General features: G+C 46.6%; 1 protein-coding gene, 9 non-coding genes and 1 pseudogene across 10 annotated transcripts; 3 read left to right on the top strand and 8 right to left on the bottom strand.

Moving 5' to 3' along the window:
- Positions 1-1,187: 1,187 nt before the first annotated feature.
- On the bottom strand, positions 1,188-1,259 carry trnap-agg (transfer RNA proline (anticodon AGG)). Its single transcript has one exon. It is a non-coding gene; the product is annotated as a tRNA-Pro (tRNA).
- A 13,748-nt stretch (positions 1,260-15,007) lies between these two features.
- On the bottom strand, positions 15,008-15,089 carry trnal-uag (transfer RNA leucine (anticodon UAG)). Its single transcript has one exon. It is a non-coding gene; the product is annotated as a tRNA-Leu (tRNA).
- A 3,654-nt stretch (positions 15,090-18,743) lies between these two features.
- Positions 18,744-18,831, bottom strand: trnay-gua (transfer RNA tyrosine (anticodon GUA)). Its single transcript is given in 2 exon segments — positions 18,744-18,779; positions 18,795-18,831. It is a non-coding gene; the product is annotated as a tRNA-Tyr (tRNA).
- Positions 18,832-19,584: 753 nt separating this feature from the next.
- Positions 19,585-19,896, top strand: LOC138242698 (histone H4 type VIII-like). Its single transcript, XM_069198257.1, has one exon. The coding sequence runs from the start codon at positions 19,585-19,587 to the stop codon at positions 19,894-19,896; it is 312 nt and encodes a 103-aa protein (XP_069054358.1).
- A 306-nt stretch (positions 19,897-20,202) lies between these two features.
- On the bottom strand, positions 20,203-20,258 carry LOC138243798 (U7 small nuclear RNA). The gene has a single exon (XR_011192416.1). It is a non-coding gene; the product is annotated as a U7 small nuclear RNA (small nuclear RNA).
- An 8,565-nt stretch (positions 20,259-28,823) lies between these two features.
- Positions 28,824-28,994, top strand: LOC138243688 (U1 spliceosomal RNA). The gene has a single exon (XR_011192327.1). It is a non-coding gene; the product is annotated as a U1 spliceosomal RNA (small nuclear RNA).
- A 7,808-nt stretch (positions 28,995-36,802) lies between these two features.
- Positions 36,803-36,911, top strand: LOC138219187 (5S ribosomal RNA; annotated as a pseudogene).
- Positions 36,912-43,352: 6,441 nt separating this feature from the next.
- Positions 43,353-43,424, bottom strand: trnap-agg (transfer RNA proline (anticodon AGG)). The gene has a single exon. It is a non-coding gene; the product is annotated as a tRNA-Pro (tRNA).
- Positions 43,425-45,541: 2,117 nt separating this feature from the next.
- On the bottom strand, positions 45,542-45,613 carry trnap-agg (transfer RNA proline (anticodon AGG)). Its single transcript has one exon. It is a non-coding gene; the product is annotated as a tRNA-Pro (tRNA).
- A 6,485-nt stretch (positions 45,614-52,098) lies between these two features.
- trnap-agg (transfer RNA proline (anticodon AGG)) lies at positions 52,099-52,170 on the bottom strand. Its single transcript has one exon. It is a non-coding gene; the product is annotated as a tRNA-Pro (tRNA).
- Positions 52,171-58,866: 6,696 nt separating this feature from the next.
- trnan-auu (transfer RNA asparagine (anticodon AUU)) lies at positions 58,867-58,940 on the bottom strand. Its single transcript has one exon. It is a non-coding gene; the product is annotated as a tRNA-Asn (tRNA).
- Between the last annotated feature and the right edge of the window lie 5,055 nt (positions 58,941-63,995).

Here is a 63,995-nt window from a genome sequence, read left to right as displayed (position 1 = left end):
ACTGCTGTCAGCCTGCCCATGTTGCCAAAGAAAGATTCACTCGGCGTCAACATGACAGAACAGCGATCACTTGAAAGCAATGTTCCACACTCCGTAAGCAAGAACTTCAGTGTTTGCAGTCACCCGATATGCCGATAGTCAAAGGAGCGCAAAACACGAAGCGTCAAAAGACAAGATGAGTGGATGGAAAGAGCGTTGAATTGATGAGCACAAAAGTTCAGCTCGTACAATAGGCAACGAAGGTCTCAGCGTCGTCATCGCACTTGAAAGGACTGCCTTGCAGACCAAGGGCAGTGGGCGGTGCCCGGTAAGAGGGGCAGAGGCGGTAAGACATGATGCCGAGACACATGAAGCGAGGGGGATTAGCTCAAATAGTAGAGCGCTCGCTTAGCATGCAAGAGGTAGCGGGATCGATGCCCGCATCCTCCAGGTCTGAGTTTGGATCTCCGGAAGCCCGGTGCTCTTGTTTAGCTTTTGCGACTTCTGACAGGTGCTCCTCCGTTGCGGAGAGAATGTCCTTCAGTTGTCAAGCGTTGAAGGGCCACACCTCCTTCCCAACCTCAGTCTGCACTGAGTGCGTCCCCGGCATTTTCTCGTCCAATTTGTCAGCTTAGCAAGTGAAAAGTATATCCGAGTGAAAACAGTGCTGATAATACTCTCACGAATTGTTAGAAGACGTGCTTTTGATCATCGATTGCTTAACAATCACATTCGTTCGACTTGAGCCATCAAGCTCGTAGTTTTCCTTCAAATCTTGAAAGCTCTCAGTGAGAACATCATAGGCTGCAGGACGCCCCGTAACTTGATTACTTCAACAGAAAGAAGAGCAGACAGCTCGACAAATATGTGAGGCGCAGAGAGCGCAAGGCGAGCCGCACACGTTTCGGTGGCTGAGAGAGGGCAGTTTTTGCTTCTGCATTTCCCAAGTAAGGACGCATGACAACAAGCAATCGCGGTGCTCATCTACGACACAGTGGTGATGAGTTTTCAGTACGTGTTCTTTTGAACGAGCAATGAGGTTGCCGCCTTGGACAGCTGACTGCACGCTCTCATTGTGCCACGTGATGAGAATTCACCAGGCTCGTTCAGTCATTAGTCACATTCCATCGTTTGCCATAAGCAGACGCTGCGAAGTGATGTGGATATCAGTTCCCAGTCTTGTGGAAGAGGAGGAGAAGAGCACACGAGGGCTCGTCCGGGAGTTGAACCCGGGACCTCTCGCACCCTAAGCGAGAATCATACCACTAGACCAACGAGCCACAGCAGCACTTTCCATTTCAATCTGTCAGCGAGCTTGAGGATGGGGAGAGGCGCCATTCGCTCGTCCAGTCAGACCTTCATCAATAAGTCAAGAAAGCTGCAATTACACGACTGCCTTGCAGACGAAGGGCAGTGAACTGTGCCCGGTAAGAGGGGAACAAGCGGCACTAGGTGACGCCGAGGCATAAGTCCCAGCGAGGGGGGTTGGCTTGTATGGTACAGCGCTTGCTTTGCATGTGGGAGATAGCAGGATCAATTCCCGCATCCTCCAGGTGTGTGCTTAGAGCTTGATGTGCCAAAAGGTGTCCTTTAGCCTGTGGTCCCGCCTTTCATGGAGAGCATCGTGCAGCTGTCAAGCGTTTCGCAGCCACGCCCCCTTTTCATCTTCTCTCTTGCTTAAGCGTCACTCCGCCCCTCTCTCTTGACTTTTCATGTCAGCATGTCAGAAATCCGAGTTACATTTTTAATGGCTGAGTGAGGGCACGATGCTGAAGCAGAGAGGCCACTTCAGCCACAGAGACTTGTGCTAGGTGAGATCTGAAAGACGGACTCGCAACAGAAACAGACCAAAAATGTATCGGTGAGATCAAAAGGCAAATGCAACATTCAGCAGAGGGCCTCTAAAGATTAGGGAACGGGCGACTGAAATCCATGTGAGGCAAACTTTCCGGTGTGTGTACTGCAGCTGGGCTTGTTGGCGTAATTGGTAGTGCGTCAGTCTTGTCATCTAAAGGGCCTGAGTTTGATCCTCACACGGGGCAGGGCTGCTTCCTCTCTTGCTCTTTTCAAACACTTGCGGCAACTGTTCGCTCATAACCACGTCTGGAATGCGTGACCTTTACACGGGCGAGAAGCAACGCCGCATCCCTTTTCTAAAGAACATTCACATTCAGAAATAAGTCAAGAAATTTGCCATTACTTTCGCTCGCACTGCTGTCAGCCTGCCCATGTTGCCAAAGAAAGATTCACTCGGCGTCAACATGACAGAACAGCGATCACTTGAAAACAACGTTCCACACTCCGTAAGCAAGAACTTCAGTGTTTGCAGTCACCCGATATGCCGATAGTCAAAGGAGCGCAAAACACGAAGCGTCAAAAGACAAGATGAGTTGATGGAAAGAGCGTTGAATTGATGAGCACAAAAGTTCAGCTCGTACAATAGGCAACGAAGGTCCCGGCGTTGTCATCGCATTTGAAAGGACTGCCTTGCAGACTAAGGGCAGTTGGAGGTTGCTGTTTTGAGACGGAGGCATTGGGATGGTGGGCCGAGATCTATTCTTCTTAAGGAATTCTTCATCGTGAAAGATCGGTCCACAGGTCATCCAAAGAACTCAGGGAATCATGTGCTACTGAATGGAGTGAAGTGCTGAAACACATGACATGCCCCCTTGATCTCACATGCTGCAACATGCACAGCTACCGTCCACACCAGGCAGTGGGGCTTCAGCAGAATTTGCTACGCCACCTGCAATTACATATCCAGCTGCACACATATACATGGCCCTTCTTTCGTTTTCAGGATCTCAAAAAAAAGCTTAGCTTGGTTTTCCTGCCACCTGATTGACCTCATCTCCCTCAGAATGTGCCCCGCCACATTCATTGCTGAAGCAGGACGGAGGCTAACGGACATGTCAGAACAGTGAGGTTCAACGATCTCTCCAAAATATTGTGGTTGTAGTGGAAGAGATATGTTTTAAATTGTACCTTGGTATTTCAAACTCTCTCTAGAATGTTATCCATTTCTATTTTATTTTGACAGGAACTGTTAAAAGGCTAATGACACTAGATGAAAAGAGAAGAAAGAAAACACAACGTTTCAGCCGTGGAGCCTTCTTCAGGTGTGAGGGCTCCACGGCTGAAATGTTGTGTTTTTTTTCTTTTCTTTTAAGCATGGAATAGACCTATTACTTGTTCCTTTGCAGCCTACACATGGTGACGCAGCTCCCCACCTGAACTGCTAATGATACTAGATGCCTGGTAGTTTGTGGTACTTGGTTATTGTCTTATATTTGCTCAAACTGCATATGTGTGATTGCATATTTTTGTGTATTTTCATATGTCAATATTTAATTCACTGACATTCCTGTATGCTTGGAAGGAATGCAGATTGGATTTGACACAGGACGCCTGCTCATATATGTTGATCTTTGTTGGGCTGGAAAAACAATGATAAAAAGTGAATGAAAAAAGATCTCTCCAACATTTCCCTTCTCTTGGCCATGGTTACACTGCCCTTTCTTTCCATCTTTTGTCCTTCTACAAAGATTCCAGGGCTCTTTATCCATCATAATATCAGAAGCCAAAAATAACCATCTAATGTGTAAACAGCATTTGTAATGTTGGTAGCTGGAAGAGGTTAAGTATATTTGCAAGACCTAGTTGATTACACCACAGACTTACTTTGTTGCTGTCCGTTTTTTTTTTCTATTTTAAAGACTGTGCTGGACTGTACCACTATCATAGAAGATTTTTTTCAGGACACATCACAGTTCCATAGTAGAATTTATCAATAGTAGAATTCCATAGGACATTATTTATCAACATCTAACATTACCCAGTGTGAGACTCTGCCAGTAAACCTCAGAGCATTGAGTTCTCCACTGGTGAAGATGGCTTTCTGAAGTCATGAAATCCACTGCTGGGATGCCTGAGAGACAGTGATTGAATCCTGGCTGGAATTAGGCTCTCTGTTAGTGTTGATCTGTGGGAATTATGTGGTAAAAAGGGAAAACTCCTTTACTTTAGTCACTTTGAAAGTTCAAATGTACAAATCTTCAGAAACCCCAGTCTGAAGGATGAAGCAGGTTCTGCTCAAGGAGTTGCCTACGTTTTGCTCCATTCACTCCATTCACTCCAAGCAGATAGTCCAACATTTGCCTTCTCTTGGCCATGATTACACTGCTCTTTCTTTCCGTCTTTTGTCCTTCTACAAAGATTCCAGGACTCTTAATCCACCATAATATCAGAAGCCAAAATTAACCTTCTAACATGTACAAATCATTTGCAATGAAAGGAGGTGGAAGGGTTTAAGAATGTTTGTAAGACCTGGTTGATTACCACACATAGACATACTTTGTTGTCAGTTTTTTTTCTCTTTGAAAGGCTATAGGAGGGGTGTGATGGACTGTACCACTATCATAGAAGATTTTTTTCTTCTAAGGGCAGTTCTGTAGTGGCAAGGCGTATTTAAAATACAGGAATTAAGTTTGCTGCTCCCTTGCTAGTCCCTCTCTCCCTCATCTCAGTGCAGCTGGATACAGAGAGGCCATTCCATCTGGTTCACATTTAAGGTGTTTTTCTAGCTGATAGAGTTTCCTGATAAGGAACACCTCCCAAGGCTGAGATTCACCAGCCACCCTAATAAGTGGTCATCTCTGGCGCCTTACTGTCTGGGAGATTCCATGGGAGAGTCTCATCCCAAGGTTTACAAGGTCAGAGGTCATTGATACTCATCCTCCACCTCAATCAGCCAATCAGGAACTGGAAGGGCAGGGTAACCCCACGTGTGTCTAGAATGCCCGCGGAACTTTAAGCCACTGTACTACCGTAGTTCCTCCAGATAAAACAGGCAGCACAATGCCCAGAAGGTGTCCCTCCAGGATGTTCTCAGACTCAGCTCGGACAATCACGTGACGGCCAGTGCGTCCGAGTGCCAGGACTTAACTTTGTTCTAAGAGTCGAGAACTGAGGTTGCCCGTGCATAACAAAAAGATCTGCCCAACGTTAGCCCAGCTGACAGCCTCGTGAACCACCGGTACTCCACCGCCAAAGCTCGCCTGATCAACGAGTGAACTACGGTTGGAACTGTCGACAGCTGAATCTCAGGATTCAGGACTAGCGCTACATCGGGAACGAACTGGTCTTCTTCCCATCTAAAGAGTGTGACTTGCTTGGACCTGCAGTCACTTTCCATGTGCACAAGCTCTGCTAGTTTCAGCCAACACTAACTAGCCAGTCTTCAAAGAGCATTAGCAGCGCATCGCAGCAGGAATCTCTCCCTCCTCTCCTTCTCGCCAGCCGCACCGGCCACTGCCTGGCACCAAGCCAGAGAGCGCCGATTGCACACAGCAACAGCCTGCCACTGCTTCTTTGTGTCCGCGGGAGATCTGAATCCACACAGATCGGATGAGTATTCAACATTCTGCATTACAGCTCGAGAATTCCATTGTTACCTCAACCACAATTGATATCAATCTAATACCTATGAGTGATGTACTTGCTTTTGAGTATCTAGTGTAGAAGTTGTAATCCCAGCTCATTTACGAAACAGTCTAAATGAATGGTATACTGAATGTATGTCCCTCTTGGTTTGGAACTCTTAGTGATTTAATATATACCTTTTGTATTCTGCTAACCCACACTCTTAAGATCTGTTATGTTTATATGCACATTTTATGTATTAATAAGTGTATTAGTATCTGTGTGTGTGCGTTAATGAGTTAACCCGCAAGGTCGGTTTTCTAATAGCCATCAAAGAATCATTTTGTGACTTACTGCTACAATTAATAATTGTCCCAGTAAATACACAAAACCCCTACACATGCATGGAAACCAATATTTACCTGCTAATCCAGAATGCAGCAGAGAACAGTTGGACAGAAGGTTAGTATCTGTCGATACTGCATCACAGAAGTCAGTCTCTTCCCCCTCATTATACAGGCTGACTTGTTCACGATGAACTGTCCTCCAGTGACAGTCAGCTGCAATCACTGAGTCAGACATGGTGTTGATACACTGATGGCACTTTGGCTGATTTGGTTAATATGCTTTCCTCAGGAGATGCTGAGTTCAAATCCCAACAGTGCTTTTCTTCCTGTCTTGTCTTACAAAATGTATCACTATGGATGATTATGTATAGCTTGATTTTGTTTAATGCAAGTTTTCATTTTCTTTCTAGAACAACTTGCTTTTCATGAAATTCATACAGCTTGCGAAAGATGAAATACAAATCTTGCCTTGTATATCGCAGGCTGGTAAGAAAGAAGCATTATTTTCTTTTTTTTAATCAGAAGCTTGCAAATGGAGAAAAGGGACACACGTGAGTCTCTGTTAATTGAAAGGTTAGTGGTTTGAGCCTACCCAGAAATGCACTTCTCATTATTGCAATGTAAATCTCATCTCTACTTATTCGGATTTCTTAGCAAAACCTTAACCCACTTGATATTTGCAGGAAATGTGAATGTTTTTGTTAAACAATTAAGTACATAAGTCAATATCACTGGGAATTGCCAATAATGACCAACATTCAAGGACATCATATTCAGCCAAGGACTTTGATCTTCGAACGGCTGGCAGAAGAATTCATTTATGCTCTCGATGCATCCTTAGTTAGAATATTTAAAATTACGACACAGATTTGTTGGAGAACTTGACAAGCAAAAAAGACAGTTGGACAGCATGATGATGTTAGGACTGTACGTTTGTATTTTAATACTTTTGTATATTTATCTTAATTTTAATATACATGTAACCACAAATGCTGTTCTATGTAAATACATTTTGTTGTATTTTATCATATTTTAGCTGATGGCACAAGGGGGTCTATTATACCTTCCGAAACTTCCAAGACAACTATAACTGAGGCTCATATTTAAATATAATTTGCTTTAAAAGAAAACCAAAATGTGTAAGATATCATCCCTCAATATTGACGTTCAAATGAAGGATTTAAAGAAGCAACAGCGATAGGAGAGTACATTGATTTTGGACCAATGTTTGCATCTGAACAATCCTTCCTCCTGGAAAGAAAAAAAAACAGGTATGTTTTGAGTCTCATGATGATGCTCTTCTGGATAAAAAAAAACAGTGCAAATTTGTTTCGGATGTATTTTGGATAACATTATAACTGTCATCGAAGAGAAATTTGATCAGTTGAATGCAGTCGAAACTTTTGACATTTTATATGATGACAGGACATACATTTAGGACTCAGTACCGATACACTGCTGCTATTGATGGAGTAGAAATAAGTGTATTGGTAGTTTTATCTGAGGCAAGAAGTACTAGAACACCTCCTATAAAAATGTTAGGATTCAGAGCAAGAAATATTTTTCCACCTCACCCAATAGTATTGCATTAACGAGGCTGAATCTGGCTTCTTATTCGCCAGCTTCTTCTTCTGCCTTAAATGCTGCTGCTGTGATGTTATGCCGCCTTTCACCTGTAGATGGCTCTTTACAGTAATTTTTAAAAGTACTAATCGGGATGGATTACTGTATTTATCCTCAGTAAAGGGGAATATGTAAGTAGTGACTATCCAAATAGAATTTTTGTGTGAAACACATTTCAGAAAATTGTAAACCAATTTTCAAAACTCACAATAACACAAACACAATAAGTAAATAAGACAAAGGTAAAACATAAGTTCACAGGCACTTTCTGCATATTTACCACAACCTTACCTTCTGATCATAAAAAGTCTTAAAATCTTGCATTTTACAAGAACTTTTTAAAATAAATGGGACATTTAGAACATGGCATATGAGAATATATGGTTAACTGAGGATGAGCAACTGGTGATGGCACTTTCTGCTTCTTGCTATAAACCTATCCCCTGGTTATAAAAACATCTAAAAATTCTGACACTGAGGTGTGAGAGACAATGGAACAGACTATCAAAATCCTGAACTTTAGGAAATTTTACTGTGCCATTTTTTTAAATATGACCCTGTGAACATGGCATGTCCCTCCTTCCTCATTACCAAAACATCTCAATGTTCCAACACTATGTACATTGGTAATTACAACACTTCACTGTTGCATTTCTGAGTTGTGACATTGTGAACATGGCATGTTAAAGTATATAGAAAATCTAGATCAGAACAGGCTAAATGCAATTCATAGTGATGTATCATTTTCTTACTTTCTAAATGAAAAAATAAATTCAGTGATTATGACACTTCGGTATGACATAAAATATGCTTCAATGACAGAATAAATACTCATGGAATAAATACCCACAGTGGACATTCATAGTTGTGATTATAAGAATGTTAAATATCAGGTGAGTAGCTGCGTCAGCATGCGTAGGCTGCAAAGGAACAAGTAAAGGGTTATTCCATGCTGAAAAGAGAAGAAAGGAAACACGACGTGTTGGCCGTGGAGCCTTCTTCAGGTGTTAGAAAGACAGGGCAGTATGCAAAGATAATTTTCTTTTTATCTTTGCTTACTGCAGTTTATCTTTGATGACAACATCAAAGACATTAAGGGATTCTTACGGCAGCTCCACATCAACTTCCTTTTATAACTAACCTCATCAGATCTCTCAACTACACTCTTCCAGTTTCTCACTTCAGAGAAGGATAAAAAACTCAATCATCCTCTACAGAGAAAAACCATCAACACCCCTACCACCTCCACCAGTCCTAACCTTGTTGTTACTGTACCCTCTGACCTTTCCCTTTCACCCCTTTGCATCCTCAGCTAACATATTTTAATATTACAACACAATTACAATAGATTGTACAGTATTTACAGTTTAAAATTAAGATAAATGTCAAAATATCAAAATCCAACTGCACAGTGCTAACAAAACAATGCTTGTCAAGTTCTCAAACAAATCCGCATTGTATTTTTAAAATATTTCAGCAGAGGATGTGACGGGAGTATAAATGACGATTCGACGATCATTTTTCTTGGGTAAATATGGTTTTCTGGGGAGTTGCGATGTTGGGCATTATTGGACATTTTTGACACGTGTTGAACAGTCGCATTTCCTACAAATATTAAAATGGCTATGGTTTAGCTGAGAAATCCAATCGACCTACAGTATGTAAAACAATGTTTACATCGCAGAAGAAAGCCGTCCCTGGGGGGACTTGAACCACCAACCTTTCAGTTAATAGCCAAACGCGATAACCGATTGTTCCACAGAGTCTTTCCTCAGCTCAAAAAAAAAAATCTCTTACCGTTTATTTTGCCAGCCGGTAATATTTCTTCTGCACTGATAACCAAGAACTGAATTTCATGTTTCGCAAGCTGTGTGAATTTCATCAAAAACAAGTTTTCCAGAAGGGAAAAGAACACATGCATTAAACGAAATCAAGCCCTTTGGGAGTGCCCAAAATGGTACGTTCTGTACTACAAGATAAGAAGAAATACACGGCTGGGATTTGAACCGCGGTTCTTTTGTTTAATAAAGAGGCACTTTAACCAAGTGAGCTACGGTGACAGGACCACCATCACCTTTTACAGCCACTTGGACACACCGCTCTGAGACATCTGTGTTCAGAAAGCGCTGAACCTGCTCTCAGAGCAAATTGCCTCTTTTACATACAGTAGCAGCCCCGACACTGAGAAACGAAGAGAACTGGCTTTTATCTGGCATTTTTCATGTCCAATGCGTCTGACATCTCCCAAGGGCGACAGAGTTCTTTTGCAACACTATTTCTTCTTCTTTTTTATTTCTGTACGCTTTGATAAAAAAAACGAGAAATCGTGCAAGGGAAAAAATGTATTTGTTTCATAGAGAAAACGTACACCAGGAAATGTTGTGTTGAGAAGAGGTGATTTAACATGATACGTAACCTAATTTATCGGAGTAAATGCTCACCCAGCAAGGTCTGGAGAAGTTGGAGAGTCTGGTGGATGTGTTAATTATACGGTGTTGTGGAAGAAAACAGTCTTTCTTTGAATTCTCAATCAATCGGAATTCCAGTGCGAAACAAACCCTTTGTCTGATTTAAAGAAATAATATTTTAAAAATCATAAAAAATCGGAAAACACATGTTTCTCACTTTGAAATTTTAGACGGGGCGGTATATTACTAGTAGCGACGCTGAGCACACTATGGGGGAATTCCGGTTATGTGAAATACCAGCAGTTTAATAAATAACGCATCTGATTTTGAATCATAAGATTGTAGGTTCGACTTCTACCTGGCTCGTGTAAATTTTATTCAAGCTCCTCAGTAATAGATGTCTATTATGTAATGAACCGCACCTAAAAGCAAACATTGGGTCTGTTTCCTTTGTTTTCCAGCATGAAATAGCAAATCGTTACAAAAAGTACCTGCTAATGTCCAATAGCGGGTTTTTTTTTTTCAAATTACATTTTCAGGCTTCAGACACTTTTTAATAAAACAAAAGTGTCCGGAAACTCCCTAACTTTCAGGTTTGCTTGAACCTGTATTAAAAGAAGTTATTTGAAACTTCCGGGATTCCATTCTCTGATGTAGCTGTCTCTAAAGACGGATGTGATGTTTCGCAGATGTGAACTGTGCCTTCTCTCTTGTGTTCAAGGGTATTCGCTGTGTGAGATCCTAACTGTATGTCCAGTAGGGCTCTATTTTGTTTAGATTATCTATGTGGTGTACAGATAGAACTCAACTACATGGTGTGAATTCCGTGTTTAGGACGAGCAGAACCTGAAAAACGAACAGCAGACCTCAATGTGATTTGAACATGCAGCCTTCTGATCTGGAGTCAGATATGCTACCTTTGCGCCACGGCTATCAGCACCTTTGAATTTCCCAAAGGAGACAAATCGACTTCACACAAAAAAATCTCCTGTGAAGAGCGCCGCTCTTCCGAAGAGAGTCTCTTCATCCCAGACCACATTTTATTCTTCCTGCGCAGCTCTTGTGCAGGTGTTGTTCTCAATTACAGATCCAGGAACACTGATTTTTTTCCCCTATTTTTTTAACTTAAGTACCCCATGGTTCAACGGTAGCACGTCTGACTCTAAATCCCCAAGTTCATTTTCAAAGTATATCGGAGTCAACTGATACTGATCAGGTTCTGCTGCTACTGAACCCGCAGTCTTCACCTTAAAGTTCAATTCCCCAAGCCTTTTGACCTTATATGTCCATCCCTTCTCGTCAAAACTCGTATTTTCACAGAGTACCCTTCAGAAATCGCAGTTTAGAATGAAAAAACTCCAGTAGATCTCGGCCGCTGTTGGTGATTTTCCTTTAAAAATAAATGAATCTCTGGAAATTTTACGGAGTGTATCACTTTCACTGAGACCGAGAAGTGTTAAGCTGTACATGAGTCTTTGTGGTTCGGTTGTTAACCAAAAAGGTGGTGGTTTGAGCCCTCCCAGGGACACTATGAGCCTTTTAATGTACACACCCGTCTCACTTTATCTCCACGGCCGGTCTTGTACCGCAATCAAATACAGAGCCCGTAGGAGGCAGTAAGCTCGCATATATAGCTCACTGTGTATATAATGAAGAAGTAGAGGTTAGTTTCTCATCTGCGCGTTACAGAGCCTTACGCAACTCGTACTGTACCAATAGCTAGGGTTTGATCCCTGCACGGGCTATTAGTTGAAAAGTCATTGTAAATGACGTGTAAGAGATTTATAGATACTGTAGATCAGTGTCGAATACGCAGCCTACGTACTACGATACAGTGCATGCTAATACTTCAGTGGACACAAGAGATACTCTGTAATTCTATACCACTCTATAGGAATGCGTGCTATGGATGCAAGTGACCAATTGTATTTAAAAAAAGCTATTGTATCTCCAGCAAATAGGGAGAAAGGAGAATGTGCGTGATTTTGGAACAATGCCAACATTGTAAACACAGGAATGCATAGAAATACGTGCTACGAACGCAGGCAATCTTGTGAGCACACGAAAGCGTGATAACAGAAAAATATTTAAGAACTGTTCGAATTTGAGAAAAATACACCAAGCGTCTCTGTGTTTCGCTCCCATGCGCATGAAATAAAAACTTTAAATAAATACGGAAATAAAAACAGAAACGCGGAAAAATGCAAGCTTGCGGATTGCTAAAGCAGGTAAGCTACACTATTTTTGAAGAACCTTATTTACCGTTGGCAAAAGAGCTGACACGTATTATGTGTGGAGAAAAAGCTGCTAAACAGCTCGACCTGCTGCCCCCCTCCCCCTGAAAGACACAGTCATTCAAAGAATTATTGAAATGAAGGATTATATCAAAAGTACACTGATAGAGCGCGTTAAGATGAGCAGATGTTTTTCACTGCAATTAGATGAGTCTGTAGTCGATTTGGCCAATTTGCTCGTTTACGTTAGATACGAGTTTGAGGGTATGTCCCATGAAGACTTTCTGTTCTGTAAACCGCTACCAACAGGAACTACAGGAGAGCACATATTTCAGCTTCTGAATGAATTTTTCGAAGAGAATGGCCTCGACTTGATAAAATGCGTCTGAGTTTGTACAGACAGTGCTAGAGCAATGACAAGCCGACATAACGGTGCAGTTGCACGAATTAGAGAGGTTGCTCCAGAAATTAATGTACGCATTACAACATCCACCGCGAGACCTTTGCCGTCAAGAAAATGCCTGATGATTTAATATCTGTTAGACTCTGTTGTGAATTGTATCAAGGCTCTAAAAATTAATTCACATCTCCTTTGCTCAACTAAATAGGCTCACCCCTCTCACTGAAATGGTGCTTTTTTATTAGTTGTTGTTAATGTTTTTTTTCTGTAAAATACTTTGAGAAGCCACCTTTAAAGGCGCTATATCAAATAAAGTTCATTATTATAATATTTATTTCTGGGGTTCCTATGAGATGATGACTTGTAGGTGGTACTTGGATGCTTTGGTTGGATTAGGGGTGGTACTTGGTCCAAAAAGTTTGAGAACCACTGCTGTAGATACTTTATTGATCCCATGAGGGAAATTAATAAAGCTTATCCAGCTAGCTTTTATGTTTCACACTAAATTGCGATCTTGAAACCAAAATAATTCGAAATATGGAACACAACCGTTGTTCTCCAAGAAGGAAAGCTGTTTATCACTGACGTCACTCCTTTTTATTTAACCCAGATTGTGAAGACAACTCCACCCTATCAAAGGTAATTGTTGCACAAAAGTTGGAAAGCACACTCTGAATCCATCTGTACTGTATATTTGATTTCCGCGATCCGTTCAAGGCTGCTTGGTGCTTCGCAAGCAAGTCATTTCAGGGAAGAAACTCAGTTTAGAGAACTACTGGTGCATTTTCACTCATTGAATTTGATCTTTGTACTCTCTTTTCATTCTCAGCTATAATATTTCAAAATTACAGTTCGGATTTGTTGGAAAACTTCACAGGCATTATTAAGTTAGGACTGTACAATTGTATTTTAATATCTTGGTATATTTACCTTCATTTTAATATGGATGTAACCATAAATGTTGTACTTTTGTCGTACATTTTAACTGAGGACGCACGACGACTATTATACCTTGTGATACATGCAAGACATCTGTAAACGAAGATGTAATTACAGTCAAATTGGCAATTAACAGAAAACCACAATTGTATAATATTATTTCTCTATGTCGATGATCAGTTGAAGGATTTGAAGAAACTATATATTATTCCTCGATATCGATGATCAGTTGAAGGATTTGAAGAAACAGCAGCGATAGCAGGTGATTTTGGTTTTGAACCCATCTTTACACCTCAATAATCCATTTGTCCTCGAAAAAAGAAAAGACAGGCATGTTTTGAGTCTCATAATGATCATCTTCTCGATCCAAAGAAACATATAAATTTGATTCCTTCCGTAGTATTTGGGATTTTCTTACGAAGATCTCACGAAGTATTGCCAGGATCTATATTTAGCGTTCGGTAGTGATAACACTGCTGATATTGATTGAGTAGAAATCTATGATGTATTGACAACTTTATCTGAAGCGAGAAGTCCTAGAACGCTGCCTATGAAGTGTTAGGATTCATACAAAGATATACGTTTTGTTTTCAACCCAAAATGCTGCTATTGCATTACACACTATATGAACATTACCAGTTTTGGTAGCTTCTCTGCATGATTTTTCAAAACTGAAACTAATTACAAAATTATTTAAGATCAACCATGACAAAAAATTATAAATCAGGACTAATATTAATATCAACTGATGTTACTACAGAAAAAAAGATTTAACTGAAATATTAATAAGACTATTTGTGATTATGTCACTTCTCTGCTTCAGCAAGGTCAATATAAGACTCTGAAAGTAGTAAAGCAAAACTGAACTCAAAATCATATTAGGAATTCTGAGCGATATCTCCATACAGGTAATCCAACAGAACGTTGAAATATTTGAATATCATCTCTCTGTATATTGCGGTGCTTTTAACCTAGAGTAAAACTATTGGATTGAAGGAATGCTAACCGCTGGGTTAAAATGTATAGTTGTTATTTGGAGAAATCTGTAAACTCGTGATCTTATATGTTTTAAAAGACAGCACAGGAAAAAACAGTGCTGAGACGGAGCACTGATGACCTATCTGAGCTAATCGATAAAACCCACCCAGTGGATACTCTAGCAGAACGTCAAAGAATATTCACCTTTGTATCCAAAGAAACCACAGGAACAACATCAGGTAGCACAATCAATTCCCCTTTTAAATCTTTCCTGTAAGGTATGCTATGTGAATTCATGAAGTTAATCCTCTGATCTCTTTTGAGCACGAACAAAGTATTTTTGATGGAGCGCTCTGTTCAAAGATAAGCTATTACCCCTGCCAACGATTCGGCGTGAAGAATTAAAAGTTTCACAGACAAAAGCAGCTCACCACCACAGCCAATATTGAATGTACTGTACTTGCCGGTACACTATCATGTGCACTGCCTCAAAAGTGATCTTGGCAGATGTTGTTCCCTACATAAAGCTGAACATGCCAAAGAGAATTTTTGTTGAGAAAACAAAATATTTTTTCTGCCTTGATGTTAAGCCTGTCTTTTAGAAAGTCTAAACACCTCCTGCAGCCTAACAAAAAGCACTTTTACTGACCGTTTTGCAGGTCTTAAAACACTAACATTTGGCAGCAGTGTGATTCGAACCCACGCCCCCAGAGAGACTGGAGCCTAAATCCAGCGCCTTAGACCGCTCGGCCACACTACCTTCCTCCATGTCCGTCTTCCTCACATTCCTGGCTTGGACTGGGGGGCTTCAGCTCTTGTCGTCCGATCTAATGATATCATGACATGTGGAAGTGACTGCAACTTCATCTTCCGAGATGCTTTCAATAGCACAAACGCTACTTTCACCGGCACAAACATAGCAATAACGAAAGAGGTGGGTTTCATCCTTTGTGCTGTTTGTAGGGGCGCAACTCTACGTCGATCTACTGACTTGAAGAGCAAAAATCAAAATCCTCTGCTATTACTGTTGCTTTTTTCATAGTTTCTTTAAATCCTTCATTTGAACATAGATTTTGAAGGATATTGATGATAATACCACTTAAATTGTGGTTTTCTTGTGATCGCCAATTTTTTTCAAATACCAGCCTTTTTTACAGTTCCTTGCGTGTTTCACAAGGTATAATAGCCCCCCTCGCATCCTCAGCTAACATATTTTAAAATTACAATAGATTATACAGCATGCATGTTTACATTTATATTAAAATTAAAGTAAATACACCAGAATACATACAGTGCTAACCCAATAATTCTTGTCAGGTTCTCCAACAAATCTGCGTTGTTATTTTAACATGTTTCAGCTGAGGGTGCAACAGGAGTATAAATGAATTTTCCCGCCAGCCGTTCAAAGACCAAATTCCATGAGTGAACATTATTTTCTCAGAAGTTGCCGGTATTGGACTTTGCCGGTGGTATTGAATTATATCCACAACTGTTGTAGTAGTTCCTTCTTGAAATTCGACACGTGCAAAGCACTCGTAATATCATAGGTGTTAAAGTTCGCTGAGTCTATTCGAGTCATGGTGTGTATCCCTGCCTATCATTGGGAGACGGGTAGCTTTTTTACACTCAGATTCCAATCTTCAATGCTTTGTGTGAGAGCTTACATAACTTTCATTTTCTCACATTTTCTGACGACTGTTCCAAAGGGGCACCCTGTCAATTCCGAATACTTTTCAAAAATCTGCCTGCATGTTTGATTATTGTCATTTCATTTCGAAAAAGTTCAATATTGATCATAACTAAAGAAAATAATGATCACGAACAAAAAAGGGATAAAGATGCGAGTCGATCTTGAATCACAGCTGGATGACACGGTCTTCTGTTCTGATATGGTTGTACGAGAAACAGGAGGCGTCGCCAATCTCCTATAGAACATGAGTTGAATCAGGAGTGAGACATTTCGTATACTCGTGCATATGTCAACGCCTGACCTACATCATAAAACTAACATTACATTGTCAGAGACATTCATTTATATACAAACAAGAGACAGACCAAGTAATAATTCTACATTAGTTCAGGTGGGTAAACCTGAACTAACTAACTAATAAGCCTATTAATAATTCTACATTAACGTGTCCTACACTGATCAGACTGATTGACATGGTCTGATTCAGAGCCTGTGCAGTTCGTGCTAATTACAACAAGGACAGTTCTGAACCCTCATCACCGAACTGAGCACAAGTTCAGCTGTTCTCCAGTTTTGTTACGCATGGTTTTTCATTGCAATTGAGTTCAGAGCTGGAGCTGAACTCCAGACAGTACAGTGTTTTGGGTAAGTTGTCGAAATTCGCATGAGGCTGCAGACAACTTACCTAAAGTGTGTTCTATAGCTTTCAGGTGGAGTTCATTTATATAAAAGAATGTAAGTGGTATAAACGAAACAAGCCAGACGGCAGTCCAACCTACAGTATAATTTTCTGATGGAAGTCCTGACGTGTTATTCATTACGCCACTGACCCTGCTATTGTAGTGCTAAAATAAAACACGTTTTCTACATTTATATCTGTTTAAAAATCACTATCTAAAAAAGACAAAGGGTTTGTGTGTCAAGCTAAAATTCCGCTTCATTTCGAATGCAAATAAAAACCATTTTGTTCCAAGAAATCATAAATTTGTCACATCCTTCATACTACTAATAAGTATACGAATAAATACTCGGAAGAAGCCGCTCAGGTATTAGAGAGATTTAAAATCGGATCGGAGGATTTAGAGTCCAGACTGCAAACCAACAGCTGACACAGGTCTTTTATAGAACCGTTTTGATTTCCTCTACTTTGTCCCCGTGACGTCATTGTCCTGCTCACAGCCGAGCCCGACACACATCTGGTTTCTGTCGCTGGGCGCACACCCTGCGGTCCATGCGGGTCCTGATACCCCAGTACAATGACGGGGACACTAAACTGTAAACAGGTGCCGTCCTTCGGCTGAGACGTAAAACCGAGGTCCTGTGATCATTCAGGAGAATGGTGGTAGTGGAAGGGAGTCCCCATTACCTGTAAAGCGCATTGAGTGGAGTATCCAGAACAGCGCTATATAAGTGTAAGCAATGATGATGATGATTATTATTATTATAATGTAAAATGCAATAAAAAAATCAAACTTTGATTCAAAATAGATTAATTTAAAAACTGATAAAGCTAATGCTTTTTTCAGGGCTATATCTACTTTTTTTTTTAAAAGCGAAGTCTGTCGCGATTGTGAAAGTTAGAGAATGTATTCCGGCGGGTGCTTTCATATCATGATCGTCAGTCTCGCCCGTAGCTGCGAGAAGGTTAAAAGCGCACAAGTGATCTGTAGACGATGTTCGGGGAAGAAATAATTCTGTTTTCAGCACAGGGAGTGAGAATGAGCTCAGCCCGGCTCCCAGCAGAATCCATTCTGGTTTGGTTACTGTTAGACTGTGCGTCTGAGGCTCTTTGGATCGCAACGTAAAAAAAACAATTGCTCACATCGTGTGACTTTCACGACAGGAAGGAAAGATATCACTTTAAAAAATCAGAACTGAAGATTTGGATCCTGGGCCTCAACTTAAAAATAAACAGAGTTTAACGACAGGAAATTGATTCCAGTTGTCAGATCACGTATACGCATACCTTAGCTTTGTGCAACAACCTGAAACTTTCAGGTACCATAAATAATATTATTGCTAAACATATGCCATTCTAATCTGCAAGCGACCAGAATATAGAATACAAATTTTTGTATAAAAATGCATTAAGTCCTGTTCTACACCTGCATGCTTTGGAAGCGCTGGCCTACCTGTATCAAAATATCAGATTGTGTTTCTGCAACATTTCGCGCATAGTACGCCATTTTATCTAAAACAGTCACAACGAGGGCTTTACATGCAGTCTGGGGTATTTTCCCCTTTAATATTTTTGCCACTTTATATCGAACCTGTTATACTCCCAGAAGTGCACAGTAGCTTGTACTTAATAAAAATGTACAATTCACCGCTGGTATAAACAGATGTGTGCCGTCTTTGCCTTTGTAAGCATTTGTTTAAAAAATAAGTTCACAATACGATAAAAACACAGAAAGCACAAACTTTATAATACAAGGATACAAAATCAATACCAAATCATTATGCCAATTAAGTAACTATCCTTTGAAAACAGAGAACACCTTTATATCTACAAAAACTTGACATTTGTATGTATTTTTGAATTACAAAGCAGACAGTGTAGTCCCTTAATTCAAAGATCAGATCTTGGCCAAAACAAGACAATCAGACGTGGGCTGAATTCGGAACAGGAGCCTTTGCTTAGTCGATTATTGAGCTTTTGATCAATGTCTGAATAAAACAGATTCGCTTTTTTAACTCTTTGATTAAATTACACGAAAAGCACCTTCCTTCGAGCCGGAATCGAACCAGCGACCTAAGGATTCCCTGTTGACTCCACTACAGTCCTCCACTCTACCAACTGAGCTATCGAAGGGATGCTGTGGCATTGCTCTCTGGCGCATACTGCCCAATGAAGTAAAATGTGAAATGGGTGATTTAAATCCCACTTCGACATCAAGTTTCCAACTCGTTTCCTTAGTCTCATTAACTTGAATTTAAGCCACGAACCAGGATTCTACTGTATAAACTTCCAGGGATATTACAAAATGTTTGATGGGGCATCAATCATTCCAGGCGGAAATTGGTTCCTTTTTTTTCTCGAGGGATCATATTAAACATTTCATTAGTCTCGAGAGGAGGATCACCATGAGACACAAAACAAACAGTTTCTTTCGGTCTTTATTAGAAAGTAGCGTTTGTGCTACATTAATAATATTTTCGTGGAAATAAAGAAGTTGTAAATTTTAAAAATTTATATTTGAATCGAAATGTGGTTTTGAGTTAAATATTAGCGTGTTCATGTAATTAGTTTGTGTTTGTCATTAATATATATATATATTGCCATGTTACTAGAATTTGTAACTGAAGTTTACTAGTTGTGTTTTTTATAATGATTAGACATTTGAATACAATATTGAAAATAATGTATAATTTGAACTACATATTGTTAAGGTGTGAATAATTGTATATTTTAATAATACATTTCTAAAACAAATCATTGGCTTTATTTACTAGTTTCTACACCTATAAAAAACTTTCTTTGATGTATAAAAGACATCAAAGAAAGATGTCTATTATACATCAAAGATGAGCAGTGTGTGTCGTGTTCACAGCTGATAACTAGAAGATGTCTGGAAGAGGCAAGGGCGGAAAGGGACTCGGGAAAGAAGGCGCTAAGCGTCACCATAAGGTTCTCCGCGACAACATCCAGGGAATCACCAAGCCCGCCATCCGCCGCCTGGCTCGCCGTGGGGGAGTGAAGCGGATCTCCGGGCTGGTCTACGAGGAGACCCGCGGGGTGCTGAAGGTGTTCCTGGAGAACGTCATCCGCGACGCCGTCACCTACACCGAGCATGCCAAGAGGAAGACCGTCACCGCCATGGACGTGGTGTACGTGCTGAAGCGCCAGGTCCGCACCCTGTACGGCTTCGGAAGCTAAACAGGAGCGGAGCTTCACTACCGGACCCCGACGTATAAACCCAGGTGACCCAGTGACATTTGTCACTGCTGAGGTTGCTTTATGGGTCTATTTTCTATACTGTGCTGATCAATTGGAAATCAAATTGCAAAAAAGACCCGTTCCCACACCTAAGGTCAAATATTAGGAATCAAAACTGCTTGAGTGTATGGAAGCACACAGCTTTATCAAGATTTCCAAGTGCAAGATCTTTTTATTCATAAAAGACCCTATTTATGTTGTATGAGAAATATTAATATTAATACAGAATCCTTTTTCACCAAATAAATGGGCTTCCTGACTTCAGAAAGCCTTCTAGACAAATACTAAAAGAGCAAAAATTCAATTTGGTAAATGAAATGAAAACACATACCCTACCAAACCTTGAGTACAGGCCATTCAGGATGATAATACAAAACCATTTATAATTCAACAAATAAAACCTGTCAACTGGTAATCACCACTTATCATAAAAAAATAAGTAGCAATACACAGTAGGGGACTCTTGGGTGCAAGTTAAATCCATGCAAGAAGGGGTTTAGTGTTATATTTCCAAATCAGATATGCAAATGAGAGATCTGGCCCAGCCAATCTCAAAGCTCCCATGGTATGGAATGGAGCTGCTCCCCTCTTCTAGTTATTCACACTGGAGTTAGGTTACATATTAGCACATTTCATCTAACAGTTGCTCCAGAAACAAAAACGTAAACAAATGATCTGGAATGTGACCACACCTATGAGAATGTAGTTCAACAGATAACTTGTAAACCTTGTCATAAGATGTTTTTTGTTCTACAAAATATACTTTATTCTGCAAAAAAAACATCTCAAAAGGAACATCTCACACATATTAACACTCCATGTAATAAAAAACAACGGCGGAACGGAGATTGATTGTCCGTTATCAATCTTTGCGAGTGGGGGCGGATTTGCGCAATTAAGAGAGTCCCTCCAAATCTACCACTTGCTATTGTCCTTTAATCTCTGTATAGGTCCCAAAGTCCATTCCAGCGCTCCCTCGCCGTGGGGAGACCCCATTTGGTGACGTGGTGCTTCGTCCTCCTCCTGAGGTCTGCCAGGATCCTCTCCTCCAGCTCCCTCGCCCCCCACTTTATGTTGTGCCGGATGAGAGTGTTCCTCGCCTTCCACAGTCCTTGTTTTGTGAGGGACAGTAGCAGCCCCCACAGGTCCTGTGTCCCCTTGTCCAGTCTGGTGGGTGCCAGCCCCCAGCAGAATGTACTGGTAACTGAGCACTGCATCCTTTCCCAGGAGTTGCATAATGTTGTCCATTCTGCCCCACACCACCTTGGCGAAGAGGCAGCTCCAAAACACATGCTCCTGAGTCTCCTCGACAAAACACGTGTCCCGGGGGCAATGCGGATTCCTGGTTAGCGAGTGTCTGTAGAGGACCTCTCTGGTAGCCAGTCTCTTGTGCACAGCCATCCAGTTGAGGTCCTTCAGTTGGTTGTCAAGTTCTTTGGGCTGTGTCCTTTCCCAGACTTGTCTGGGAACCTGCAGCCTTTCGTCAGCGACCAAATGCCCCCTCACCTCTTTGTACAGGGCTCTGTGGTTGGTGCAGAGCTCTGGCTGTCTCGTGGCCTCGTACCTCCTGCTCCACTTGACAGCGTGGGTGTAGAACTTCGGTCGCCTCTCTGCCTTGGGCCCAGTGTTTGACCACTGGACCAAGTGCCTCATCGGGACGGAGAGCCACAGCCTGACAAAGTACTGGTACTTGTGGGCAATGGGTTCCTGCAGCGCCCGACAGAGGTTGCAGTAGAAGATGCAGTCGAGTTTCAGGGGGAAATGTGGGACATCTCGAACCCCTTCCTCGACCGGCTGACACATCTGGTTTTCGAGTGATGTACTCGTACTTGCCGCCCCAGACGAGGCCGAAGATAATCCCTTGCAGCGCTCGTCTGAGTCTGGCCGGCAGCGGGTACACCACCGCCAGGTAAACCAAAGCCGGCAGGATGTCTGCTTTCAACACCATCACTTTCCCTGTGTAGGACAGCGACCGCGTTTTCCACAGACCCAGCTTCGCATTCACCTTGGCGATCCTCTTGGTCCAGTTGTTGGTCTCGTTGTCCTGGCTCTGGAAGGAAACCCCCAATATTTTGAGGGGCTCCGTGCAGAGCTTGAGACCCTCCGGCGCTGTCGTCCTGTGCTTCCAGGGCCCGAAGAACTTCAGTTTTCTCTTTCGGCGGTTGAGTTTCGACCCTGAGGCTCTGGAGTATTGCTCCATGACCTGCAGGGCCCTCCTCAACCCCCTGTCCGACCTCAGGAACAGCGTTGTGTCGTCGGCGTACTGGGAGATCTTCAGGGTTGCCCCCGCGCCTCCCGGTATCTCCAGGCCGTCGATGACAGGGTCCCGTCTCACCGTCTCTGCTAAGGGCTCTTGAAGAGGAGATGATGCCCTCCCTCATGGTGTCTCCGAGTTTCCCCCGGCGGAAGATCCACTTCCACCAGATCTGCCGCCAGGGTGTCCCAGAAGCAGGTGTAGAATTCCTTGGGGAGTCCGTCCGGCCCCGGCACCTTGCCATTCTCCATGGACAAGAGCGCCGCCTTCAGCTCCTCGGCCGCGATCGGACCCTCCAAGTCCTCCCTCACCTCCTCCGGTACTCGTGCCTTCAGCTCTTCCAGAAAAGCATCGCCTGCCTCCACCTCCGTCTGCTTTTCTGAAAAGAGCTCTGTGTAGAAAGCGGTGGCCGCTTCTACCTTGTCGCTCTCGTCCAGCACTTCCTCTCCATCTTCCCGTCTCAGGCCGTGGATCACCCTCTTTTTCTGAACTCCTCGGACCTGATTGAGTTTGCGGAGCCTCTCCTTCAGGTCCCGTGCCCGGGCTGAATTGAAGGCTCCTCCCCTGTTAGCCGAGCTGTACTCCTCCTCTAGTTGTCTCTGGAGTCGTGCAGCTTCCTTCCTCTCCCTGGCCGCCTTCCATCTACAGTACGTCTGCGCCAGGGTTCGGGTCCTGTCTTTCACCGACTCCCACCATTCCACCATGGAGCTGTAGCCGTCTCTCAGATCGACCCAGCTTGCGTAGTCTTTACGGAACAGTGCCTTGAAGTCGTCTTCCTCCAGTATCTCCCAGTTCAGCTTCCAGTACCCACGACCGAATGCCGGCAGGTTGGTGTTAGCCACCACCATCAAGCGCTCGTGGCTGGAATACCACTCCGGGGACACCGTCGCCGACTCCAGGGAGCAGGTCGTGTGCAGAAAGATGTAGTCCAGGCGGCTGCACACTCCCCGGGAGTTTTTCCATGTCGTTCCGGCGTCGTTAGGGCGGCACCGTCTGAAACCGTCTACCAGGGAGAACTGCTTGAGTAGCGACTCCAGCTCTGCCGAGCTAGCGTCGCTCCCCTTCTCCCGGTCGACGTTGAAGTACCCGCCAAGCACCACCTGTCTGTTGGTGGTGCAGCAGCTGGCCAGGTCAGCAAACACTTCCTTCAGGATAGAGGGTTCTGTTGGAGCATAGACGTTAATTGCTCTCAACTTCTGCCCCCTCCAGTCGATGTCTACGACCAGGATCCGGCCCTGCACCACCGAGAAGGAGGAAACCAGCGTCATCTCTGGGTTTCCGAGGAGGATTCCCACTCCGGAAGAGTGGACCCCTCCTACGCTCCAGCATGATTCTCCCTTCGTCCATTCCCTGCTGAATGTCAGCTTGTCGCTTTCATCCTTCAGGTGGACCTCCTGTAAGAAACAAACTGAGAAAGACTTTGAGGCCAGATCATGAAAGACTCCCCGTCTTTTCACCGGGTCTCTTAGCCCTCTCACGTTAGTTGTTAGAAAGATAAGTTTCACAGTCATGATTAAACAAGTGAAAGTTGAACCTCCTCTCTTTGTGCTTACAGTGGAAAACTTGGGAGTCTACATCTGGGCACTGTTTAGCCTAGATGTAACTCCTCTCGTTCGGGTCCTGGGGGGAATATGCTGGGCTCCCTCCAGGTATCGCTGGGGACTGAAAGGTAAACATGCTGGACAGGTCCAGCCCTACCATCAGTCCAGGCTCCAGGGCGGCTTCAAAGTAATCCTAGTCTTCCTCGAGGATACTCTCCGCCACTGCTTCGGGAAGGCTTTTTTCTTCCCTTTCTCCAGGAGTTTCGGGGACCTCCAGTTGCTCCTGGGCCTTGGGGGAGGGGGGCTCCACTTCCTGGGCTGCCTCTTCCTGTTGTTCCTGGGCCTCAGGGAAGGGGGTTCCGACTTCCTGGGCTGCCTCCTCCTGTTGTCCGTGGGACTCGGGGGAGGGGGGTTCCGTTTCCTGGGCTGTCACTTCCTGTCATCTTTGGGCCTCGGGGGGGAGGGTTTCCATTTCCTGGGCTGCCTCCTCCGTTGGTTTCGGGCCTCGGGGGAAGAAAGTTCCGTTTCCTCTAGGACGAGGAAACGGTTCTCCCTTACCACTCTTTTCTTTTGTCCTTCGGAAGGTGGATCCTCTTTCCCTTCTTGCTGGGAGTTATCCAGGGCCCTTCCTCCGGTCAGCCATTTTGTCCGTCGTCCTGGCGGCCATCTTGAGGCACTGGTGCGGCTGGGGTGTGGCCTCGGCAGTTTCGGTTCTCTGCAGGGGAGGTGCGGGTTCTTTGTTCTCACCTATCTCCCTTTGTCTTGAGACCGGTTTCTGCCGGTCGGCTTCCACCACCTGCGCAAACGAAGGTTTGCTTACCTTGCATTAGTGAAGGAGGTGTCCCTCGACGCCGCATCCATCGCACTTTTTGGCTGCCCGGCAGGTTTTTGCCAGGTGCCCCTCTTTGTTACAGTTGTGACATCTGACGATGTCACACGTGTTCTCCTTGTGGCCGGACTGTCTGCACTTCTTGCAGAAATCCGGCATCCTGGGGTAGTAAAGCTACCCCCTGTCAGCTCTGATGTTGAAGTGGGCCGGGGGGTGCTGGAAACCGTCAACGCCCTCTAGGTCCTCTTTCAGGAGGACTCGGTACTGGCGTTTGCCGTACCAGACGCCGCAACTGTCCCTGATCTCCGTCGGTTTGCCCACCACAGTTACATACCTCCCTAGGTACGCTGTTACCAGTTCCATTGGTACGTAGGGGTTGTATGTGAGGACTGTGATGGTCCTCTGGTTTGTCTTCCTCATAGGCTCCGGCCTGAAATCAGAGAAACAGGGGTGCTTACCTTTTTCTCTGATAATTTTTGTTGCCTTTTCATATGAGGCGTCCGTGGCTATGTAGGCCTCCATGTATCTCTCTGCCTTGTTGTCTTGCAGGCAGTAGAGATCTCCGGCCACCAACTGCAGGATCCCTCTCAGGAAGGTAATGAAAAAGGATTTCGCAGTTGGCATCGTCTCTGTTTTCTTGGTCCAGTGGAACCGGATCAGTGTCTTCTTGTCTGCCATCTGGAAAGGAGAAAAAAGAAAAAAGGAGAGAAAGAGAGAGAGCAAGGTCCTGTGGAGAGGAGGGTTTAGCTGCTAAAGGAGCAGCGAGGGAGCCCTGGCCTTTGTCCTTGTGGGCAAAGCCCAGCTAGGTGCAGGCGCAGGAGGAGAGAGAGGGAGGGAGCGGATAGTGCTTCCGTGTCTCGAGGAAGAAAGTAAGCACCGCGGGCAGGCCACGAGTACCTACTCCCAGCCAAGAGGCCAAGGAGGCAGAGAGAGAGAAAGGGAGAGGGGAGAGGAGAGAGCAGAGAGAGAGAACGTTGCTGCCGGATCCCACCCAGCTCAGCTGCTGCTTGGCCTTAACCCCCTAGGCTCAACCTAGGGTGATACCAGCTCAAGCGCTCTTCAGGATCTTCGATCGCCTTCTAGAACTTTGGAAAGACAAGAACTGCGGGCATGCCACTTGAACTTGATCTTAGCCAAAAGGCCGATAAAATTGGATTCCAGCTCACTGGCCCTGCAAAACTTAGTTCAAGACTTTAAACTCTCAGACACATATAGATGTATATATCCCACAACAGCAGGATATACATGGTCAGGGAGGAATAGCAGCTCCAGAATTGACTATTGCTTTGTGTCAGAGAAAATGAAAGTTGTTGGGGTCACTCTTCAGCCTGTCTTCTTCTCAGATCATCAGGCTTTAGGGTGTAGAGTGGAACTCAAGGGCGGGACTGTGTTTGGCCCAGGCCTCTGGAAACTCAACACAAAGCTGCTAGAGAACGAGGGGATTAGTATCCCGCTACAAGGAGAAACTATCACAGTGGCTGTCCTTGCAGTGTCTGTATGGGTCAGTAGGAGAGTGGTGGGAGGAGGTGAAGGTGAGGACAAAGGCCTTTTTCATGGCTGAGGGAAGGAAGGCTGCTGCCAGACGGAGAGGAGTGCTAGCCAGGAAACAGAGGCAGCTGCAGCGTCTCTACACGATGCTGCACAGTGGCTTCGATGTGCTCGAGGATATCACCCTCTTAAAAAAGGACATCCGGAGCATAGCGAAAGAAAGTAGTCGAGGAGTGCTGTTAAGAAGCTGAGTGCAGTTCTTGGAAGAAAATGAGAAGTGTACTCGCTTCTTTTTCAGGAAAGTGGTAGGCTCCAAGTCTGTCATGGAAAGTGTAGTTGATGAGGAGGGAAGAGAGAGAACAGAGCCGAGTGCTATCCTCTCCTGCACCGAGGCCTTCTACTCAAGACTGTACAGCTCTACAGAGGTAAAGGATGAAGAAATTCATTTTTTTACCTCAAAGCTAGAAAACGTTTTGAGTGAAGAAGATAGGGAAGTACTTGAGAGGAATTTGACAGTAGAAATGCTGAGACAGGCTATGGAGAGCTTACAAAAGGGGAAAAATCCGGGTGCTGACGGGCTCCCTAAAGAATTTTACTGCACCTTTTGGGATCTGCTTCAGGATCCGCTACTGCTCCTATTCGAGGAAAGCTATAAGACAGAATTGCTGCCTGACTCCTTTAGAGAAGGCACTATCTCTCTCTTGTTTAAGAAAGGAGCAAAGAATGACATAAAGAACTGGAGACCCTTCAACCTGTTAGGCATGGACACTAAGATTCTGTCCAAAGCCCTTTTCCTGCTCCTACAAAATGTAGTGGCCTCACTGGTAGGGAAAGAACAGACTTGTGGGATAGCAGGACGCCTGATGAGCGACAACCTGGCCTTGTTGAGGGATGTCTGTCTGTACTCAGAGGATCGCTCCCTCCCTCTGTGCATTTTAGGTGTAGACCTAGAAAAGGCCTTTGACTGCCTAAACCGGCAGTACTTAACATCGGTACTTGAGCACATGAAGTTTGGCCCCATCATGAGAAAGTGGATTAACCTGCTGTACACAGGTAGCAACAGCAGAGTAATGGTTAATGGCAATAGATCACGCCCCTTTGAAGTCTGTTCAGGGGTGAGGCAGGGCTGCCCATTATCCCCCTTGTTATTCGTTTTGGCTATGGAGCCCTTAGCCTGTGCCTTGCGCCAGGATCAGGCCATTAATGGGATACCAGTGCCTGGAAGTGGGGGAGGAGAGGTAAAGACATCTCTATACATGGATGACGTCACCCTGCTCCTCTCTGACAATGCCTCAATTAGCAGAGCTCTGCAGTGATGTGATCGTTTCTCTTTGGCTTCCTCTGCAAAAATTAACAAATCTAAGAGTGAGATTTTTTATCAGAACTGGAGGGAGCCAAAAGAAGGACATGACCTCAGGCTGCAAGAGAAGAGAATTAAGGTCCTGGGGGTGTATTTTGGAGAAGAGATGGGAACAGTAAATTGGCAGAACAAATTGCCAATCTTAAACAAAAAACTGATGCAATGGAAGGACCGAGACCTCACCATGACAGGTAAGGTGCTGGTCATCAAAGCCGAGCTCTTGCCTGTCTTGAATTTTCTGGCTTCTACCTTCCCAATCCGACACCGTGTTGCGGCGGTGCTGAGGAGATTGATGTTTCAATTTCTATGGGGTGGGAAGCAGGAAAGACTCAGAAGGGAAATAATGTACAGGCCGCTACCCTCAGGGGGGAAGTCTGTCCCAGATATTGCTACGAAGCTGCTGTGCATTTTCCTGGCCTCTGTGCTGAGAGGCTTTGCAACAGCACCTGCAGCGCATACCTGGACTTATTGTGCCAGGCTCTGGGTAGGTAGGGAGGTGTTCAGAGTGTGGGGTGTCAGACCCAAGCTGGATGTCCCACTCTCTGACACATGCCCTGCAATTTATGGGACAGTTAAAAGTTTTCTAAGATCTCACCCAATTCGCCATATTCCCCTCCGAGATGTCAGCGTCCAAAAACTGGAAGATTTCGTTGCACCCCAGAACAATAGGCAGACCCCTGTGGGCATTTTAACATCAGCCCAAACAAGGAAGGTGTGGAAACACACATCCTCTAAGTTTCTGTGCAACATTCACAGAGATTTAGCCTGGAGTGTCGTCCACCAGTGCTTACCGGTACGAACTTTCTTAGTTCTTAGGCCTCACCCCCAGCCCTCGCTGCGTTAGGGTGGGCTGCGGCGAGGAGGAGACTGTGACCCATCTCCTGTGGTCCTGCTTTTTTGCTAAGGCCTTCTGGGCACAGTTTGAAGATTGGTTGCAAGCTCTCTTGCCCCAATTTACCCTGACCGCTGCTTTCGTCATATACGGCATCTCTCCTGTCAAACTTCCTCCTGACGTGTTTGACAGGATCTGGGCCGTGGTGAACAGTGGGAAAGACGCCCTGTGGAGAGTGAGGAACATGGGGCTGTTCAAAGGCATCGAGGTCCCAGTCAAGGCAGCAGGTAGCCTGGCCCTGTTCATCACCCGAGAGAACTATTACCTCAGAGATCTGTGGAGAGAAAGGAGGGAGGAAGCAGAAAATCTGTGGGAAATAGAGAGCATAGGTCAATATCTCAAGAAACTGTGAAAAACATTATCATGTTTAAGTAAAGAATGTGATTTGCTTCAGAAAAAAGAAATTGTTGCTATGTAACTGGTACCGTGTCAAAATGTAATAAGATGTGATCATATATACTGTTTTAAGTATGTATATTAATGTAAAGCATTTGTGATGCCCTGTATTTGATTGTGAAAAGGAAATAAAAGTTCTTAAAAATCGAAATCGGTTCACCCAGAGCGAGGCTCGGCCATTGCACTCCGGCTGTGCTGACCCCTGCGAATTCCCCAAATGTGGGAATCTCGACTGCATAATTTCTGGTAGTGGGGGACTGTGTTCACGCTCTCCCCTGATGTGCTTGGTCCAATATCAGATACGGAAGAGTTACGACACCACGAGCTGCGATAGGATCCTAGTTCGAAAGGAGTCGATGCCACTGCTGGTTCCCGGTTTCTTTTAGTTAGAGGTCCGGAGAAGCATCTCAAGCTGGTTACACTTCTCCTTCCGGACATTCATTCCTTTTTCAAAGTCAGTCGTTTTGCTGTGGTCTGCATTATTTAGGCCGATTATCGAGGTTAGCCTTTATTTGGTCATGGGGGTCTCAGTACTGTGTGCTAATTCTAAAGACAGTTTCACCTGTTTTCTGATTGCTATGTTCTGTACCAGTACAGACATGTCAAATAGTGAATGGCTGTACCTCTATTGTATCCGTGCTCAATGAATGAAACCAGTAATAAATGAATATATTGTAGCATTTATAGGTTCTTTTCAGAACAAAAGACCAGTAGAGACGCGATTAACAAACCAAGCGCTAGCTTTATTTGTTAACAACCACACAAAACCAAACACAGAATATACACGCACATGAGGAGACGGAACACGTACACATCTTTATGGTGGTAATTACTTAACAACACGCTATACTCTTATAAGACTACACAGGGCGCTAGAAATACTAGGACATTATTTACACAGGTAGGGTCAGCCGCTTTTCATCGTGCTGACCCTCAGACTCTCCCCGGCTACCACTCCCAGCATGCCCAGCGGTACTACGAGGGCCTAGGGGCGCTTCCTCCTCACCACCAGGCGAGGGTGTTACACTGCCCCCACCTGAAGCGTCTGGCGTCTCGCCGACGTCGAACACCCCCCTCAGGCTGTACTCGTACTCGGCTAACTGCTGCGGAACCCTGCGTGAGCGGCCGCTGCGCCGCGGTGATGGCTGGCGACCCATGGACGCCCCACTATCGGCCGGCTCAAGCCCCGGCTGCTCCTCTAGAGGCTCCCCACACGGCTCCTCCTCCCGGGCCCGGTAGGGGGCCAGGCGGTCTCAGTGCAGGACCACCACTCTACCCCGTGTTCGCAACCGGACACGGTAGCAGACCTCGCCCACCACCCCGAGTACCTCAGCGGGCCCCTCCCACGACGGCGCCATCTTAGGGCTGAGGCCTTTGCGGCGGCGCGGGTTGTACACTCAAACCGAGTCCCCGGGCTGGAAGGCAGGCCCCCTGCAGCGCAGGTCGTAGTACCGCTTCTACCGGACCCCCGCCTGTGTCAGGTGGGTCCGTGCAAAGCTGTGCACCCGCTGCATCCGCTGCCGCAGGTCCCACTCGTAGTCCGGTCCAGCCGGTGGTGCCGACCCGTCTCCGGGCGGCGGGCCGAAGACCAGGTCCACCGGGGTTCGCATTTCCCGGCCCAGCATGAGCGAGGCCGGGTGCACCCGGTGGATTCCTGGACCGCGGTCCTATACGCCCAGAGCGCAAGGGGGAGGTGGCGGTCCCAGTCCCGTTGGTGTAGGGACACCAGGGTGGCCAGCTGGGTGGCGAGCGTCCGATTAAACCGCTCCACCAACCCGTCGCTCTGGGGATGCAGCGGTGTGATCCCCAGGCGCTGGCACACTCTGGCGAAGACCTGGGACTCGAAGTTACGCCCCTGGTCACTGTGTAACTCCTCCGACACCCCCAGCCTGGCAAACATCCCCTCCAGCAGTGCATCGGCCACCGTGGGGGCACTCTGGTCCGGGAGGGCGTAGGCCTCCGGCCACTTCGTAAAATAATCCATGGCCACCAAGACGTAGCGGTTCCCGGCCTCGGTGCGCCGAAACGGGCCCAAAACTTCCACCCCCACCCGCTCCATAGGAGCCCCCACCTGGTGTTGTTGGAGGGGGGCCCGAGAGCGCTCGGGGGGACCCTTCTGCGCCACGCACACCGCACACGTTCGGCAGTACCGCTGCACGTCTCTGTGGCAATGGCCTCGGAGACGCTGCAGGGTTTTTTTACCGCTGAAGTGGCCCACGCCCGGCTGGCCGTGCACCGCGGCCTCGCAGGGGCGCCGCGAGAGAGCGAGACCCCGCACGGTGCACGACAGTGAAGTCGTACTCCTGCAGGATCTCTATCCATCGCGCCATCTGCCCCTTCGGCTCCTTAAAATGGAGCAGCCAGGTGAGGGAAACATGGTCGGACCTCAGCCGGAACCGGGTCCCGAACAGGTACGGCCTGAAGTGGTGGACCGCCGCCATCACCGCCAGCAGCTCGCGACGGGTCACGCAGTAGTTCCGTTCAGCCCTAGTCAAAGCCCGACTATAGTAGGCCACTATGCGCTCCCCATCCGGCCCCTCCTGCGCCAACACCGCACCCACCCCCGAGTCACTCGCGTCGGTGTCGAGAACATACGGCAACCGCGGGTCGGGTAGGCCAGCACGGGGGCCCCCACCAGAGCTTCATGCAACCGGCCGAAGGCAGTCTCACAGCCCGAGTCCCAGTCAAAACGGCGGCCCTTGTCGGTTAGGCGGTGCAGCGGGGCAGCGATGCTGGCAAAGTCCCGGACGAACCCCAGTACGAGTACGAGGCCAACCCCAGAAAGCTGCGGAGCTCCGTGACGGTGCGTGGAGTCGGCCAGTCCCTCACTGCGGCGACCTTACCTGGGTCCGTAACCACCCCTCGCGGTCCAACAACATGTCCAGGAAGCTCACCTCCCACCGCAGGAGCTCGAATTTGCGGGGGTTGAGCCTCAGGCCAGCGCGGCGGATGCAGGCCAGCACCGCCTGGAGGTTCGTCAAGGCCTGGTCTAAGCCCCGGGCATGAAGTATCGGATTGTCCAGATACAGCACACACTGTTTCCGCGGGACAGATGCCAGCACCCTCTCCATCAGCCTCTCGAACGTCGCCGGGGCATTGCACAGGCCAAAAGGCATGACAGTAAACTGCCAGAGGCCCTGGCCGATAGAAAATGCCGTCTTCGGGCGAGCATCGGGAGCAAGCGGTACCTGCCAGTAGCCGCAGCGGAGGTCCAGGGAGCTGAACCAGGTCGACCCAGTGATGTAGTCTAGGGCGTCATCTACCTCGGCAGGGGGTAGGAATCTTTCCGGGTGACCTCGTTCAGCTTGCGGTAGTTGACGCAGAACCTCCACGAGCCGTCTTTTTTTTTACCAGTACAGCTGGCGCCGACCACGGGCTCGCGGAGGGCTCAATCACCCCCCCTGCGGCCATCTCCCGGATCTTTTCCTCGGCGGCGGTCCGCTTGGCGTGAACCATGCGTCCCGGTGGGATGCGGATGGGCCGAGCGTCGCCGGTGTTGATCTTATGTTGGACCAGGGCAGTGCGGGTGCAGTCCCCATCTCTCGCCGCAAAGAGATCCTTGTTCTTGGTGAGTAGCTCCTGGAGCCGCTGCAGCTGCTCTTGATCGAGGCCCTCGCAGCTCCGCTGGTAGAGATCCTCAACGGCGCGCCTCGCTTCCACGCAACCTTCGGCCCCCGCCGCCCCCGCTTTGTCTGGCCCCCCGGCTGACTCGGGAGCAGGATCTGGCACGCTCGCTCCCCGGCTCACAGGCCTGGTCTGCCCCGGCGACTGCCGCCGCCGCCGCCACTGCCTCTTTTTCTCCCGGCTCCGGCAAGCCCGCGTCCCTCGGCCTTCGCCGGGCTTGCCCTCCACCAGGTGCAGTCGCTCCCCCTGCCACACCAACTCCTGCCGGCTCAAGTCCAAACTGGCCCCCACTCGCTGCAGTACGTCCAGCCCCAGAATGCAGTCCTCCTGGATGGGTGCGAGGTAGCAGGGGTGGCGCACCGTCGCTCCACCTAGACGGAAGGCAAGCACCTGTTTCCCCCGGACTGCAGCGAGCTGTCCCGTCACAGTCCTTAGCCGCAGGCTGGAGGCCTCCCATCCTGGGGGGTTGGTGCCCTCGGTGTCGGGGAGGACGCCCGGACGGAGTAGGGTTACCGATGAACCGGTGTCGAGTAGGGCCAGGCAGGGTTGGTGCTCGATTTTGCAGTGGAGGTACAGGCCCCGGCTACAGTCGACTCGCCCCACGGTGGCGTGAGGGGCACCGGTCTTAACATCGCTCTCCGGAGCAGGGGTTGAGGTGTTCGAGGGGCGGCCTTCCCCACGCTGAGCCGCCCCGTTCCCGTTTCCCGACGCCGATCGAGGAGTGCGAGGTTTGGGTGCCCGGCAGAACCGGGCTCGGTGTCCCCTCTTCCCGCAGCGGTTGCAAATCAGCGTGCGGGGCTGTTCCGCGGGGGTCGCTGCCCGGGCTGGCTCCTCTTCCCCCTCGCTGGATCCCTCCGTCGCCGTCTCGGTCAGCCGGCAGGGCGCACTGCGTCTGCTGGCACTTCCAGTCACCTCGAACACGGCCTCAGCCCGTGTAGCAAGGGCCAAGGCCTGCTCCAGCGATGTTGGCGCGGCCAGCTGCACGTGGCGCCGCAGCTCCTCGGGTGAGAGGGCCTTGAGAAAAGCCTGGAGAGCCATCTCCCATGTTGGGGAAATCCCTATTCCTTCACTGCCATCCAAAATTGTGGCATACACCAAATGTATATATATAGTCTATATAAATTGCTACAATTTTCCATTTAGCATATTTACAAGTTTCAATTAAATATTTTAATTCGGTCTGCTAGTTCTACACCAGATTATTCACAGTTTATACAGCCAGGCAGGTAGCCTGCACAACACATAAACACGGCCCCTTGGCCACCGCATCAAGGGGTCCTGAATAATAATAACCCACCAGACGATGCCTATCTCCATGCTCCTGCACCAGCACAACGGCTCACAAACCATTTCTTTCACTTACAGACAGATTACATACAGATGATCCGTCTGAGGGAATCCAGTCCAGGGCCAGTGTCTGCAAGAAAGCTTGTCTCAAAACATCAAAAACGGTTTCTGCTGCAGGGGTCAAGGCAATTTTGTCTTTAGACTGCACTACCCCCCTTAAACCAATACGTCACTAGACAAGCTCGTTCTGAGAAGGCATTCACCCTGGCTGAACAGTTACAGTAACTGCACACCAGCTTATTAGTAGTTTTGTCTTTGGGGTTTTATATCTCGGTATAACATTAAAGTCGCACAATAATTTGGACAAACTGGCGGCACCCTTTTCTCCTCTTTGGGAGTCTTTTTACCTCCCATTTGCAGCGCTCGCACTTCTGCATGCATGCTTCGCGAGTTATTAAATCAAATCTGTCTCCGCTGTCCGTAATATCAGGAAAGCATAGTTGTACATTCTTGGCAACATCATCACTAATTCCCACCCTTCTCCTAGATTCTCTCTTAAGGCGTTCTATTTCTTCTTTTGCTGTTTCTTTTTCTGCATATATAACTTCGTTTCGTTCAGCCATTGCTTTTAGCTTTTCCATCAGAGATTTTTGCGTCTCATCTATGATATTCTGTTGAATTCTCAAATATTCCTCTAAATATTGTTTATTTTTATCCAAATATTCATACACTTTTCTACATTCCTGTTCAGCCTATATTCCGTCTGACATATTTCTTTTAAGTTTCACTTTGGATTAATCAAACTTTTTTTCTTCACACCAAACCATTTTCACGTCTCCCACGCGCCCCGCGGAACCCCCCAGTCGAGACAAACTGACGAACTATCACAATTCGGGAACACGGACCAGGTTCCAAATCCTGGCTTTAAACACACAGTTGAATCGAGTTACCATTTTCGGCTCTTCTGCGAGTACAGTTCTAGTTACTACCTTCAGCCGTACTGCAGTTGTGTACCAGGATGCAACACCTGGATTGTTTCGCACGGGCAGGGCGAGACGCTATTCCTTTTTTTCTACCCCACCTTCACAATACAGGCATCTAAAAACACATACACCATTAACTCATTTTTCTGTTGTACTTGCTTCAGCACCACAGCAACATGGAGAGGACAAGGGACTTTTTAGAAAAGAGGAGTCCTTACCTCTTTTTAGAAGCGGCCGCCTAACTTTTCCTCTCCATGTCTGTGTGGTTTAATTTAGATGGATACTTCTTCATCATTTGGGTCACGTATCCACCAATCTGCCTCCTCCTTTTTAGAGGATGTTGTAAACCTTTAGGAACAATATAATCTAGCAACAAGGTTATGTCACTGTAATTAGGCTTAAGACAATCAAGAACAAGGCTTGCCTTTCTTCGAAATTCTTTACGGTCATCAGGCAATTTAGGAAAAGACTTAACTAATGCCAATAATTCACTAGGAGACCAATGTCAATGTACATATGCTGGAGTTCCTTCTGGACCTGTAAAAGTGCACATTGGCATTTCACGAACAAGTGAAAAGGCTTTGGCTCTGGACCGCTTTCTAGTTTCGGTGGAGACTTTTTCTTTTTAGAAGGCATGGCCATGACTTTAGCTGCAGCTTGCTGTTCTTTAGTTTCAAGACTAGTCTTTTTTGAAGCTTCCCATTATTTCTGTGATTCCTCTTTCCATTACATAAGTTTTCAAATTCACTTTCTTTCCTTTCCTCTCCTTCTCTTCTAAGTTTCCCCTTCTTCAGGAAACTTCTTTTTCCTAATTCAACTTTCCTCTGTCCATTCTGATTCACTTACAAAGATCCTTCATAGTTATGGGCCCCTAATTATCATATATAAATTATGTGCAAGTTCCCTTACACCTATTACCCTAGCTTTACAGTTCATGAACATAAAACATTTTTTTTACTCTAACCCAGGCTATAATTGTTTCTCTGAATTTGTCGTACATGTACTTTTGCTGGACTGCTCGGTCCCATTTTCATCTTTGAATTTTAATTTCCCATTTTTACCGATCGGTGCCTTACTTAGAACCTTATCACATCAACTACTCCGCAGAGCAAAAACCACACGTCTGTGTTAAGATAAGTTCTTTATATGAGTCCCAGACTCATCAAACCCGCGTGAGAACACCCCTGTGGCTCGCTTCTCAAACTATTAATTTTTAAGGATCACTTACTGGGGTCAGACAGCTGCCAATTCTCCAGACGCATCTCTGGAAGGATAAACAATTTATCCTCCGAGGTTCGTCCAATTTTGCTAAAATTGTCAGGGTCCGGATGGAGTTTCAGCAGCCGTTCGCGTTCAGGTTTCTGATCCCGGACGAGCCCCCAAATTGTCATGGAACTATCAAGGAAGCCACAAGAGAGAGTTCTCACCTGAGTAAGGTCTTTATTTCAATATTGCAAGCCCTGCTGCCACTTCGCAAAGTGCAACCAGAGACTCAATTTGTTACAAGCAGTACAGGGTTTTTAAAAGACTTTGCGCTGTAAAAAAGCTCAGCGCTTTGTCCCTTCTAAAAGTTCCCCTTTCCCTAAGAGAAAACAGATTACATCAAAAAGCGAGAGAAGAAGCACTAGATTTGTTATTCAAAGCTAATCAGTTACTTTCAGCTAATTCTAACGACCCAGACACCATATATTGTTTTGGTACATTGTCTTCTAAAGTAACCTAAACAGTGTACTTTGTTGATGCACTGTTTTCTAAAATTCTGCGCGTACTGTAGCACAGCATTTACATCCTTAAAATATATTATCTTAAAGCACCAATATATTTTTTGCAAAGCTCTCTACATTTTAAGAATCAATTTACTTATTAGATTTCCACTTCAAGACTTGTTCGGCCGGCGTTCTGGGAGTCGCGTTTTTCAGAATTGTATTGAGATCGTTTTCCACAGAGCTCAGATGTCAAAGCACAGCAGCAGCTCTCCACAGCGATCCTCTTTAGCGCCCTTTCTCCCGCAGCTCCGTCCTCATTGGAAGGAAGCAAGAGTGAAAGGCTGAAGTGAAATAGAGCGGGGACGAAGGCAGTGAAGAGAGAGAACGTGGGAAGAAGAGAAAAACGCAAGGGAAAAAAAGCAGCGTAGTAAAAGAGGTGACGGAGCTGCCCTCTCTATAAGAAGGGTGCCAGCGACCCCTGCTCTTGCTTACGGGCACACCCCCTTGAGCACACTTGATCTCGGAAGCTAAACAGGGATGGGCCTGGTTAGTATTTGGATGGGAGACCGCCTGGGAATACCAGGTGCTGTAAGCTTTTAAGCGCAGGAGGCGCCCTATCCCCGTTCGCTCGCTCATTCCCCTGTTCACACGTGCAGTGCGGCTTTTCCGTCTGTTTCTTTGTCAGCTTTGGCGAGACACGGGTGCTTGTGTATTAGCGTGAGCGTTTTTTATTCTGATCAGGAACAGTTTTACAAGTCCGCAAAGGATCGAGGAAAGGTTTATCGCCAGCTGAAAAGAGACTCAGCGCTTCGGCTGTGGAGACTTGTTCTGCTGGCGTTCGGGGAGTCGCGTTTTTCAGAATTGTATTGAGATCGTTTTCCACAGAGCTCAGATGTCAAAGCACAGCAGCAGCTCTCCACAGCGATCCTCTATTGCGCCCTTTCTCCCGCAGCTCCGTCCTCATTGGAAGGAAGCAAGAGTGAAAGGCTGAAGTGAAATAGAGCGGGGACGAAGGCAGTGAAGAGAGAGAACGTGGGAAAAAGAGAAAAACGCAAGGGAAAAAAAGCAGCGTCGTAAAAGAGGTGACGGAGCTGTCCTCTCTATAAGAAGGAGAAGAAGAAGAGGAACAGAGGATTTGTTTGTCTTAAGTAAGACTTTGTTTTTTGTGGTTTTTTGGTGTTTTTGGTTGATTTTTGAAGCCCTCCCCTTCAGCCTAGCTCTGTTTGGTGAGGATAGAGACTTTTGTTTTTTTTTTGTTGCTTTTTTGTTGCTTTCTGAGTCCTGTTTGTGTTTTAATGGAAGGAAAAAACATGGAGGCAGAGAATGTTATTGTAGTGGAGGAGGAGAGTGGTGTAGGAAAGAGAAGGATGAGGAATTCGGACCGACCCCCCCGGCGGGTTTTTGCAAGGGCGCATACTGTTGTGGTGGATGTGAGCGGCGTGGAGAAACCGTCTGCGGGTGCTATTATCGCAGCTGTGTACGGCGTCTGTGGGGAGGGCTCTCTTTTTGCCTGCCACCCCCGGACGCCAAAAGAGTTTGAACTGACTCTGGACTCAAAGGAACATGCAGACGCGTTGGCTGTGGGGCTGGATGTGCAGGGCACACCCTCCTACTGACGCTGGCTGGAGCGGAAGGAGGTAGTGGTGTCCTTCCTCCATTTCCCGGCATATATCTCAGACGAGACTATCAAGGAGAAGCTGAGTAGCTGGGGGGTGAGAGTGATTTCGGACATCAGGATGCGCCACTACCCCGGGACCACCATTGCTGATGGCATGAGGTTTGTTCGGATTCGCTTTCCCGAGCATGTAGCCTCGTTGCCATACAGCATCCGCTTCGCCACGGCAGAGGGGGGGCAGTACTTCAGGGTCCTCCACGACCAGCAACAAAGGGTGTGTCATGTCTGCCTGGACTCGGGGCACATTGCCAAGGACTGCCCCGAGTTCCTCTGCTATGAGTGCAGACAGCCCGGCCACTGCGCCAGGAACTGCACCGCTGCCAAGTGCCCGGACTGCCTCCACGCTCTCATGAGCTGCAACTGCGAGCCGGAACCGGAAGATCCAGCCGCCGCAGGAGCAGCTGCCCACAACGCCGAGGGGGTTGAAGATGGACTACGGGTAGCCGCTGTAGCTGAGCATGGAGAGTTGCCAGCAACGGCGCCCCAGGACCCCAGTGAGCCAGCAACGCCCCAGCCGGTGATGGGGGAGAGGCAGAGGGAGGCCCCTCCAATCCTGGGTACAGCGCAGCAGAAAGGAGCCGGGGACCAGCCAGCATCTCCACCAGCAGGGGCGCCCCGTTGCCCTAACAATCCTGCTGCATCCCACTCTGTGCCGCAAGAGAAGCAGAGGGAGGTTGCTCCACAACATGCGGCGGTGCAGCATGGTGCAGCTGAGATCCTACGGGCACCACCACCACCAGAGGCTGCCCCTCAGCGTACCAGTGGGCTTTTGACACCCAAGCCTGTGCAGGGAGAGAGGCAGAGGGAGGAGGCAACGGCACCAGCACCACCACCACCATCACCGCGGTTCCCCAGCTGTGGGCAAGCCGGGGTACAACCGCCTGGGCCCTCGAAGGCTGGAATCCAGTGGCACCACGTCAGGCCTCAGCCCAACCTGAAGCCCAGTTCAAGAGTTGTCCGCAGACCCATCCCTGATGTCTCTGCGGTGGCGGAGACAGGAGGTGGGGAGGAAGCGGCAAGTGTTGGCAATGAGAATGTGGCAGAAAGGGCGGGGGAACTGTCGCGCGGGCCGGAGAATTAATTTCACTCTTATGGCCATATGCGTGATGGCAACTTTCGCCTCTTTAAACGCCAACGGGCTGAGGGACTGAGCAAAGCTGGGGGCAGTGTTAGCTCTGCTGGGGCGGACGGATGTTGTCTGCCTCCAGGAGACCTTCTGGGACGAGGAGTGTGTCCGGAAGGTGCGAGCACAGTGGGACGGGGAGCTGTTTTACAGCAACGCCTCCAGCCTGTGCAGGAGGGGGGTGGCTGTGCTGGTGAGGCGGGGAGTGTACGAGAGCGTAATGCTCCTGCACCGTGACACGTAGGGCCAGCTCCTGCAGGTCTGTCTTGGGTTTCCTGGACAGTCCGTGCTGCTGAGCAACATCTACGCCCCCAATGGGGAAGCTGAGCGGCTCGCCTTCTTCAAGCAGCTGGAGGCGAGCTGCTTTCAGCAGCCAGGGCTGGTCGTCGGAGATTTTAACTGTGCACTGAGTGCGCTCGATGTCGTGGTTGGGATGACCTTTAAGAGCAGTGCTGCTTGCAGCTTCCTGGAGCGCAGTGCGGAAGCTCACTGGTTCGTGGATGCGTGGCGTCAGGCTTAGTGTGCGCGGAGGGACTTTTCTCGGCGGCAGGTCGTCGAAGGTGTCTTGAGACAGAGCCGGATCGACCTGTTGCAGGGGCACATGAGTCTCTTCCCGTGCCTGAGCCAGATGCGCTATGTGTTCATGACCCTGAGCGACCATGCTGTGCTTCACTTTTCTCTAGCAGGGGCACAGGAGGACCGGTGCCCCGGCCTCTGGTGCTTTAATAAGGCGCTCCTGGGGAGGCTTCATTCTGTCAGGGCATAGAAGACCTTATCCGGCAGCAGCTGCAGTGTCCCCTGTATAGGTCAGAAAAGCTGGTCTGGTGGGATAATCTCAAGTACGCCATCAAAGAGTTCAGTATCTAGTATGGCCTGTCCCGGGGGCGGGAGAAGGCCAGGCGGGAGAGACAGCTTCGGGCTCGGATCACCTCAGAGCTCGGGCTCCTGGCAGATCACGGCGGGGGCTGCGAGCTCTTGCTGGAGCTGAGGGGTGAGCTGCAAGCCCTGGAGGAGGAGAAGTGGAGAGGAGCCAGGGTGCGCAGCAGAGCCCAGTATCTTGCCAAGGGCGAGAAGAGCACAAGGTTCTTTTTCGGCCTGGAGCAGGAGAGGCAGCGCAGCTCCTTCATCGAGGAGCTGGTGGGAGAGGACGGTGTGCGGCTCTCTGCCCCCGAGGCCGTTAGGAATGAGGTGTTTTCTTTTTATAGCGCCTTGTTCTGGCCGAAGTGGTGGATGAGCAGCAGACCTGGGCCATGCTGGCTTGGGTGAGTACCCGCCTGTCACAGAGCGATCGTGAGCTCTGTGACAGTGCGCTGAGCTTGGAGGAAGTGCTTGAAGCACTTCGGGGCTCGTCTCCTAACAAGAGCCCTGGGTGGGACGGGCTCTCCTCCAAGCTCTACAGACACTTTCAGCAGTCCCTGGGGCCCCTCCTTCTGGAGGTGTTCCAGGAGATTGCCAGGACCGGCGCTCTGACCCCATCTATGAGAAGGGGGGTGATCTCTCTTGTCTACAAAAAGCAGGGGGATCCCTCCCTTTTGAAAAACTTTCGCCCGATCAGTCTGTTGAACACAGACTATAAGATACTAACTCGTGTTCTCTCCCTCAGGCTCGGGAAGGTTCTGCCCAGGATCCTGTCGCCTTCGCAGACCTACTGCGTCAAGTGGAGAGACATCGCGGACACGGTGTGCTCCATCAGAGATGTTGTGGACCTTATGCGGGAGCAGCCGAGGGGTGGATACGTCCTGAAACTGGACCAGGAGAAGGCCTTCGACAGGGTGGAGCATTCCTTCCTGTTTGAAGTCTTGAAGAGCTTTGGCTTCGGCGAGGCCTTCATCTCCTGGGTGAGGCTCGTGTACAAGGGGATCGTGAGCTGTGTCAAGGTGAATGGTTCCCTCACGAGCTTCTTTCCAGTGACCTTGCCTGGGGGCACCGCCACCTCGTTGATCTACCAATATGCTGACGACACCAGACTGACGTTGGCAGAGGTGGCGGAGATCTCGGCCATTTTAGAGGTGGTGCAGGCCTACTGCGCTGCCTCGGGCGCCAAGGTAAACTTGGAGAAGTCTGAGGTCATGCCGGTGGGGAGGGCAGACCTTGCCCCGCTCTTCGGTTACCCTTTCAGGGTTGAGACGGGTCACCTGAAGGTCTTTGGCGTCTACATTAACGCTGATGAGCAGGCCACTGGGCTTCTCCTGTGGAAGGAGAAGCTCATTAAGATGAGGGCAAATTAAATCGGTGGAGACACAGGTCCCTGACCCTAAAGGGAAGGGTCCTGCTCGTTAACACACTGTGCCTGTCCCTCTTGTGGTACCCACTGTCTGTGATGCCTCTTCCTGAACGGGTAGAGAATGAGATTAGGCAACTGGTGGTGGGATTCGTGTGGGAGGGGAAGCCTCCGCGGGTCACTCATGACACTCTCATTGGGAAAATCTCCAGGGGTGGGCTGAAGCTGTGTGATGTAGGCCTGAAGCTGAAAAGCTTTAGGCTGAAAGTAGTGAAGAAGTTCCTTGACCTGGATAATGTCAGCATTTGGAAGATTGGTATGGGAAGCTACCTCGAGACTTGCGGGGGCTTGGGGCAGGAGACACTCCTGGGGTTGATAAAACATCTGCCCTCCTTTTACAGGGAGGTCCTGCTGGCGAGGGGGTAGTTCATGTCCCAGCATGTCTCCTACACGCCGGAGACCCGGGCCCAGATTCTGGAACAGCCTCTGTTCCTCGACCCCCTGCTGGTGTCTCGATGGAACAGGCAGCTCTACGAGGCTGGCATATCCAAGGTCAAGGATCTTCTTTATGAAGTAAAGGACGGATTTCTGCCCACCCAGGCTATTGTCGACGCTGTGCGAGAGGTCAACGACGAGCTGCCTGTCAGTAAGATCCGTCAGGATTACGAGCAGCTCAAACTCGGTCTCCCGGACAGTTGGCTGGAGAAGCTCCATCTACAAGACGGGGCAGCAGGCCCGGCCTGGCCGGAGCTGAGGGTGAAGTGGGGGGACCGTGGGGTGGACCTCCTGGGGTTCACCACCAGCATGTTCTACAGGCTGATGGTGGCGAAACGCTTCAGAGTGCCGGTCTCAGAGGTGTTCTGGGGTAAGATCTTCCCCCAGCTCGAGCCAGGGCGTACTTGACGGATCTGCTGGATGGCCTGTTTCGCTCTGTTCGAGGAGCTGTTCTTGACGGGGTGCCCTGGAAAGAGCTGTTCCTCTTTGGGTACCGCGGGTCTGAGAGGGGGGTTAACGCCATTTTAGTGAACCTCCTCCTCAGCCTAACGAGGACAGCTGTCTGGGAGAGGAGGAACCTCATGATGTACAATGGCCTGAAGCCAGACCTTGTCAGGCTGTGCATTGCCAGGGTGAAGGACTGCTTCTCTCTTAGCCTGGCCTACTGCAGGGCTGAGAGGCGGATGGCCGACTTTCGCAGAATCTTCTTAAAAAATAACATCTTTGTGGACCTGCGGGAGGAAGGCCTGTACTTCCGGCTCTGAGATGGGGGTGTCTTTGAACAAAAGACACACACGGCTCCACCCTTTTCCACCCCTGAATAGCATTGGCGAGTTGAATAGCATTCAATTCACATCGAATAGCATTGGCCCCTGAATAGCCCCTGAATAGCATTGGCGTAGCTCAGCACTGGGCCACTGGGCACAATTTCCCACCATTTCCAGAGTGTAGTGGTTATCACGTTATCACGTTAGACCGTTACACAGACAGTTTCCATGAGACGTTGGACTTCCGATATTTAGAAGGATCCGTTTTTCAAGAAACATTTAAATTGATTCTTTTATCAAGCTCGTAGTTTTCCTTCAAATCTTGAAAGCTCTCAGTGAGAACATCATAGGCTGCAGGACGCCCCGTAACTTGATTACTTCAACAGAAAGAAGAGCAGACAGCTCGACAAATATGTGAGGCGCAGAGAGCGCAAGGCGAGCCGCACACTTTTCGGTGGCTGAGAGAGGGCAGTTTTTGCTTCTGCATTTCCCAAGTAAGGACGCATGACAACAAGCGATCGCGGTGCTCATCTACGACACAGTGGTGATGAGTTTTCAGTACGTGTTCTTTTGAACGAGCAATGAGGTTGCCGCCTTGGACAGCTGACTGCACGCTCTCATTGTGCCACGTGATGAGAATTCACCAGGCTCGTTCAGTCATTAGTCACATTCCATCGTTTGCCATAAGCAGACGCTGCGAAGTGATGTGGATATCAGTTCCCAGTCTTGTGGAAGAGGAGGAAAAGAGCACACGAGGGCTCGTCCGGGAGTTGAACCCAGGACCTCTCGCACCCTAAGCAAGAATCATACCACTAGACCAACGAGCCACAGCAGCACTTTCCATTTCAATCTGTCAGCGAGCTTGAGGATGGGGAGAGGCGCCATTCGCTCGTCCAGTCAGACCTTCATCAATAAGTCAAGAAAGCTGCAATTACACGACTGCCCTGCAGACGAAGGGCAGTTAACTGTGCCCGGTAAGAGGGGAACAAGCGGCACTAGGTGACGCTGAGGCATAAGTCCCAGCGAGGGGGGTTGGCTTGTATGGTACAGCGCTTGCTTTGCATGTGGGAGATAGCAGGATCAATTCCCGCATCCTCCAGGTGTGTGCTTAGAGCTTGATGTGCCGAAAGGTGTCCTTTAGCCTGTGGTCCCGCCTTACATGGAGAGCATCGTGCAGCTGTCAAGCGTTTCGCAGCCACGCCCCCTTTTCATCTTCTCTCTGGCTTAAGCGTCACTCCGCCCCTCTCTCTTGACATTTCATGTCAGCATGTCAGAAGTCCGAGTGACATTTTTAATGGCTGAGTGAGGGCACGATGCTGAAGCAGAGAGGCCACTTCAGCCACAGAGACTTGTGCTAGGTGAGATCTGAAAGACGGACTCGCAACAGAAACAGACCAAAAATGTATCGGTGAGATCAAAAGGCAAATGCAACATTCAGCAGAGGGCGTCTAAAGATTAGGGAACGGGCGACTGAAATCCATGTGAGGCAAACTTTCCGGTGTGTGTACTGCAGCTGGGCTTGTTGGCGTAATTGGTAGTGTGTCAGTCTCGTCATCTGAAGGGCCTGAGTTTGATCCTCACACGGGGCAGGGCTGCTTCCTCTCTTGCTCTTTTCAAACACTTGCGGCAACTGTTCGCTCATAACCACGTCTGGAATGCGTGACCTTTACACGGGCGAGAAGCAACGCCGCATCCCTTTTCTAAAGAACATTCACATTCAGAAATAAGTCAAGAAATTTGCCATTACTTTCGCTCGCACTGCTGTCAGCCTGCCCATGTTGCCAAAGAAAGATTCACTCGGCGTCAACATGACAGAACAGCGATCACTTGAAAACAATGTTCCACACTCCGTAAGCAAGAACTTCAGTGTTTGCAGTCACCCGATATGCCGATAGTCAAAGGAGCGCAAAACACGAAGCGTCAAAAGACAAGATGAGTTGATGGAAAGAGCGTTGAATTGATGAGCACAAAAGTTCAGCTCGTACAATAGGCAACGAAGGTCTCAGCGTCGTCATCGCACTTGAAAGGACTGCCTTGCAGACCAAGGGCAGTGGGCGGTGCCTGGTAAGAGGGGCAGAGGCGGTAAGACATGATGCCGAGAAGCATGAAGCGAGGGGGATTAGCTCAAATGGTAGAGCGCTCGCTTAGCATGCAAGAGGTAGCGGGATCGATGCCCGCATCCTCCTTGTCTGAGTTTGGATCTCCGGAAGCCCGGTGCTCTTGTTTAGCTTCTGCGACTTCTGACAGGTGCTCCTCCGTTGCGGAGAGAATGTCCTTCAGTTGTCAAGCGTTGAAGGGCCACACCTCCTTCCCAACCTCAGTCTGCACTGAGTGCGTCTCCGGCATTTTCTCGTCCAATTTGTCAGCTTAGCAAGTGAAAAGTATATCCGAGTGAAAACAGTGCTGATAATACTCTCACGAATTGTTAGAAGACGTGCTTTTGATCATCGATTGCTTAACAATCACATTCGTTCGACTTGAGCCATCAAGCTCGTAGTTTTCCTTCAAATCTTGAAAGCTCTCAGTGAGAACATCATAGGCTGCAGGACGCCCCATAACTTGATTACTTCAACAGAAAGAAGAGCAGACAGCTCGACAAATATGTGAGGCGCAGAGAGCGCAAGGCGAGCCGCACACGTTTCGGTGGCTGAGAGAGGGCAGTTTTTGCTTCTGCATTTCCCAAGTAAGGACGCATGACAACAAGCGATCGCGGTGCTCATCTACGACACAGTGGTGATGAGTTTTCAGTACGTGTTCTTTTGAACGAGCGATGAGGTTGCCGCCTTGGACAGCTGACTGCACGCTCTCATTGTGCCACGTGATGAGAATTCACCAGGCTCGTTCAGTCATTAGTCACATTCCATTGTTTGCCATAAGCAGACGCTGCGAAGTGATGTGGATATCAGTTCCCAGTCTTGTGGAAGAGGAGGAAGAGAGCACACGAGGGCTCGTCCGGGAGTTGAACCCGGGACCTCTCGCACCCTAAGCGAGAATCATACCACTAGACCAACGAGCCACAGCAGCACTTTCCATTTCAATCTGTCAGCGAGCTTGAGGATGGGGAGAGGCGCCATTCGCTCGTCCAGTCAGACCTTCATCAATAAGTCAAGAAAGCTGCAATTACACGACTGCCTTGCAGACGAAGGGCAGTGAACTGTGCCCGGTAAGAGGGGAACAAGCGGCACTAGGTGACGCTGAGGCATAAGTCCCAGCGAGGGGGGTTGGCTTGTATGGTACAGCGCTTGCTTTGCATGTGGGAGATAGCAGGATCAATTCCCGCATCCTCCAGGTGTGTGCTTAGAGCTTGATGTGCCGAAAGGTGTCCTTTAGCCTGTGGTCCCGCCTTACATGGAGAGCATCGTGCAGCTGTCAAGCGTTTCGCAGCCACGCCCCCTTTTCATCTTCTCTCTGGCTTAAGCGTCACTCCGCCCCTCTCTCTTGACATTTCATGTCAGCATGTCAGAAGTCCGAGTGACATTTTTAATGGCTGAGTGAGGGCACGATGCTGAAGCAGAGAGGCCACTTCAGCCACAGAGACTTGTGCTAGGTGAGATCTGAAAGACGGACTCGCAACAGAAACAGACCAAAAATGTATCGGTGAGATCAAAAGGCAAATGCAACATTCAGCAGAGGGCGTCTAAAGATTAGGGAACGGGCGACTGAAATCCATGTGAGGCAAACTTTCCGGTGTGTGTACTGCAGCTGGGCTTGTTGGCGTAATTGGTAGTGCGTCAGTCTCGTCATCTGAAGGGCCTGAGTTTGATCCTCACACGGGGCAGGGCTGCTTCCTCTCTTGCTCTTTTCAAACACTTGCGGCAACTGTTCGCTCATAACCACGTCTGGAATGCATGACCTTTACACGGGCGAGAAGCAACGCCGCATCCCTTTTCTAAAGAACATTCACATTCAGAAATAAGTCAAGAAATTTGCCATTACTTTCGCTCGCACTGCTGTCAGCCTGCCCATGTTGCCAAAGAAAGATTCACTCGGCGTCAACATGACAGAACAGCGATCACTTGAAAACAATGTTCCACACTCCGTAAGCAAGAACTTCAGTGTTTGCAGTCACCCGATATGCCGATAGTCAAAGGAGCTCAAAACACGAAGCGTCAAAAGACAAGATGAGTTGATGGAAAGAGCGTTGAATTGATGAGCACAAAAGTTCAGCTCGTACAATAGGCAACGAAGGTCTCAGCGTCGTCATCGCACTTGAAAGGACTGCCTTGCAGACCAAGGGCAGTGGGTGGTGCCCGGTAAGAGGGGCAGAGGCGGTAAGACATGATGCAAAGAAGCATGCAGCGAGGGGGATTAGCTCAAATGGTAGAGCGCTCGCTTAGCATGCAAGAGATAGCGGGATCGATGCCCGCATCCTCCAGGTCTGAGTTTGGATCTCCGGAAGCCCGGTGCTCTTGTTTAGCTTCTGCGACTTCTGACAGGTGCTCCTCCGTTGCGGAGAGAATGTCCTTCAGTTGTCAAGCGTTGAAGGGCCACACCTCCTTCCCAACCTCAGTCTGCACTGAGTGCGTCTCCGGCATTTTCTCGTCCAATTTGTCAGCTTAGCAAGTGAAAAGTATATCCGAGTGAAAACAGTGCTGATAATACTCTCACGAATTGTTAGAAGACGTGCTTTTGATCATCGATTGCTTAACAATCACATTCGTTCGACTTGAGCCATCAAGCTCGTAGTTTTCCTTCAAATCTTGAAAGCTCTCAGTGAGAACATCATAGGCTGCAGGACGCCCCGTAACTTGATTACTTCAACAGAAAGAAGAGCAGACAGCTCGACAAATATGTGAGGCGCAGAGAGCGCAAGGCGAGCCGCACACGTTTCGGTGGCTGAGAGAGGGCAGTTTTTGCTTCTGCATTTCCCAAGTAAGGACGCATGACAACAAGCGATCGCGGTGCTCATCTACGACACAGTGGTGATGAGTTTTCAGTACGTGTTCTTTTGAACGAGCAATGAGGTTGCCGCCTTGGACAGCTGACTGCACGCTCTCATTGTGCCACGTGATGAGAATTCACCAGGCTCGTTCAGTCATTAGTCACATTCCATCGTTTGCCATAAGCAGACGCTGCGAAGTGATGTGGATATCAGTTCCCAGTCTTGTGGAAGAGGAGGAAAAGAGCACACGAGGGCTCATCCGGGAGTTGAACCCGGGACCTCTCTGACCCTAAGCGAGAATCATACCACTAGACCAACGAGCCACAGCAGCACTTTCCATTTCAATCTGTCAGCGAGCTTGAGGATGGGGAGAGGCGCCATTCGCTCGTCCAGTCAGACCTTCATCAATAAGTCAAGAAAGCTGCAATTACACGACTGCCTTGCAGACGAAGGGCAGTGAACTGTGCCCGGTAAGAGGGGAACAAGCGGCACTAGGTGACGCCGAGGCATAAGTCCCAGCGAGGGGGGTTGGCTTGTATGGTACAGCGCTTGCTTTGCATGTGGGAGATAGCAGGATCAATTCCCGCATCCTCCAGGTGTGTGCTTAGAGCTTGATGTGCCGAAAGGTGTCCTTTAGCCTGTGGTCCCGCCTTACATGGAGAGCATCGTGCAGCTGTCAAGCGTTTCGCAGCCACGCCCCCTTTTCATCTTCTCTCTGGCTTAAGCGTCACTCCGCCCCTCTCTCTTGACATTTCATGTCAGCATGTCAGAAGTCCGAGTGACATTTTTAATGGCTGAGTGAGGGCACGATGCTGAAGCAGAGAGGCCACTTCAGCCACAGAGACTTGTGCTAGGTGAGATCTGAAAGACGGACTCGCAACAGAAACAGACCAAAAATGTATCGGTGAGATCAAAAGGCAAATGCAACATTCAGCAGAGGGCGTCTAAAGATTAGGGAACGGGCGACTGAAATCCATGTGAGGCAAACTTTCCGGTGTGTGTACTGCAGCTGGGCTTGTTGGCGTAATTGGTAGTGCGTCAGTCTCGTCATCTGAAGGGCCTGAGTTTGATCCTCACACGGGGCAGGGCTGCTTCCTCTCTTGCTCTTTTCAAACACTTGCGGCAACTGTTCGCTCATAACCACGTCTGGAATGCGTGACCTTTACACGGGCGAGAAGCAAGGCCGCATCCCTTTTCTAAAGAACATTCACATTCAGAAATAAGTCAAGAAATTTGCCATTACTTTCGCTCGCACTGCTGTCAGCCTGCCCATGTTGCCAAAGAAAGATTCACTCGGCGTCAACATGACAGAACAGCGATCACTTGAAAACAATGTTCCACACTCCGTAAGCAAGAACTTCAGTGTTTGCAGTCACCCGATATGCCGATAGTCAAAGGAGCACAAAACACGAAGCGTCAAAAGACAAGATGAGTTGATGGAAAGAGCGTTGAATTGATGAGCACAAAAGTTCAGCTCGTACAATAGGCAACGAAGGTCTCAGCGTCGTCATCGCACTTGAAAGGACTGCCTTGCAGACCAAGGGCAGTGGGCGGTGCCCGGTAAGAGGGGCAGAGGCGGTAAGACATGATGCCGAGAAGCATGAAGCGAGGGGGTTTAGCTCAAATGGTAGAGCGCTCGCTTAGCATGCAAGAGGTAGCGGGATCGATGCCCGCATCCTCCAGGTCTGAGTTTGGATCTCCGGAAGCCCGGTGCTCTTGTTTAGCTTCTGCGACTTCTGACAGGTGCTCCTCCGTTGCGGAGAGAATGTCCTTCAGTTGTCAAGCGTTGAAGGGCCACACCTCCTTCCCAACCTCAGTCTGCACTGAGTGCGTCTCCGGCATTTTCTCGTCCAATTTGTCAGCTTAGCAAGTGAAAAGTATATCCGAGTGAAAACAGTGCTGATAATACTCTCACGAATTGTTAGAAGACGTGCTTTTGATCATCGATTGCTTAACAATCACATTCGTTCGACTTGAGCCATCAAGCTCGTAGTTTTCCTTCAAATCTTGAAAGCTCTCAGTGAGAACATCATAGGCTGCAGGACTTGATTACTTCAACAGAAAGAAGAGCAGACAGCTCGACAAATATGTGAGGCGCAGAGAGCGCAAGGCGAGCCGCACACGTTTCGGTGGCTGAGAGAGGGCAGTTTTTGCTTCTGCATTTCCCAAGTAAGGACGCATGACAACAAGCGATCGCGGTGCTCATCTACGACACAGTGGTGATGAGTTTTCAGTACGTGTTCTTTTGAACGAGCAATGAGGTTGCCGCCTTGGACAGCTGACTGCACGCTCTCATTGTGCCACGTGATGAGAATTCACCAGGCTCGTTCAGTCATTAGTCACATTCCATCGTTTGCCATAAGCAGACGCTGCGAAGTGATGTGGATATCAGTTCCCAGTCTTGTGGAAGAGGAGGAAAAGAGCACACGAGGGCTCATCCAGGAGTTGAACCCGGGACCTCTCTCACTCTAAGTGAGAATCATACCACTAGACCAACGAGCCACAGCAGCACTTTCCATTTCAATCTGTCAGTGAGCTTGAGGATGGGGAGAGGCGCCATTCGCTCGTCCAGTCAGACCTTCATCAATAAGTCAAGAAAGCTGCAATTACACGACTGCCTTGCAGACGAAGGGCAGTGAACTGTGCCCGGTAAGAGGGGAACAAGCGGCACTAGGTGACGCCGAGGCATAAGTCCCAGCGAGGGGGGTTGGCTTGTATGGTACAGCGCTTGCTTTGCATGTGGGAGATAGCAGGATCAATTCCCGCATCCTCCAGGTGTGTGCTTAGAGCTTGATGTGCCGAAAGGTGTCCTTTAGCTTGTGGTCCCGCCTTACATGGAGAGCATCGTGCAGCTGTCAAGCGTTTCGCAGCCACGCCCCCTTTTCATCTTCTCTCTGGCTTAAGCGTCACCTGGCCCCTCTCTCTTGACATTTTATGTCAGCATGTCAGAAGTCCGAGTGACATTTTTAATGGCTGAGTGAGGGCACGATGCTGAAGCAGAGAGGCCACTTCAGCCACAGAGACTTGTGCTAGGTGAGATCTGAAAGACGGACTCGCAACAGAAACAGACCAAAAATGTATCGGTGAGATCAAAAGGCAAATGCAACATTCAGCAGAGGGCGTCTAAAGATTAGGGAACGGGCGACTGAAATCCATGTGAGGCAAACTTTCCGGTGTGTGTACTGCAGCTGGGCTTGTTGGCGTAATTGGTAGTGCGTCAGTCTCGTCATCTGAAGGGCCTGAGTTTGATCCTCACACGGGGCAGGGCTGCTTCCTCTCTTGCTCTTTTCAAACACTTGCGGCAACTGTTCGCTCATAACCACGTCTGGAATGCGTGACCTTTACACGGGCGAGAAGCAAGGCCGCATCCCTTTTCTAAAGAACATTCACATTCAGAAATAAGTCAAGAAATTTGCCATTACTTTCGCTCGCACTGCTGTCAGCCTGCCCATGTTGCCAAAGAAAGATTCACTCGGCGTCAACATGACAGAACAGCGATCACTTGAAAACAATGTTCCACACTCCGTAAGCAAGAACTTCAGTGTTTGCAGTCACCCGATATGCCGATAGTCAAAGGAGCGCAAAACACGAAGCGTCAAAAGACAAGATGAGTTGATGGAAAGAGCGTTGAATTGATGAGCACAAAAGTTCAGCTCGTACAATAGGCAACGAAGGTCTCAGCGTCGTCATCGCACTTGAAAGGACTGCCTTGCAGACCAAGGGCAGTGGGCGGTGCCCGGTAAGAGGGGCAGAGGCGGTAAGACATGATGCCGAGAAGCATGAAGCGAGGGGGATTAGCTCAAATGGTAGAGCGCTCGCTTAGCATGCAAGAGATAGCGGGATCGATGCCCGCATCCTCCAGGTCTGAGTTTGGATCTCCGGAAGCCCGGTGCTCTTGTTTAGCTTCTGCGACTTCTGACAGGTGCTCCTCCGTTGCGGAGAGAATGTCCTTCAGTTGTCAAGCGTTGAAGGGCCACACCTCCTTCCCAACCTCAGTCTGCACTGAGTGCGTCTCCGGCATTTTCTCGTCCAATTTGTCAGCTTAGCAAGTGAAAAGTATATCCGAGTGAAAACAGTGCTGATAATACTCTCACGAATTGTTAGAAGACGTGCTTTTGATCATCGATTGCTTAACAATCACATTCGTTCGACTTGAGCCATCAAGCTCGTAGTTTTCCTTCAAATCTTGAAAGCTCTCAGTGAGAACATCATAGGCTGCAGGACGCCCCGTAACTTGATTACTTCAACAGAAAGAAGAGCAGACAGCTCGACAAATATGTGAGGCGCAGAGAGCGCAAGGCGAGCCGCACACGTTTCGGTGGCTGAGAGAGGGCAGTTTTTGCTTTTGCATTTCCCAAGTAAGGACGCATGACAACAAGCGATCGCGGTGCTCATCTACGACACAGTGGTGATGAGTTTTCAGTACGTGTTCTTTTGAACGAGCAATGAGGTTGCCGCCTTGGACAGCTGACTGCACGCTCTCATTGTGCCACGTGATGAGAATTCACCAGGCTCGTTCAGTCATTAGTCACATTCCATCGTTTGCCATAAGCAGACGCTGCGAAGTGATGTGGATATCAGTTCCCAGTCTTGTGGAAGAGGAGGAAAAGAGCACACGAGGGCTCGTCCGGGAGTTGAACCCGGGACCTCTCGCACCCTAAGCGAGAATCATACCACTAGACCAACGAGCCACAGCAGCACTTTCCATTTCAATCTGTCAGCAAGCTTGAGGATGGGGAGAGGCGCCATTCGCTCGTACAGTCAGACCTTCATCAATAAGTCAAGAAAGCTGCAATTACACGACTGCCTTGCAGACGAAGGGCAGTGAACTGTGCCCGGTAAGAGGGGAACAAGCGGCACTAGGTGACGCCGAGGCATAAGTCCCAGCGAGGGGGGTTGGCTTGTATGGTACAGCGCTTGCTTTGCATGTGGGAGATAGCAGGATCAATTCCCGCATCCTCCAGGTGTGTGCTTAGAGCTTGATGTGCCGAAAGGTGTCCTTTAGCCTGTGGTCCCGCCTTACATGGAGAGCATCGTGCAGCTGTCAAGCGTTTCGCAGCCACGCCCCCTTTTCATCTTCTCTCTGGCTTAAGCGTCACTCCGCCCCTCTCTCTTGACATTTCATGTCAGCATGTCAGAAGTCCGAGTGACATTTTTAATGGCTGAGTGAGGGCACGATGCTGAAGCAGAGAGGCCACTTCAGCCACAGAGACTTGTGCTAGGTGAGATCTGAAAGACGGACTCGCAACAGAAACAGACCAAAAATGTATCGGTGAGATCAAAAGGCAAATGCAACATTCAGCAGAGGGCGTCTAAAGATTAGGGAACGGGCGACTGAAATCCATGTGAGGCAAACTTTCCAGTGTGTGTACTGCAGCTGGGCTTGTTGGCGTAATTGGTAGTGCATCAGTCTCGTTATCTGAAGGGCCTGAGTTTGATCCTCACACGGGGCAGGGCTGCTTCCTCTCTTGCTCTTTTCAAACACTTGCGGCAACGGTTCGCTCATAACCACTTCTGGAATGCGTGTCCTTTACACGGGCGAGAAGCAACGCCGCATCCCTTTTCTAAAGAACATTCACATTCAGAAATAAGTCAAGAAATTTGCCATTACTTTCGCTCGCACTGCTGTCAGCCTGCCCATGTTGCCAAAGAAAGATTCACTCGGCGTCAACATGATAGAACAGCGATCACTTGAAAACAATGTTCCACACTCCGTAAGCAAGAACTTCAGTGTTTGCAGTCACCCGATATGCCGATAGTCAAAGGAGCGCAAAACACGAAGCGTCAAAAGACAAGATGAGTTGATGGAAAGAGCGTTGAATTGATGAGCACAAAAGTTAAGCTCGTACAATAGGCAGCGAAGGTCCCGGCGTTGTCATCGCTCTTGAAAGGACTGCCTTGCAGACTAAGGGCAGTGGGAGGTTGCTGTTTTGAGACGGAGGCATTGGGATGGTGGGCCGAGATCTATTCTTCTTAAGGAATTCTTCATCGTGAAAGATCGGTCCACAGGTCTTCCAAAGAACTCGGGGAATCATGTGCTACTGAATGGAGTGAAGTGCTGAAACACATGACATGCCCCCTTGATCTCACATGCACAATTCTGCTGCAACATGCACAGCTACTGTCCACACCAGGCAGTGGGGCTTCAGCAGAATTTGCTACGCCACCTGCAATTACATATCCAGCTGCACACATATACATGGCCCTTCTTTCCTTTTCAGGATCTCAAAAAAAAGCATAGTGTGGTTTTCCTGCCACCTGATTGACCTCATCTCCCTCAGAATGTGCCCCGCCACATTCATTGCTGAAGCAGGACGGAGGCTAACGGACATGTCAGAACAGTGAGGTTCAACGATCTCTCCAAAATATTATGGTTGTAGTGGAAGAGATATGTTTTAAATTGTACCTTGGTATTTCATACTCTCTCTAGAATGTTATCCATTTCTATTTTATTTTGACAGGAACTGTTAAAAGGCTAATGACACTAGATGAAAAGAGAAGAAAGAAAACACAACATTTCAGCCGTGGAGGCTTCTTCAGGCATGAGGGCTCCACGGCTGAAATGTTGTGTTTTCTTTCTTTTCTTTTAAGCATGGAATAGACCTATTACTTGTTCCTTTGTAGCCTACACATGGTGATGCAGCTCCCCACCTAAACTGCAAATGATACTAGATGCCTGGTAGTTTGTGGTACTTGGTTATTGTCTTATGTTTGCTCAAACTGCATATGTGTTGTAGCAGCGATGCTTATTAATAAGAAAGAATTAAGTGTTCTGAGCCTTCCCAAATGAGGCCCCATCTCTGTTCATCTCTGTGGTGCAGCTACAGAGAAACTATTCATGCAGGCTGATTTAAGGTTTCCTTTGATAAGGGACAGCTCCCAAAGGGGGATGCACTTAGCTAAGCCTGGCTATCATGATCAATGGTCATCCATTGGCGCCTATCTGTCTAGGGAGTGCCAGATGGACATCTGGACTGCATTCCTAGGTGTCAGGAGTAAATGACTCATATCTCACCTTGATCAACCAATCAGGGACTGGTAGGGCCGTGTAACCCACGTGGGACTCTCATGCCCATGGAACTTTCAGCCAATCAACGAGCTGAAGTTCCTCCAGGTAAAAACAGGAAACACAGAGAGCCTGTAGTAAGATTCAGGAGAATTCTGTGGACTTTTCTAAAGGGAATTCAAAGGAGAATTCCAGGGCAGGACGGCCCAGGAGCAGAAGGCTCCCAAGGGCAGGACATTCTCGCAGAGCGCCTCCTGACCATCCTGAGACTCAGCCTGGACAACCACGGAACGGCCAGTGTGTCAGAGTGCCAGAACTTTCCTTTGTTCTAAGAGTCAAGAGCGGAGGTTGCCAGAGAGTAACCAGAGGATCCACCTGAGGTTAGCACCAGTAGCAGGCCTCGTGAACAGGTCGGAACTGTGGACAGCTGAATCACTATTCAGAACTAGCGCTTCATCAGGAACGAACCGGTCTTCTTCCTGACTTGCTGGGACCCACAGTCATCTTTTCTCCTGTGCGCAAACTTTGCTAGTTAAAGCCAACACTAACTAGCCGGTCAGTGAGCATCTGCAGCGCACCATCGCAAGCCGCACAGTACAGGCAACAGGCACCGCACTGGCACCGAGCCAGAGAGTGCGGATTGGACAGCAACAGCCTGCAACTGTTTCTTTGAGTCAGCAGGAGATCTGAATCCCCAGAGATTGGATGAGTATTCACTTATTACTTCACTGCATTACTGCTCGAGAATTCAATTGTTATCCCAACCAGTTGATATCAATTTAATTCCTAAGAGTTATGTACTTGTTTTGAGTATCTAATGTAGAAGTTATAACCAAGTTCATTTATGAAACGGTCTAAATGAATGATATACTGAATGTATGTCCCTCTTGGTTTGGAACTCTTCATGATTTAATATATACCTTTTGTATTCTGCTAACCCACACTCTTAAGATCTGTTATGTTTATATGCACATTTTATGTATTAATAAGTGCATTAGTATCTGTGTGTGTGCGTTAATGAGTTAACCCGCAAGGTCGGTTTTCTAATAGCCATTAAAGAATCATTTTGTGACTTACTGCTACAATTAATAATTGTCCCAGTAAATACACAAAACCCCTACACACGCATGGAAACCAATATTTACCTGCTAATCCAGAATGCAGCAGAGAACAGTTGGACAGAAGGTTAGTATCTGTCGATACTGCATCACAGAAGTCAGTCTCTTCCCCCTCATTATGCAGGCTGACTTGTTCACGATGAACTGTCCTCCAGTGACAGTCAGCTGCAATCACTGACTCAGACATGGTGTTGATACACTGACGGCACTTTGGCTGATTTGGTTAACATGCTTTCCTCTTAAACAGGAGATGCTGAGTTCAAATCCCAGCAGTGCTTTTCTTCCTGTCTTGTCTTACAAAATGTATCACTATGGATGATTACGTACAGCTTGATTTTGTTTAACGCAAGTTTTCATTTTCTTTCTGGAACAACTTGCTTTTCATGAAATCCATACAGCTTGTGAAAGATGAAATACAAATATTGCCTTGTATATTGTAGGCTGGTAAGAAAAAAGCATTATTTTCTTTTTTTTAAGCTTGCAAATGGAGAAAAGGGACACACGTGAGTCTCTGTTAATTGAAAGGTTAGTGGTTTGAGCCCACCCAGAAATGCACTTCTCATTATTGCAATGTAAACCTCATCTCTACTTATTCGGATTTCTTAGCAAAACCTTAACCCACTTGATATTTGCAAGAAATGTGAATGTTTTTGTTAAACAATTAAGTATGTAAGTCAATATCACTGGGAATGGCCAATAATGACCAACATTCAAGGACATCATATTCAGCCAAGGACTTTGATCTTCGAACGGCTAGCAGAAGAATTCTCTCGATGCATCCTTAGTTAGAATATTTAAAATTACGACACAGATTTCTTGGAGAACTTGACAAGCAAAAAAGACAGTTGGACAGCATGATTATGCTAGGACTGTACATTTGTATTTTAATACTTTTGTATATTTATCTTAATTGTAATATACATGTAACCATAAATGCTGTTCTATGTAAATACATTTTGTTGTATTTTATCATATTTTAGCTGAGGGCACAAGGGGGTCTATTATACCTTCCGAAACTTCCAAGACAACTATAACAGAGGCTCATATTTTAATATAATTTGCTTTAAAAGAAAACTACAATTTGTACGATATCAACCCTCAATATCGACGTTCAAATGAAGGATTTAAAGAAGCAACAGCGATAGGAGAGTACATTGATTTTGGACCAATGTTTGCATCTGAACAATCCTTCCTCCTGGAAAGAAGAAAAAATAGGTATGCTTTGAGTCTCATGATGATGCTCTTCTGGATAAAAAAAAACAGTGCAAATTTGTTTCGGATGTATTTTGGATAACATTATAACTGTCATCGAAGAGAAATTTGATCAGTTGAATACAGTCAAAACTTTTGACATTTTATATGATGACAGGACGTACATTTAGGACTCAGTACCGATAACGCTGCTGATATTGATGGAGTAGAAATTAAGTGTATTGGTAGTTTTATCTGAGGCAAGAAGTACTAGAACACCTCCTATAAAAATGTTAGGATTCAGAGCAAGAAATATTTTTCCACCTCACCCAATGGTATTGCATTAACGAGGCTGAATCTGGCTTCTTATTCGCCAGCTTCTTCTTCTGCCCTAAATGCTGCTGCTGTGATGTTATGCCGCCTTTCACCTGTAGATAGCTCTTTACAGTAATTTTTAAAAGTACTAATCGGGATGGATTACTGTATTTATCCTCAGTAAAGGGGAATATGTAAGTGACTATCCAAATATAATTTTTGTGTGAAACACATTTCAGAAAATTGTAAACCAATTTTCAAAACTCACAATAACACAAACACAATAAGTAAATAAGATAAAGGCAAAACATAAGTTCACAGGCACTTTCTGCATATTTACCGCGACCTTACCTTCTGATCATCAAAAGTCTTAAAATCTTGCATTTTACAAGAACTTTTTAATATAAATGGGACATTTAGAACATGGCATATGAGAATATATGGTTAACCGAGGATGAGCAACGGGTGATGGCACTTTCTGCTTCTTGCTATAAACCTACCCCCTGGTTATAAAAACATCTAAAAATTATGACACTGAGGTGTGAGAGACAATGGAACAGACTATCAAAATCCTGAACTTTAGGAAATTTTACAGTACCATTTTTTCAAATATGACCCTGTGAACATGGCATGTCCCTCCTTCCTCATTACCAAAACATCTCAATGTTCCGACACTATGTACATTGGTAATTACAACACTTCACTGTTGCATTTCTGAGTTGTGACATTGTGAACATGGCATGTTAAAGTATATAGAAAATCTAGATCAGAACAGGCTAAATGCAATTCATAGTGATTTATCATTTTCTGACTTTCTAAATGAAAAACAATTTTTTTCGATGATTATGACACTTCGGTATGACATAAAATATGCTTCAATGACAGAATAAATAATCATGGAAAAAATACCCACAGTGGACATTCATAGTTGTGATTATAGGAATGTTAAATATCAGGTGAGTAGCTGCGTCAGCATGCGTAGGCTGCAAAGGAACAAGTAAAGGGTTATTCCATGCTGAAAAGAGAAGAAAGGAAACACGACGTGTTGGCCGTGGAGCCTTCTTCAGGTGTTAGAAAGACAGGGCAGTATGCAAAGATAATTTTCTTTTTATCTTTGCTGACTGCAGTTTATCTTTGATGACAACATCAAAGACATTAAGGAATTCTTACGGCTAACAGCTCCACATCAACTTCCTTTTATAACTAACCTCATCAGTTCTCTCAACTGCACTCTTCCAGTTTCTCACTTCAGAGAAGGATAAAAAACTCAATCATCCTCAACAGAGAAAAACCATCAACACCCCTACCACCTCCACTAATCCTAACTTTGTTGTTACTATACCCTCTGACCTTTCCCTTTCACCCCTTTGCATCCTCAGCTAACATATTTTAATATTACAACACAATTACAATAGATTGTACAGTATTTACAGTTTAAAATTAAGGTAAATATGTCCAAATATCAAAATCCAACTGCACAGTGCTAACAAAACAATGCTTGTCAACTTCTCAAACAAATCTGCATTGTATTTTTAAAATATTTCAGCAGAAGATGTGATGGGAGTATAAATGACGATTCGACGATCATTTTTCTTGGGTGAATATGGTTTTCTGGGGAGTTGCGATGTTGGGCATTATTGGACATTTTTGACAAGTGTTGAACAGTCACATTTCCTACAAATATTAAAATGGCTATGGTTTAGCTGAGAAATCCAATCGACCTATGCGAAAACAATGTTTACATCGCAGAAGAAACCCATCCCTGGGTGGACTTGAACCACCAACTTCTCAGTTAATAGCCGAACGCGCTAACCGATTGCGCCACAGAGACTGACTGGTGGAGTCTTTTCTCGAATCAAAAAAAAAAATCTCTTACCGTTTATTTTGCCAGCCGGTAATATTTCTTCTGCACTGATAACCAAGAACTGAATTTCATGTTTCGCAAGCTGTGTGAATTTCATCAAAAACAAGTTTTTGAAAGGAAATGAAAACATGCATTTAACAAAATCAAGCCCTTTGTGATTGCCCGAAATGGTACGTTCTGTATTACAAGATAGGAAGAAAGACACGGCTGGGATTTGAATCACAGTTCTTTTGTTCAATAAAGAGGCACTTTAACCAACTAGGCTACGGTGACAGGACCACCATCACCTTTTACAGCCTCTTGGACACACCGCTCTGAGACATCTGCGTTCAGAAAGCGCTGAACCTGCTCTCAGAGCAAATTGCCTCTTTTACATACAGTAGCAGCCCCGACACTGAGAAACGAAGAGAACTGGCTTTTATCTGGCATTTTTCATGTCCAATGCGTTTGACATCTAACAAGGGCGACAAAGTTCTTCTGCAACATTATTTCTTCTTCTTTTTTATTTCTGTACGCTTTGATAAAAAACTAGAAATCGTGCAAGGGAAAAATGTCTTTTTTTCATAGAGAAAACGTGGACCGGGAAGTGTTGTGCTGAGAAGAAGTGATTTAACATGATACGTGACATAATTTATCGGAGCAAATGCTCACCCAGCAAGGTCTGGAGAAGTTGGAGAGTCTGGTGGATGTGATAATTATACGGTGTTGTGGAAGAAAACAGTCTTTCTTTGAATTCTCAATCAATCGGAATTTCAGTGCGAAACATAAACCCTTTGTGTGATTTAAAGAGATAATATTTTAAAACTCATAAAAAATCAGAAAACACGTTTCTCACTTTGAAATTTTAGACGGGGCGGTATATTACTAGTAGCGACACTGAGCACACTATGGGGGAATTCCGGTTATGTGAAATACCAGCAGTTTAATAAATAACGCATCTGATTTTGGATCATAAGATTGTAGGTCCGACTTCTACCTGGCTCGTGTAAATTTTATTCAAGCTCCACAGTAATAGATGTCTATTATGTAATGAACCGCACCTGAAAGCAAACATGGGGTCTGTTTCCTTTGTTTTCCAGCATGAAATAGCAAATCGTTACAAAAAGTACCTGCTAATGTCCAATAGCGTTTTTTTTTTCAAATTACATTTTCAGGCTTCAGACACTTTTTAATAAAACAAAAGTGTCCGGAAACTCCCTAACTTTCAGGTTTGCTTGAACCTGTATTAAAAGAAGTTATTTGAAACTTCCGGGATCCCATTCTCTGATGTAGCTGTCTCTAAAGACGGATGTGATGTTTCGCAGATGTGAACTGTGCCTTCTCTCTTGTGTTCAAGGGTATTCGCTGTGTGAGATCCTAACTGTATGTCCAGTAGGGCTCTATTTTGTTTAGATTATGTTGTGTACAGATAGAACTCAACTGCATGGTGTGAATTCTGTGTTCAGGACGAGCAGAACCTGAAAAACTAAAAGTAGACCTCAATGCAATTTGAACACGCAGCCTTCTGATCTTTAATCAGACCACACTACCTTTGCACCACGAGGTCACGACTATCAGCTAATTTGAATTCCCGAAAGGAGACAAATCAGCTTCACAAAAAATTCTGTGAAGAGCGCCGCTCTTCTGAAGAGAGTCTCTTCATCCCAGACCACATTTTATTCTTCCTGCGCAGCTGATGTGCAGGTGTTGTTCTCAATAACAGATCCAGGAACACTGACTGTTTTTCTATTTTTTTTAATTAAGTACCCCATGGTGCAACGGTAGCACGTCTGACTCTAAATCTCCAAGTTCATTTTCAAAGTATATCAGAGTCAACTGATACTGATGAGGTTTTGCTGCTACTGAACCCGCAGTCTTCACCTTAAAGTTCAATTCCCCAAGCCTTCTGACCTTATATGTCCATCCCTTCTCGTCAAAACTCATATTTTCACAGAGTACCCTACAGAAATCGCAGTATAGAATGAAAAACTCAAGTAGATCTCGGCCACTGTTGGTGATTTTCCTTTAAAAATTTATCTCCTGAAATTTTACGGAGTGTATCACTTTCACTGAGACCGAGGAGTGTTAAGCTGTACATGAGTCTTTGTGGCTCGGTTGTTAACAAAAAGGGTGGTGGTTTGAGCCCTTCCAGGGACGCTATGAGCCTTTTAATGTACACACCCGTCTCACTTTATCTCCACAGCCGGTCTCCACTGCAATCAAATACAGAGCCCGCAGGGGTCAGTAAGCTCGCATATATAGCTCACTGTGTATATAATGAAGAAGCAGAGGTTAGTTTCTTATCTGCGCGTTACAGGGCCTTATGCAACTCGTACCAACAGCTGGGGTTTAAATGACATGTAAGAGATTTATAGATAGATACTTTATTGATCCCGTGAGGGAAATTAATCAAGCTTATCCAGCTGGCTTTTATGTTTCACACTAAATTGCGATCTTGAAACCAAAATAGTTAGAAATATGGAACACAACCGTTGTTCCCCAAGAAGGAAAGCTGTTTAACACTGATGACACACCTTTTTATTTAACCCAGATTGTGAAGACAACTCTGCCCTATCAAAGGAAAATGTTGCACAAAAGTTGGAAAGCACACTCTGAATCCATTTGATTTCCGCGAACTGTTCAAGGCTGCTTGGTGCTTCGCAAGCAAGTCATTTCAGGGAAGAAACTCAGTTTAGAGAACTACTGGTGCATTTTCACTCATTGAATTTGATCTTTGTACTCTCTTTTCATTCTCAGCTATAATATTTCAAAATTATAGTTCGGATTTGTTGGAAAACTTCACAGGCATTATTAAGTTAGGACTGTACAATTGTATTTTAATATCTTGGTATATTTACCTTCATTTTAATATGGATGTAACCATAAATGTTGTACTTTTGTCGTACTTTTTAAAACATTTTAACTGAGGACGCACGACGACTATTATACCTTGTGATACATGCAAGACATCTGTAAACGAAGATGTAATTACAGTTAAATTGGCAATTAAAAGAAAACCACAATTTGTATAATATTATTTCTCTATGTCGATGATCAGTTGAAGGATTTGAAGAAACTATATATTATTCCTCGATATCGATGATCAGTTGAAGGATTTGAAGAAACAGCGGCAATAGCAGGTGATTTTGGTTTTGAACCCATTTTTACACCTCAATAATTCTCGAAAAAAGAAAAGACAGGCATGTTTTGAGTCTCATAATGATCATCTTCTCGATCCAAAGAAACATATAAATTTGATTCCTTCCGTAGTATTGGGATTTTCTTACGAAGATCTCACGAAGTATTGCCAGGATCTATATTTAGCATTCGGTAGCGATAACACTGCTGATATTGATTGAGTAGAAATCTATGATGTATTGACAACTTTATCTGAAGCGAGAAGTCCTAGAATGCTGCCTATGAAGTGTTAGGATTCATACCAAGATATACTTTTTGTTTTCAACCCAAAATGCTGCTATTGCATTACACATTATATGAACATTACCAGTTTTGGTAGCTTCTCTGCATGATTTTTCAAAACTGAAACTAATTACAAAATTACTTAAGATCAACCATTACAAACAATTATAAATCAGGGCTAATATTAATATCAACTGATGTTACGACAGAAAAAAAGATTTAACTGAAATATGAATAAGACTATGCAAGCCTAAAAAGTAGAACAATTCAATTTATTTAACTTTTTTTTTGAGAAATGGGCTCACACACCGGAAGACACTAACGTTTCTCTTCGTTAGAGTATGTGAATAACGGTTTAACCCAAAATGTTTGGAGTCCAGAGGGAGGACTTGCTCGCTGAATGATCTCTCAAGAAATCCCTGGTGAGATTCAACAGGTGTTTTCTTCAACAGCCACTAAAAGTCTGATGACCTTCTCTGGATTTCCTGAATATGACGTAAAATTAGTTCAAATCATTTGGTAGTTAACAGAACGAAATGCTTTGGAGGTACATTTAAAACAGCAGAGCAAGACTGTAGCACTGCGTGTGTGACTGAATTTAATTGTGTAAACCTGGGTCTCTATGAACACGAGCAAAGAGTTCTTACTCAACAGAAGATTGCAATGTGAGCACAATAATTTAAGACATCTAGAGATGCCAGAGATTGAAAGGACTTCATACATGAAAAGCATGCACTCTACCACTGAGCTACATCCCCTATTGCACAGATGGTGGAACTGACTTAAAGATGTGCATATGTTCACTGACCACAATCCACCCTTCATGAATAATTGAAATGAATAATTTATTTTTATATCCAGTCACATGGGCGACGGTGGTTGATTCTTCAACGGGGGAGTGCGTTTTTCTACCTCCTTACTCAACTGTCTTTCAATTATGTTTTCTTTGAAACCTTTTTGCATCTTTTAAGTGCTTGTGATTAAATTACGCATAGAAAAACAGCAGTACAGTTGATGTTCATGGACCGATGCACACAACTCCAGTGATAAAGCCCTTTTGTAAATATTGTAGAAGAACGTTAAAGGGCGAAACAACGCTCCAACCACGTGAATGGTAACAAGAAGGATCGTGTTCTTATTTAATATGTGCTTTTGAATTGCCTTGTCAATACACACAGGCTTTATAGATGGACAAATAATTTACAGTGGTGTTTGTAAACAAAGATGGAACATGTTATTTCTATACCAGGAAGAAAGGAGCAGACTCTTAAACTTTAAGAGACAGAAACAACACCTCATCACAGCTAACACTAATTAAAACGACATCACAACAGAAGAGTGAAGCCTTGAGTGAATCAAATTAGTTTTTGTTGGTCATCTGTGTCTTCATAACTTTGTAGGTGAGAGAGAGGATTGCGAAAAGGTGGTGTGCAGGTGCTTCTCAGAAGTGCGTTGGTGGTATAGGTTCCTTCAAATAACTGAGCCAGTGCATCCCCAAATCTTTTCAAGATGATCTGTGATCTGGTAACACATATCCTGAAACTAACATTCGAGGTAGGAAGTGTGCTCTTAAACAACAAAACACTCAAAAAGGAAGAAGCAGATCTCTGTACACAAGACGGT

The sequence above is a fragment of the Lepisosteus oculatus genome, chromosome 14 (assembly GCF_040954835.1).
Source record: "Lepisosteus oculatus isolate fLepOcu1 chromosome 14, fLepOcu1.hap2, whole genome shotgun sequence".
Classification (NCBI taxonomy): Eukaryota; Metazoa; Chordata; class Actinopteri; order Semionotiformes; family Lepisosteidae; genus Lepisosteus; species Lepisosteus oculatus.
The sequence above is the reverse complement of the archived record's forward strand: the minus strand, read 5'-3'. Positions and strand labels throughout refer to the sequence as shown.

Bases quoted from the DNA above. Each gene is read 5' to 3' on its own strand.
- LOC138242698 (XM_069198257.1), top strand. From the start codon at position 19,585: ATGTCTGGAAGAGGCAAGGGCGGAAAGGGACTCGGGAAAGAAGGCGCT.